The sequence below is a fragment of the Pongo abelii genome, chromosome 16 (genome assembly GCF_028885655.2).
Source record: "Pongo abelii isolate AG06213 chromosome 16, NHGRI_mPonAbe1-v2.0_pri, whole genome shotgun sequence".
NCBI lineage: Eukaryota > Metazoa > Chordata > Mammalia > Primates > Hominidae > Pongo > Pongo abelii.
Genome location: NC_072001.2, coordinates 5,016,618 through 5,088,706, shown reverse-complemented (window position 1 = coordinate 5,088,706; position 72,089 = coordinate 5,016,618).

Below are 72,089 nucleotides of genomic sequence, written 5' to 3'. Positions count from 1 at the left end.
ATTCCACTTCATTCCACTTAACTCCACTCAATTATATTCCATTGCATTCCATTCCACACTATGCCACTCTTCTCCATTCCCTTCCATCACAATTCACTCCTCTCCTCTCCATTCCATTTCATTCTGCTCCATTCAGTTCGAGGCCATTCCTCTCCACGCCACTCCAATCCATTCCACTGTACTCCATTCCCTTTCATTTCATTCCCTTCCACTACACTCACTTTCGTTCCACTCCAATCTACTCCATTCCACTTCACTCCAGTCCCTTCCATTCTATTCCATTCCACTCCATTCTTCTGCATTAGATTCCATTCTGCTACATTCCAGACCGCAACACTCCTTTCCACTCTACTCCACTCCACTCCACACCATTCCCTGCCATTCCATTTCACTCCACTCCATTCTATTCGATTCCCATTCATTCCATTCCGTTCCATTCCGCTTCACTCCACTCAAATGCACTCCTTTCCATTCCATTCATTTCCACTTACCTCCATTCCATTCCATTTCTTTCCACTCCAATCCACTCCATTCCACTCCATTCCATTCCACTCCATTCCATTACATTCCACTCTTCTCCATTCTACTCCAGTCAAATCCATTCCACTACAATCCATTTCTTTCCTTTCAACTCCATTCCTCTCCACTCCACTCAATTCAACTGCAGTCCACTCCATTCCATTCCATTCTATGCCACTGCACTCCATTCTACTCGACTCCACTCCATTCAATGCCACTGCTTTCCATTACATTCGATTCCATTCCACTGCATTCCATTCCACTCCACTGCATTCCACTCCACTCTATTGCAATCTATTCCACGCCACTCCTCTGCACTCAACTCCATTCCATTCCATTCCACTCTACTCCATTCCTCTCCAATCCATTCTATTGCACTCCTTTCCAGTCCCCTCCACTCCACTGTACTCCACTCCATTCTATTCCTTTCCACTCAACTCCATTCTGTCTCATTCTACTTCATTCCATGTCATTCATTGCCACTCCACTCCATTCGAATCCACTCCATTCCACTCCACTCTATTACACTCACTCCGCTCCCTCAAATCCATTCCATGACACCCCACCAATCTCCACTCCACTCCATTCCAATCCATTTCGTTCCATTTCCCTCCAATCTACTGCACTCCACTCAAATCCACTCCACTCTATTCCATTCTACTCCATTCCACTCCGTTTCCTTCCACTTTACTCCAATCTACTCAACTCCACTCCATTACACCCCACTCCATACCATTCCACTCCATTAGATTCCACTCCTGACTACTCCATTGCATTCCATTCCACTCCATTCCATTCTATTCCATTTCAATTAATTCAATTCCATTCCACACCATTCCCGTACATTCCACTCCATTCCACTTAACTCCACTCAATTATATTCAACCCCATTCCAATGCATTCCATTCCACACTATTCCACTAGGCTCCATTACATTTTGTTCCAATCCACTCCACTCCAATCCATTCAATTTCATTCTGCTCCGTTCAGTTTGATGCCATTACTCTGCACGCCACTCCAATCCAGTCCACTGCACTCCATTCCATTTCATTCCATTCCATTACACTCCACTCAGTTTCATTCCACTCCATTCCACTCCACTCCAGTCCATTCCATTCTATTCCATTCCACTCCATTCCTATGCATTAGATTCCATTCCACTGCATTCCATTCCTCAACACTCCTTTCCGCTCTACTCCACTCCACTCCATACCATGCCATTCCTTTCCACTCCACTCCATTCTATTCCATTCCCCTTCATTCCATTCCATTCCATTCCACTTGACTCCACACAAATCCACTCCATTCCATTCCATTTCTTTCCACTCAACTCCTTTCCATTCCAATCGTTTCCACTCCACTCCACTCCATTCCACTCCATCCCATTCCAATCCATTCCACTACTTTCCATTCCAATCTACTCTTCTCCATTCTACTCCAGTCAAATCCATTCCACTACATTCCATTTCTCTCCATTCAACTCCATTCCTCTCCACTGCACTCAATTCAATTCCAGTCCACTCCATTCCATTCCATTCTATTCCACTCCACTCCATTCTACTCGTCTCCACTCCATTCATCTCCAATCCATTCCATTACATTCGATTCCATTCCACTCCAGTCCATTCCACTCCACTCGATTCCATTCCACTCCACTCCATTTCCCTCCATTCCACACCACTCCTCTCCACTCAATTCCATTCCCTTCCATTCCACTCCACTCCATTCCACTTCAATCCATTCCATTGCATTACATTCCAGTCCAATCCACCCCACTACACTCCACTGCACTCCAGTACATTCTATTCCTTTCCACTCCACTCCTTTCCATTGCATTCTACTCCATTCCATGACATTCATCTCCTCTCCACTCCTTTCCACTCCACTCAATTCCACTCCTCACTATTACACTCATCGCCATTCCATCAAATCCATTCCATGACACCACACCAATCTCCGCTCCACTACTTTCCAATTCTTTTCTTTCCCTTTAAATCCAATCTACTGCAGTCACCTCAAAACAACTCCACTCCACTCCATTCTACTCCATTCTACTCCGTTTCTTTCCACTTTACTCCAATAAACTCAACTTCACTCAACTACACCCCACTCCTTTCCAATCCACTCCATTAGATTCCACTCCAGTCCAATCCATCCCATTCCATTCCACATTCCATACCATTCCATTACACATTATATTCAATTCCACATTCCATTCCATTCCACTCCACAATCCACTCCATTCCATTCCATTGCATTCCACACTCCATTCTATATTCCATTCCATTTCATTCCACATTACATTCCACACCATTCCACATTCCATTCCATTCCATTACACATTCCATTGCATTACGTTTCACATTCCATTCGACATTTCATTGCATTACATTCCACATTGCATTCCACATTCCATTCCATTCCATTTCACATTCCATTCCACATTCCATTCCACATTCCATTCCATTCCATTCCACATTCCATTCCATTCCATTTCACATTCCATTCCACATTCCATTCCACATTCCATTCCATTCCATTTCACATTCCATTCCATTCCATTCCATTTCGTATTCCATTCCATTCCATTCCACTCCACATTCCATTCCATATTCCATTCCACATTCCAATGCATTCCATTCCACTTTCCATTCCACATTTCCTTCTATCCCATTCTACATTCCTTTCCAAATTCCATTCGATTTCACATTCTATTCCGTTCAAAATTTCATTGAACATTCCATTCCATTGCATTGCAAATTCCATTCTCATTCCTTTCCACATTCCATTCCATTCGATTCCTTTCCACAATCCATTCCATTCCATTACACATTCCATTGCATTCCATTCCGCATTACATTCCACATTCCATTCAAATCAATTCCACATTCCATTCTACATTCCATTCCATTTCATTCCACATTCCATTCAATTCCATTCCATATTCCATTCCATATTCCATTCCATTCCATTTAACATTCCATTCCAATCCATTGCATTCCAGTCGACATTCCATTCCATTCCAGTCGACATTCCATTCCATTCCATTCCACAATCCATTCAATTTAAATCCATTCCACTCCACATTCCATTCCATTCCATTACACATTTCTTTCCATTACATTCCACATTCCATTCCATTCCTTTTCACATTCCCATCCATTCCTTTCTGCATTGCATTCCATTGCATTCCACTCTAGATTACATTGCATTTCACTTTCCATTCCATTCCACATTCCATTCCACATTCCTTTCATTCCATTCCACATTCCATTCCATTCCATTTCACACTCCACTCCATCCCACTCCACTTTCCATTCCACATTCCACTCAATTCCATTCCACTTTCCATTCCACATTCCATTCCATATTCCATTCCATTTAATTCCACATTCCACTCCATTCCATTTCATTCCACATTCCATTCCACATTCCATTCCATTCCATTCCACATTCCACTCCATACAATTCCAACTTCCTTTCCATTAAATTCCACATTTCATTCCATTCTATTCCATGCTCCATTGCACGTTCCATTCCACCTTCAATTCCACTTTCCACTCCATTTCCATTCCATTTAATTCCACATTCCACTCCATTCCATTTCATTCCACATTCCATTCCACATTCCATTCCATTCCATTCTACATTCCACTCCATACAATTCCAACTTCCTTTCCATTAAATTCCACATTTCATTCCATTCTATTCCATGCTCCATTGCACGTTCCATTCCACCTTCAATTCCACTTTCCATTCCACTTTCCACTCCACTTTCCATTCCATTGCATTCCACTTTCCATTCCACTTTCCATCCCACTTTCCATTCCACTTTCCATTCCATGTTCCATTCCACGTTCCATTCCAAATTCCATTCCACATTCCATTCCACTTATCATTCCACTTTCCATTCCACATTCCATTAAATATACCTTTACACGTTGCATTCCACGTTCCATTCCACGTTCCGTTCCATTCCATTCCATATTCCATTCCACTTTCCATATCATTGCATTCCACATTCCATTCCACTTTCCATATCATTGCATTCCACATTCCATTCCAGATTCCATTCCATTCCATTCCACATTCCACTCCTTTCAATCCAAAATTCCACTCCATTTAATTCCATATTCTACTCCACATTTCACTCCATTCCATTCCACATTCCATTGCAGATTCCATTCCACATTGCATTGCTCATTCCTTTCCGCATTCCATTCAGCATTCCATTCCATTCGATTCCACATTCCATTCCATTCCTTTCCATTCCACATTCCATTGCACATTCCATACCACATTCCATTCCACATTCTACTGCATTCCATCCCACATTCCACTACATTCCATTCCATATTCCATTCCATTCCATTCCACATTCCATTCCATTCCATTCCACATTCCATTCCATTCCATTTCAAATTCCATTCCATTCCATTCAATTCCAAATTCCATTCCATTCCATTCCACATTCCATTCCATTCCATTCCATTCCACGTTCCATTCCACATTCCATTCCACGTACCATTCTATTCCATTCCACATTCCATTCCACGTTCCATTCCATTCCTTTCCATATTCCATTCCACATTCCATTCTATTCCATTCCACATTCCATTCCATTCCTTGTCACATTCCAATCCATTTCATTCCACATTCCATTCCTTTCCTTTTCACATTCCATTCCATTGCACATTCCATTCCACATTCCTCTCCTTTCCATTCCACATTCCATTCAATTACATTCCACATTTTATTCCACATTCCATTCCTTTCCATTCCACCTTCCTTTCGATTCCATCAGACACTGCATTCAGTTCCATTCCACGTTCCATTCCAAGGTCCATTCCTCCTTGCATTCCACGTTCCATTCCACTTTCCACTTCACATTCCATTCCATTCCATTCCACGTGCCATTCCACGTTCCATCCCACTTTCCATTCCACGTTGCATTCCATGTTCCATTCCACATTACATTCCACATTCCATTCCACGTTCCATTCCACATACCGTACGACGTTGCTTTCCACGTTGCATTCCATGTTCCATTCCACATTCCATTCCATTCCATTCCACATTCATTCCACATTACATTCCACATTTCATTCCATTCCATTCCACATTCCATTCTACAGTCCATTCCATTCCTTTCCATATTCCAATCCATTCAATTCCACATTCCACTACATTCCATTCAGCATTCTATTCCACATTTCACTCTATTCCATTCCACATTCCATTGCACATTCCATTCCGCATTCCATTGAACATTCCATTCCACATTCCATTCCACATTCCATTCCATTCCATTCCACATTCCACTCAATTCCATTCCATTGCACATTCCATTGCACATTCCATTTCACATTCCATTCCATTCCACATTCCACTCCATTCCATAGCATTCCACATTCCATTGCTTTCCATTCTCATTCCATTCAATTCCTCTTCAAATTTCATTCCATTCCATTCCATTCCGTTCCATTCCACTTTCCTTTCCATTCCAGTCCACATTCCATTCCACGATCCATTCCATTCCATTCCACATTCCATTCCACGTTCCATTCCATTCCATTTGACATTCCGTTCCATTCCATTCGACATTCCGTTCCATTCCATTCCATATTTCATTCCATTAATTTCCACATTCCATTCCATTCCATTCCACATTCCATTCCATTCTATTCCACATTCCACTCCAATCCATTCCACATTCCTTTACTTTCCATTCCACATTCCATTCCGTAGTCGCTTCCATTCCATTCCCCTTTCCATTCCATTCCATTCCATTCCATTCTATAGTCCATTCCATTCCACAATCCATTCCATTCCTTTCCACATTCCTTTCCATTCCATACCACATTCCATTCCACCTTCCATTAAATTCCATTCCACATTCCATTCCACATTCCATTCTATATTCCATTCCATTCCATTCCACATTGCATTCAATTACATTCCACTTTCCATTACATTCCATTTCACATTCCATTGCATTCCTTTCCATTCCAGTCCACATTCCATTCCATTCCATTCCACATTCCTTCCCATTCCGTTCCACATTCCATTCCAATCTTTTCCACTTTCCATTCCACATTCCCTTCCATTCCATTGCACTTTGCATTCCATTCCATTTCACAATGCATTCCATTCTATTGCACATTCCTTTCTACATTCCATTCCGCTTTGCATTCCATTCCATTCCACATTCAATTCCACATTCTATTCCACATTTCATTTCATATGCCATTCCATTCCATTCCACATTCCTTTCCGCATTGCATTCAATTGCATTTTACATTCCATTCCATATTCCATTCCATTCCATTCCACATACCATTGTATTCCATTCCGCATGCCATTCCGTTCCATTCCGCATTCCATTCCATTCCACATTCCGTTTCATTCCATTGCTTGCCACATTCCATTTAATTCCTTTACACATTCCAGTCCTTTCTATTCCATTCCATTCCACATTCCATTCCATTCCATTCCATTGAACATTCACTTCACATTCCGTTCCATTCCATTCCGTTGCATTCCAGTCCACATTACATTCCACATAACTTTCCATTCCACATTGCATTCCACATTCCATTCTACATTCCATTCCACATTCCAATCCATTCCATTCCATTCCAGATTCCATTCCACTTTCCATTTCATTCCACGTTACTTTCCTTTCCATTCCACATTCCATTCCACATCCCATTCCCTTACATTCCATTCCACATTCCATTCCACGTTCCATTCCACGTTCCAGTCCATTCCACATTCCAATACTCCTCCCATTCCATTCCATTCCACATTCCACACCATTCCATTCCATTCCACATTCCATTCCATTCCATTCCATTCCACATTCCATTGCGTTCCATTTCAAATTCCATTCCCTTCCATTCCATTCCCTTCCACATTCCAGTCCATTCCATTCTATTCCACGTTCCGTTCCTCGTTCCATTCCAAGTTCCACTCCACATTCCATTCCACATTCCAATACATTCTATTCGACGTTCCTTTCTTCATGCCTTTCCACGTTTATTTCTTCATTCCATTCCACTTTCCACTCCATTCCATTCCACATTCCATAACTCATTCCATTCCATTCCATTGCACATTGCATTCCATTCCATTTCACAATGCTTTCCATTCAATTGCACATTCCTTTCTACATTCCATTCTGCTTTGCATTCCATTCACTTCCACATTCAATTCCACATTCCATTCCACATTTCATTTCATATGCTATTCCATTCCATTCCACATTCCGTTCCGCATTCCATTCAATTGTATTTCACATTCCATTCCATATTCCATTCCATTCCATTCCACATACCATTGCATTCCATTCCGCATGCTATTCCATTCCATTCCGCATTCCATTCCATTCCACTTTCCGTTTCATTCCATTGCTTGCCACATTCCATTTAATTCCTTTACACATTCCAATCCTTTCTATTCCATTCCATTCCACATTCCATTCCATTCCACATTCCACTTCACATTCCTTTCCATTCCATTCCTTTGCATTCCAGTCTACATTACATTCCACATAACTTTCCATTCCACATTGCATTCCACATTCCATTCTACATTCCATTCCACATTCCAATCCATTCAGTTCCATTCCAGATTCCATTCCACATTCCATTTCATTCCACGTTCCTTTCCTTTCCATTCCACATTCCATTCCACATTCCATTCCATTACATTCCATTCCACGTTCCATTCCACATTCCAGTCCTTTCTACATTCCATTCCTCCTTCCATTGCATTCCATTCCACATTCCACACCATTCCATTCCATTCCATTCCACATTCCATTCCATTCCGTTTCAAATTCCATTCCCTTCCATTGCATTCCCTTCCACATTGCAGTCCATTCTATTCTATTCCACATTCCATTCCTCATTCCATTCCAAGTTCCACTCCACATTCCATTCCACATTCTAATCCATTCTATTCGACGTTCCTTTCTTCATTCCATTGCACGTTTATTTCTTCATTCCATTCCACTTTCCACTCCATTCCATTCCACATTCCACAACTCATTCCATTCCACGTTCCATTCCATTCCATTCCACGTTCCATTCCACGTTCCATTCCACGTTCCATTGCATTCCATTCCACTTTCCATTCCTCATTCCATTCCATGTTCCTTTCCATTCCTTTCCATATTCCATTCCACATTCCATTATACATTCCATTCCATTCCAATCCACATTCCATTCCATTCCATTCCACATTCCATACCACATTGCAGTCCGTTCCGTTCCACATTCAAACACGTCGCATTACACTCCATTCCTCATTCCATTCCTTATTCAATTACACATTCCATTCCATTCCACATTCATTTCCACATTCCATTCCACGTTCCATTCCATTTCATTCCACATTCCATTCGTTTCTGTTCCACATTCCTTTCCACATTCCATTCCACTGCATTCCACTTCCTATGCCACATTCCATTCCTTTACATTCCAATTTCTTTTCCATTCTATTCCATTCCATTCCTCATTCCATAACACATTACTTTCCATTCTTTTCCACGTTCCGTTCTATTCCATTACACGTTGCATTCTACATACCTTTCCATTCCTTTCCACATTCCATGCCATATTCCATTCAATTCCATTCCACATTACGTTCCATTCCATTCTCTTCCATTCCACACTCCATTCCACTCCATTCCGATTTCCATTCCGTTCCATTCCACATTCCATTCCATTACATTACATTCCACATTCCATTCCATTCCTTTCCACGTTCCATTGCATTCCATTCCCTTCCATTCCACATTCCATTCTATTTCATTCGAATTTCCATTCCATTCGATTCCATTTCACCTTCCTTTCCATTACATTCCACATTCCATTCCAATCCATTCCATTCCATTCCACATTCCATTCCATTCCATTCCACATTCCATTCCATTCCACGTTCCATTCCACATTCCATTCCATTCCATTCCATTCCACATTCCATTTAATTCCACATTCCATTCCATTGGATTCTGCATTTCATTCCATTCCTTTTCACCTTCCATTCCATTCCGTTCCATTCAACATTCAATTCCATTCCTTTCCACATTCAATTCCACTTTACATTACATTCCACATTCAATTCCATTCCTCAATGCATTCCATTGCATTTCACATTCTATTCGGTTTCATTCCATTCCACTTTCCATTCTATTCCAATCCGCATTCTGTTCCCTTCCATTCCATTGTTTTCCATTCCACTCCATTTCATTCCACTTTCATTGCATTCCATTCCATATTCCATTAAATTCCATTCCACATTCCCTTCCATTCCATTCCACATCCCATTGCATTCCATTCCACATTCCATTGCATTCCATTCCTTTCAAGTACATATTCCATTCCATTCAATTCCACAGTCAATTCCATTCAAGTCCACATTCCTTTCCATTGCTTTCCTTTCCATTCCTCATTCCATTCCAATACCTTCCACATTCCATTCCTTTCCACTTTCCATTCCACAATCCATTCCATGTTCCATTCCACACTCCAGTCCATTACATTCCAGTTTCCTTTCTTCAATCCATTCCATTCCATTACACATTCCATTTCACACTGCATTACATATTCCATTACATTCCCTGTCTCATTCCTCATTCCGTTTCACGTTCCGTTCCGCATTCCATTCCATTCCATTCCACGTTCCATTTCACATTCCACTAAGTTCGCTTCCACATTCTGTTCCATTCCATTGCACAATCCATTCAGTTCCATACCACTTTCCATTCCATTCCATTCCACATTCCATTCCACATTCCATTCCAGATTCCATTCCATTCCATGCCACCTTCCATTCCACATTCCATTCCACATTCCATTCCATTTTTTTCTCCATTCCATTCAGCATTCCATTCAATTCCATTTCACGTTCCATTCCATTCCCTTCCACATTCAATTGCCTTCCACGCCACTTTCCATTCCATTCCATTGCACATCAATTCCACATTCCATTTCATTCTATTCCACCTTCCATTCTGCATTTCATTCAATTGCATTTCACCTTCCATTAAATTCCATTCCATTCCACATTCAATTGCATTCCATTCCACATTCCATACCATTCCATTCCACATTCCATTCCATTCCATTCCTTTCCACCTTCCATTTCATTCCATTACACATCCCATTCCTTTCCATTTCATTCCATTCCACATTCCATTCCACTCCATTCCATTCCATTCAATTCCGTTCCACATTCCATTCCATTCCACTGCATTCGATTCTACGTACCATTGCATATTGCATTCCACTCCACTCCACATTCCATTCCATTCCATTTCACATTGCATTCCATTCCATTTCACAATCCTTAACATTTGGTTACACATTCCATTCCACAAAGCATACCACATTCAATTCCATTCCATTCCACATTCCATTCCACATTCCATTACAGCCCATTCCACGTAGCCTCCCATTCCATTCCACATTCCATTCCAATCCATTCAACATTCCATTCCATTCCAATCCATTCAACATTCCATTCCATTCCATTCCATTCCAATCCACATTCCATTCCATTCCATTCCAATCCATTCCACATTCCATTTCACACTGCTTTCCATTCCATTCCACATTCCTTTCCATTCCAATGCACATTCCATTCCATTCCATATTCAATATCATTCCATTCCACATTCCATTCCCTTCTGTTGCGTTCCACACTCCATGCCATTCCTTTCCACATTCCATTAAACTTTCCATTCCATTCCTTTACACTTTCCATTCCATTCCATTCCACTTTCTCTTGCATTCCATTCTACATTCCATGTCATTCCTTTCGATATTTCATTCTATTCCATTCCAAGTTGCATTCCACATTCCATTCCACATTCCATTCCATTCCATTCCACATTCCATTCCATTCCAATCCACATTCCATTCCATTTCATTCCATAATCAATTCCAATCCATTCCACATTCCATTCCCTTCCATTCCATTCCACATTTGTGTTCCCTTCCATTCCATATTCAATTCCATACGAATCCACATTCCATTCCTTTCCATGCCATTCCACATTCCATTCCATTCCATTCCACTTTCCATTCCACATTCCATCCCATTCCACATTCCATTCCATTCCATTCCACATTACATTGCGTTCCATTCCACCTTCCATTCCATTCCATTATACACTGCATTCCATTCAATTCGTGTTTGCATTCCATTCCAATTCACATTCCAGTACATTCGATTCCAAATTCCGTTCCATTATATTCCACGTTCCATTCCACATTCCATTCCATTCCTTTCCATTCAATTCCACATTCCATTCCATTCCATTCCACTTTCCATTCCATTTCATTTCATTTCATTCCATTCCATTACATTCCATTCCAGATTGCAATTCATTCCATTCCATTCCATATTGCAATCCACATTCCATTTCACATTCCTTTCCACTTTCCATTCCTCATTGAATTCCTTTCCACATCAATTACATTCCATTCCATTCCACATTCCATTCCATTCCATTTCACTTTCCTTTCCGTCTCATTCCACATTCCATTCCATTCCATTCAACACTGCATTCCATATTCTATTCACGAATCCATTCCGCATTCCATTCCATTCAACGTTCAATTCCACATTACATTCCATATTCGATTTCATTCCACTTTGCATTCCACATTCCATTACCCGTTCCATTCCACATATCATTCCTTTCCATTACAGGTTGCTTTTCACATTCCATTCTATTCCATTCCACATTCCATTCCTCATACCATTCCATTCAATTCCACATTCCATTCCACATTCCACTCCATTGCTTTCCACATTCCATTCCACATTATATTCGATTCTATTCCACATTGCATTCATTTTCATTCCATTCTACTTTCCATTCAATTCCATTCCCCATTCCAAGCCATTACATTCCTCATTCCATTCGATTCCGCTTTCCATTCCATTCCATTCCATTCTGTTTTCCATTCCACACTGCATTCAATTCCATTCCACAATCCATTACACATTCCTTTCCATCCCATTCCAGTCCATTCCACATTGCATTCAAAATTCCATTCCACATTACATTCCACATTCCAATGTATTCCATTCCACATTCCATTCCATTCCATTACACATTCCATTCCACATTCCATTGCATTCCATTCCTTTCAAGTACACATTCCATCCCATTCAATTCCACAGTCGATTCCATTCAAGTCCACATTCCTTTCCATTGCTTTCCTTTCCATTCCACATTCCATTCCAATACCTTCCACATTCAATTCCTTTCCACGTTCCATTCCACAATCCATTCCATGTTCCATTCCACATTCCAGTCCATTACATTCCAGTTTCCTTTCTTCAATCCATTCCAGTCCATTACACTTTCCATTCCACACTGCATTACATATTCCATTACATTCCCTGTCCCATTCCTCATTCCGTTTCACGTTCCGTTCCGCATTCCATTCCATTCCATTCCACGTTCCAGTCCACATTCTACTAAGTTCGCTTCCACATTCTGTTCCATTCCATTCCACAATCCATTCAGTTCCATACCACTTTCCATTCCATTCCATTCCACATTCCATTCCACATTCCATTCCAGATTCCATTCCATTCCATGCCACATTCCATTCCATTCCATTCCACCTTCCATTCCACATTCCAATCCACATTCCATTCCATTTTTTCTCCATTCCATTCAGCATTCCATTCAATTCCATTTCACATTCCATTCCATTCCCTTCCACATTAAATTGCCTTCCACGCCACTTTCCATTCCATTCCATTGCACATCAATTCCACATTCCATTTCATTCTATTCCACCTTCCATTCTGCATTCCATTCAATTGCATTTCACCTTCCATTAAATTGCATTCCATTCCACATTCAATTACATTCCATTCCACATTCCATTCCATTCCATTCCATTCCACATTCCATTCATTTCGATTCCGCATTCCATTCCATTCTATTCCGCATTCCATACCATTCCATTCCACATTCCATTCAATTCCATTCCTTTCCACCTTCCATTTCATTCCATTACACATCCCATTCCTTTCCATTTCATTCCATTCCACATTCCATTCCATTCCACATTCCATTCCACTCCATTCCATTCCATTCAATTCCGTTCCGCATTCCATTCCATTCCACTCCATTCGATTCTACGTACCATTGCATATTGCATTCTATTCCACTCCACATTCCATTCCATTCCATTTCACATTGCATTCCATTCCATTTCACAATCCTTAACATTCGGTTACACATTCCATTCCACAAAGCATACCACATTCAATTCCATTCCATTCCACATTCCATTCCACATTCAATTACAGCCCATTCCACATAGCCTCCCATTCCATTCTACATTCCATTCCAATCCATTCCACATTCCCTTCCATTCCATTCAACATTCCCTTCCATTCCATTCCATTCCAATCCACGTTCCATTCCATTCCATTCCAATCCATTCCACATTCCATTTCACACTGCATTCCTTTCCATTCCACATTCCTTTCCATTCCAATGCACATTCCATTCCATTCCATATTCAATATCATTCCATTCCACATTCCATTCCCTTCCATTGCATTCCACACTCCATGCCATTCCATTCCACATTCCATTAAAATTTCCATTCCATTCCTTTACATTTTCCATTCCATTCCATTCCGCTTTCTCTTGCATTCCATTCTACATTCCATGTCATTCATTTCGACATTTCATTCCATTCCATTCCAAGTTGCATTCCACATTCCATTCCATATTCTATTTCATTCCATTCCATATTCCATTCCATTCCAATCCACATTCCATTCCATTCCGTTCCATAATCAATTCCAATCCATTCCACATTCCATTCCCTTCCATTCCATTCCACATTTGTGTTCCATTCCATTCCATATTCAATTCCATACGATTCCACATTCCATTCCCTTCCATGCCATTGCACATTCCATTCCATTCCATTCCACTTTCCATTCCACATTCCATCCCATTCCACATTCCATTCCATTCCATTCCACTGTACATTGCGTTCCATTCCACATTCCATTACATTCCATTACACACTGCATTCCATTCAATTCGTATTTGCATTACATTCCGCTCCACATTCCAGTACATTCCATTCCAAATTCCTTTCCATTATATTCCAAGTTCCATTCCACATTCCATTCCATTCCTTTCCATTCCATTCCACATTCCATTCCATTCCATTCCACTTTCCATTCCATTCCATTTCATTTCATTCCATTCCATTACATTCCAATCCAGATGGCCATTCATTCCATTCCATTCCATATTGCAATCCACATTCCATTTCACATTCCATTACACATTCCATTCCTCATTGAGTTCCTTTCCACATCAATTACATTCCATTCCATTCCACATTCCATTGCATTCCATTCCACTTTCCTTTCCGTCCCATTCCACATTCCATTCTACATTCCATTCCATTCTATTCAACATTGCATTCCATATTCTATTCACCAATCTATTCCGCATTCCATTCCATTCAGTGTTCAATTCCACATTACATTCCATATTCCATTTCATTCCACTTTGCATTCCGCATTCCATTACACGTTCCATTCCACATATCATTCCTTTCCATTACAGGTTGCATTTCACATTCCATTCTATTCCATTCCACATTCCATTCCACATACCATTCCGTTCAATTCCACATTCCATTCCACATTCCACTATATTGCTTTCCACATTCCATTCCACATTATATTCGATTGTATTCCACATTGCATTCAATTTCATTCCATTCCACTTTCCATTCAATTCCATTCCACATTCCAATCCATTACATTCCTCATTCCATTCGATTCCGCTTTCCATTCCATTCCATTCCATTCTGTTTTCCATTCCACACTGCATTCAATTCCATTCCACAATCCATTCCAAATTCCTTTCCGTCCCATTCCAGTCCATTCCACATTGCATTCCACATTCCATTCCATTGCATTCCACATTCCGTTCCATTCCATTCCACATTACATTCCACATTCCAATGCATTCCATTCCACATTCCATTCCATTCCATTCCACATTCCATTCCAGATTCCATTGCATTCCATTCCACATATCATTAAGATCATTCCATTCCATTCCATTCCACTCCACATTCCATTCCACATTCCATTCCATTCCACTCCATTCCACATTCCATTCCTCATTCTATTCCATTCCATTCCACATTTCATTCCATATTCCATTCCATTCCATTCCATTCCATTCCACATTCCCTTTTGCATTCCTTTCCATTCCTCCATTATACATTCCATTCCACAATCCATTCCACTCCTCCATTCCACATTCCATTCCATTCCTCTATTCCACATTGCATTCCATTCCATTCCCCATTCCATTCCATTCCACATTCCACTAGATTCCATTCCTTTTCACTTTCCATTCCAATCCATTCCACATTCCATTCCACATTAAATTCCATTCCATTCTACATTCCATTCCACATTCCATTCCATTGCATTCCACATTGTATTGCATTCCATTCCATTCCATATTCCATTCCACATTCCATTCCACACCACGTTCAATTCCACATTCCATTCCACGTTCCATTCTACATTCCATTCCATTCCATTCCACATATCATTGCACATTCCATTCAGTTCCATTCTAGATTACATTCCACGTTCCATTCCACATTCCATTCCATTCTTTTCCACATTCCGTAACACATTCTGTTCAGTTCCATTACAAATTCCATTCCACATTCCATACCATATTCCATTCCATTCCATTCCACTTTCCATACCACATTGCATTCCATTCCATTACACATTCCATTCCAATCCATTCCACATTCCATTCCAAATTCCATTCTATTCCATTGTAATTTCCATTGCATTCCATTACACATTCCATTCCACATTCCATTGCATTCCATTACACATTGCTTTCCACATTCCTTTGCAGTCCATTCCACATTGCATTCCATTCCATTCAAAATTCCATTCCATTCCATTCCACATTCCATTCCATTCCACTACATTGCATTCCACATTCCATTCCACATTAGATTCCATTCCATTCCACATTCCATTCTATTCCAATCCACATTCCATTCCATTCCATTACATATTCAATTCCATTCCATTCCACATTCCATTCCCTTCCCTTCCATTCCACATTTCCATTCCTTTCCATTGCATATTCAATTCCATTCGATTCCACATTCCATTCCCTTCCATTCCAGTCCTCATTCCATTCCATTCCATTCCACTTTCCATTCCACATTAAATTCCATTCCACATTCCATTCCTTTCCATTCCACATTCCGTTGCATTCCATTCCTCATTGCATTCCATTCCATTACACACTGCATTCCATCCAATTCCAATTTCCATTCCATTCCATTCCAAATTTCATTCGATTGCTTTCCATGTTCCGCTCCACGTTCCATTCCACGTTCCATTCCATTCCTTTCCACATCCCTTTCCATTCCACATTCCATTCCATTCCATTCCATTCCATTCCACATTGGAATCCACAATCCATTCCTTGTTCCTTTCCACATTCCATTCCACATTCCATTCCACTTTCCATTCCACATTCCATTCCATTCCATTCCACTTTCCATTTCATTCCATTGCGCAGTCCATTCCATTACATTTCGCATTCCATTCTATTCCACTTTCCATTCCATTCCATTCCAATTTCCATTCCACATTCCATTCCATTCCATTCCACAATGCTTTCCACATTCCTTTGAATCCCATTCCATTCAATTCCATATTGCATTGCACATTCCATTCCATTCCTCAATATATTCCACATTCCAATGCATTCCATTCCGCATTCTTTTCCATTCCATTCCACCATCCATTCCACATTGCTTTCCATCCCATTCCATTTCATTCCATGTTGCATTCCACATTCAATTCAATTCCATTCCACAATACATTTCAAATTCAAATGCATTCCATTCCACATCCCATTCCATTCCACATTCCATTCCACATTCCATTACATTCCATTCAACATATCATTAAATTCTACTCCATTCAATTCCAAATTCCGTTCCATTTCATTCCACATTTCATTCCAAATTCCATTCCATTCCATTCCATTCGACAGTCCATTCCATTCCATTCCACATTCCATTCTTCTTTCTATTCCTTTCCATTCCACATTTCATTCCACATTCCATTGCATTCCATTCCATTCCATTCCACATTCCATTCTGCTTTCCATTCCATTCCTGCATTCCACGTTCTGTTCCACAAACAATTCCATTCCTCCATTCCACATACCATTCCATTCCTCCATTCCACATTGCATTCCATTCCATTCCATTCCACATTCCTTTAGATTCCATTCCGTTCCACTTTCCGTTCCAATCCATTCCACATTCCATTCCATTCCATTTCAAATTCCATTCCATTCCATCCCATACCACATTCCATTCCACATTCTATTCCATTCCATTCCATTTCACATTATATTCCACATTCCATTAAATTGCATTCCGCATTCCATTGCACGTTCCATTTAATGTTCCATTCCATGTTAAATTCCACGTTCCATTTAACATTGCATTCCATTCCATTCAACATTCCCTTCCATTCCATTCCATTCCACTTTCCACTCCATTCCATTCTACATTCCATTTCATTCGACTTTCCTTTCCACTCCATTCCACACTGCATTCCACATTCCATTCCATTCCATTCTACATTGCATACCATTCCGTTCCACTTACCTTTCCATTCCATTCCACATTCCATTCCATTCCAATTCAAATTCCATTCCATTCCATTCCATTCCATTCCACTTTCCGTTCCATTCCATTCCACATTGATTTCCATATCCGTTCCACATTGCATTCCACATTCCATTCCATTCCATTCCATTCCATTCCACATTCCATTCCACGTTCCATTCAATTCCATTCCACATTTCATTCCACAATCCATTCCATTTCATTAGACATTGCATTCCACATTCCACTACATTTCACATTCCATTCTTTTCCGTTCCACATTCCATTCCATTCCATTCCACATTCCATTCCATTCCATTCCACATTCCATTCCATTCCATTTCACACTGCATTCCATTCCATTGCATATTCCTTTGCATTCCGTTCCACTTTCGATTCAATTCCATTCCACATTCCATTGCATTTCATTAAACGTTCCATTCCACATTCCATTTCCTCATTTCAATCCATTCCATTCCGCATTCCATTCCATTCCATTCCACATTCCATTCCGTTCCTTTCCACATTCCATTAGACTCCATGCCACATTCCATTCCATTCCACCTTCAATTCCACATTCCATTCCACTTTCCATTCACCGTTCCTTTCCACATTCCATTGCATTCCATTCCACATTCCATTCCGTTCCATTTCACTTTCCATTCCACATTCAATTTCACATTTGATTCCACATTCCATTCCATTACACTTTCCATTCCACTCCATTCCACATTCCATTCCACACTGCATTCCATTCCATTCCATACTCCATGGCATTCCATTCCACATACTATTCCGTTGTACTCCACATTCCATTCAATTCCATTAAACGTTCCATTCCACATTCTTTTCCTCATTCCATTACATTCAGCTCCACATTCGATTCCATTCACATTCCATTCCATTCCATTCCATTCCACATTGCATTCCATTGCATTCCACATTCCATTCCATTCCATTGCACATTCCTTTCCTTTCCTTTCCACATGACATTCCATTCTATTCCATTCCACATACCATTCCACATTCCATTGCATTTCATTCCACATACCATTCCACATTCCATTCAATTCCATTCAACATTCCATTCCACTTTCCATTCCTTTCCATTTCAAATTGCATTCCATTCCATTCCATTCCATTCCACATTCCATTCCATTCCATTCCACAGTCCATTCCATTCCATTTAATTCCACATTCCATACCATGCCATTCCACGTTGCATTCCAATTTCCATTCCACATTCCATTGCATTCCATTCCATATTGCATTCCACATTCAATTCCAAGTTCCTTTCCACGTACCATTCCACTTTCCATTCCACTTTCCATTCTACGTTCCATTCCACGTTCCAACCCAAATTTCATTCCATTCCATTGCTCATTCGATTCCATTCCATTCCAAATTCCATTCCATTGCATTCCATTACATATTCCATTCCATTCCACCTTCCATTCCAAGTTCCTTTCCATTCCATTACACATTCCATTCCATTCCATTCCACATTCTATTCCAAACTCCATTTCATTCCATTCCATATTCCATTCCACGTTCCTTTCCAGATTCAATTCCATTCCATGCCACATTCCATTCCATTCCACATTCCATTTCACATTCCACTCCAGATTCCATTCCACATTCCACTACAGATTCCATTCCACATTCCTTTCCATTCCAATCCACATTCCTATCCACATTCCATTTAATTCCATTCAACATTCCATTCCATTTCACATTGCATTCCGCACTCCTTTCCTCATTCCATTCCATTCCATTCCATATACCATTCCATTCCACATTCCATTCCAGTGCATTCCTTTCCATTCCCCATTCCATTGCATTTGATTCCACATTCCATTCCACATTGAATTCCACATTCCATTCCATTAAATTTCATTCCATTCCACATTACTTTCCATTCCATTCCACATTACTTTCCATTCCATTCCACTTTACATTCTCTTCCATTCCACATTCCATTCCACTTTCCAGTCCACGTTCCATTCCACGTTCCATTCCACATTCCATTCCATTCCATTCCATTCCAGATTCCATTCCATTCCACACTGCATTCCACATTCCATTCCATTCCGTTCCGTTCCATTCCATTCTAGTCCACTCCATTCCATTCCACATTCCATTCCAGTGCATTCCTTTCCATTCCACATTCCATTGCATTTGATTCCACCTTCCATTCCACATTGAATTCCACATTCCATTCCATTCCATTTCATTCCATAACACATTACTTTCCATTGCATTCCACTTTACATTCTCTTCCATTCCACATTCGATTCCACTTTCCAGTCCACGTTCCATTCCATGTTCCATTCCACATTCCATTCCATTCCATTCCAGATTCCATTCCATTCCACACTCCATTCCACATTCCATTCCATTCCGTTCTGTTCCATTCCATTCCAGTGCACTCCATTCCATTCCACATTCCATTCCATTGCATTACACATTCCATTCCATTCCATTTCCCATTCCATTCCTTTCCATTCCACATTCCATTCCATTCCTTTCCGCCTACCATTCCATTCCACTTTCAATTCCACTCCCCATTCCATTGCATTCCATCCAGATTCTATTCGATTCCATTCCATTCTACTTTCTGTTCCATTCCATTCCACATTCCATTCCGTTCCATTCCATTCTATTCCACATTGCATTCCACTTTCCATTCCACATTTCATTGCATTCCATTGCACATATCATTCCATTCAATTCCCTTCCATTCCACTTTCCATTCCATTCCATGCCACATTCCCTTCCACATTCCATTCCAGATTCCATTCCATTCTATGCCACATTCCATTTCATTCCACTTTCCATTCCACATTCCACTCTAGATTCCATTCCACATTCCATTCCATTCCATTCCACATTCCTTTCAACATTTCTTTTAATTCCTTTCAACGTTCCATTCCATTTCTCATTGCATTCCACTTTCCACTCCACATTCCATTCCTCATTCCATTCCATTCTATTCCATTCCACATTCCATTCCATTCCGCATTCCATTACAGTGCATTTCTTTTCATTCCACATTCTATTGCATTTGATTCCACGTTCCATTCCACATTGCATTCCACATTACATTGCATTCCATTTCATTCCATTCCATTTCTTTCCACATTACTTTCCATTCCATTCCACTTTACATTATCTTCCACTACACATTCCATTACACTTTCCAATCCACCTTCCATTCCACGTTCCATTCCACATTCCATTCCATTCCATTTCATATTCCATTCCATTCCACTCCACATTCTATTCCATTCCACTTTTCATTATCTTCCACTACACATTCCATTACACTTTCCAATCCACCTTCCATTCCACGTTCCATTCCACATTCCATTCCATTCCATTTCATATTCCATTCCATTCCACTCCACATTCCATTCCATTCCACGTTTCATTCCACATTCCATTCCATTCCATTCCATTCCATTCTATTCCATTCCATTCCACATTCCATTCCATTGTATTACACATTCCATTCCATTCCGTTTCCTATTCCTTTCCATTGCATTCCACATTCCATTCCATTCCTTTCCTCCTTCCATTCAATTCCATTCCACATTCCATTCCATTCCACCTTCAATTCCATTTCCCATTCCATTGCATTCCACTCCATATTCTTTTTGGTACCAATCCATTCTACTTTCCAATCCATTCCATTCCATATTCCATTCCATTCCATTCTATTCCACATTCCATTCCACATTTCATTGCATTCCATCGCACATATCATTCCATTCAATTCCCTTCCATTACACTTTACATTCCATTCCATTCCACATTTCAATCCATTCAATTCCCTTCCATTCCAAATTCCATTCCATTACGTTCCACATTCCATTCCAATCCATTCCATTCCATTCAACTTTCCATTGCATTCCATTCCACATTCCAGTCCATTCCACATTCCATTCCATTCAAATCCACATTCCATTCCATTGCATTAGATTTCACATTACATTTTGCATTCCATTCCAGTCCATCCCATTGCATTCCACATTCCATTCCATTCCATTTCATTCCATTCCCTTCCATTCCACATTCCATTCCATTCCAGTCAGTTCCATTCCACATTACCTTCCATTCCTTTTCCTTCCATTACACATTCCATTCCACGTTTCAATCCATGTTCCATTCCACATTCCATTCCACATTCCATTCCATTCCATTTCACATTCCATTCAATTCCACTTTCCATTCCACATTTCATTCCATTGAATTCCACGTTTCATTCCATTCCATTTCACATTCCATTCTATTCCGTTCCCTTCCGCATTCCATTCCATTCCTTTCCACATTGCATTCCATTGCATTCCACATTACTTTCCATTCCACATTCAATTCCATTCCCCATTCCATTCCATTCCATTCCACATTCTATTCGATTCCATTCCATTCCACTTTCCTTTCAATTCCAATCCACATTCCACTCCTTTCCATTCCATTGTATTAAATTCCACTCCACTTCATTCCAATTTCCATTGCATTCCATTCCACATTCCATTCCATTGCATTCCACATTCCATTCCATTCCATTCCACATTCCATTCCATTCCATTCCACTTTCTATTCCATTTCATTCCTTTCAAGTACATATTCCATTCCATTCAATTCCACATTCGATTCCATTCAAGTCCGCATTCCTTTCAATTGTATTCCATTCCATTCCACATTCCACTCCAATCCCTTCCACATTCCATTCCGTTCCACGTTCCATTCCACAATCCATTCCATGTTCCATTCCACATTACAGTCCATTACATTCCACATTCCATTCTGCATTCCATTTCATTCCATTCCACATTCCATTTGACTCTGCATTACATATTCTATTCCATTCACTATCGCATTCCTCATTCCATTACACGTTCCATTCCATTCCATTCCACTTTCCATTCCACATTCCATTCCGCATTCCATTCAATTCCATTCAATTCCACAATCTACTCCCTTCCATTTCTTTACACATTCCATTCCACATTCCCTTCCATTGCCTTCCACATTCCTTTCCATTCCACGTTCCTTTCCCTGTTCCATTCCACTTTATATTCCATGTTCCATTCAACATTCAATTCCATTCCATTCCATGACATTTCACATTCCATTCCATTCCACATTCCATTCCACACTGCATTACATATTCCATTGCATTCCCATTCCCATTCCTCATTCCATTTCACGTTCCATTCCTCATTCCTTTCCATTCCATTCCACTTTTCATTAAATATTCCACTACATTCGGTTCCACATTCTGTTTCATTTAATTCCACATTCCATTCCACATTCCATTCCCTTCCATTCCATTCCAGAGTCTATTCTATTCCATTACACTTTCCGTTCCATTCCATTCCACATTCCATTACACATTCCGTACCATTCCATTTCCATTCCATTCCATTCCATTACACATTCCATTCCTCATTCCATTCCATTACATTCCATGTTCTATTCCAAATTCCATTCCACATTCAGTTCCATTCCATTCCACATTCCATTCCAAATTGTATTCCGCATTCCATTCCATTCCATTCCATTCCATTCCACATTCTACTCCCTTCCATTCCATTCCACATTCCATTCCACATTCCATTCCATTGCAACCCACATTCCATTCCATTGCATTCTACATTCCATTCCATTACAATCCTTTCCATTCCTCATTACGTTCCATTCCATTCCACATTCCATTCCATTCCGTGTTCCATTCCCCGTTCCATTCCACTTTCCATACCATGTTCCTTTCCATTCCATTGCACATTCCATTCCATTCCACATTCTAATCCACACTACGTTTCATTCCATTCCACATTCCATTCCACATTCCATTTCATATTGCATTGAATTGCATTGCGTTCCATTCCACATTCCATTCCATTCCACATTCCATTCCACATTCCATTCAAGATTCCAGTCCGCATTCCAATCCATTCCATTTCACATTCCATTCCACATTCCATTCCACATTGCATTAAATTACATTCCACATTCCATTCCATTCCACATTCCATCCCATTCCACATTTTATTCCACGTGACGTTCCACATTCCATTTCATTCCATTCCACATTCCATTCCACATTCCATTCCACATTCCATTCAATTGCATTCCACATTCCATTCCATTCCACACTCCATTACCCATTCCATTCCGACTTACATTAAATTCCTTTCCACTCCATTCCTAATTACTTTCCAATCCATTCCACATTCCATTCCATTCTACGTTCAAATCCACATTCCATTCCACATTCCATTCCATTTCATTTCCTTCCATTCCATTAAATTCCACATTCCATTCCTTTCCATTCCTTTCCTTTCCAGATTACCTTCCATTTCATTCCACTTTCCTTTCCTTTCCATTCCACATTCCGTTCGACATTCCATTCCACTTTCCATTCCATTCCATTCCATTCCATTGCACATTCCATTCCATTCCACATTCAATTCCATTTCATTCCACTTTCCATTGCATTCCATTTTACATTCCATTGCATTCCATTTTACATTCCATTGCATTCCATTTTACATTCCATTGCATTCCATTTTACATTCCATTGCATTCCATTCCAATCCAGATTCCATTCCATTCCTTTCCACTTTACATTCCATTCCATTCCACATTACATTCCATTCCACATTCAATTCCATTCCACATTCCATTCCATTCCATTCCACATTAAATTCGACTCCATTCCATTAAAATTTCCATTCCATTCCATTCCACATTCCATTCCAATCCATTCCTTTCCATTCCACTTTCCATTCCACAGTCCATTCCACATTTAATTCCATTCTATTCCACATTCCATTCCATTCAAATCCACTTTCCATTCCATTCCGTTTCACATACCATTCCATTCCTTTCCATTCTATTCCACATTCAATTTCATTCCATTCCTCATTCCATTCAACGTTCTCTTCCACGTTCCAGGTCACGTTACATTCCACTTTCCTTTCCACGTTCAATTCAACATTTCATTCCTCTTTACATTCCTCATTTCATTCCACTTTCCATTCCACATTCCATTCCATTCCATTCCATTCCACATTCCATTCTCTTCCATTCCACATTCCATTCCACATTCCATTCCATTCCGTGATGCATTGCATTCCATTTCTTTCCACATTCCATTCCATTCTTAATTCCATTCCATTCCACATTCCATTACACATTCCATGCCATTGCAATGCACATTCCATTCCATTGCATTTCACATTCCATTCCATTGCATTCCATTCCACATTACATGCCACATTCCTTTCCATTCCATTCCATTTCTTTCCATTGCAGATTCCATTACACCTGCCATTGCGCTTTCTGTTCCACGTTCCATTCCATTCCATTCCCCATTCCATGCCATTCTATTCCACGTTGCATTCCATATTCCATGCCATTCCATTCAGCATTCCTTGCCATTCCAGTCCATTACACATTCCATTCCATTCAATTCCACATTCACTTCCACATTCAATTCCATTCCATCCCACATTCTATTCCACATTCCATTCCATTCCATTCCACATTCCATTCCACAATCCATTACATTTCACTCCATTTTCCACTGCATTCAACATTCCATTCCACATTCCATTTCATTCCATTCCACATTCCATTCCATTCCATTCTACATTCCATTCCACATTTCATTCAATTCCATTCCACATTCCATTCCATTCCACATTCCATTCCACTTTCCATTACGCATTCCTTTCCGCATTCCATTCCATTCCATTCCATTCCACATTCCATTCCATTCCACGTTCCATTCCACATTGCGTACCACTTTCCATTCCATTCCATTTCATTCCATTCCATTCCAATCCACATTTCCTTCCATTCAATTCCTTTCCATTCCACATTACCTTCCATTCCATTCTATTTTCCTTGCCCTTCCATTCCACGTTCCGTGCCACATTCTATTCCACGTTCCATTCTACTTTCCATTCCACGTTCCACTCTGCATTCCATTCCATTCCACTCCATTCCACATTCCATTCCATTCCATATTCCATTCCACTCTGCATTACATATTCCATTCCATTCCCTTTCCCTTTCCTCATTCCATTTCACGTTCCATTCCGCATTCCATTCCATTCCATTCCACGTTCCATTCCACATTCCACTACATTTGATTCCACATTCTGTTCCATTTCATTCCACATTCCATTCCACATTCCATTCCCTTCCATTCCATTCCACAATCCATTCATTTCCATTCCACTTACCATTCCCTTCCATTCCACATTCCATTCCAGATTCCTTTCCATTCCGTTGCCATTCCATTCCATTCCATTACACATGCCATTCCTCATTCCATTCCATTCCATTCAATGTTCCATTCCACATTCCATTCAACATTCCATTCCGCATTCCATTCCGTTCCTTTCCATTCAACATTCTATTCCCTTCCATTCCATTACACTTTCCATTCCAAATTCCAATCCATTGCAATGCATATTCCATTCCATTGCATTCTACATTCCATTCCATTCCAATCATTTCCATTCCAGATTCCATTCCATTCCTTTCCACATTATATTCCATTCCACGTTCCATTCCCCGTTCCATTCTACTTTCCATTCCACGTTCCATTCCATTCCATTCCACATTCCATTCCATTCCACTTTCCATTCAAGATTCCATTCCACATTCCACTCCATTCCATTTCACATTGCATTCCACATTCCATTCCACATTGCATTCCATTCCATTTCACATTCCATTACTTTCCACTCCACATTCCATTCCATTCAACATTCCATCCCATTCCACATTCCGTTCCACATTCCATTCCAGATTCCATTTCATTCCATTCCACTTTCCATTCCACATTCCATTCCACCATCCATTCAATTCTTTTCTATGTTCCATTCAACATTCCTTTCCTTTGCATTGCACGTTCCATTCCACATTCTATTCCACATTCCATTCCACATTGCATTCCGTTCCATTGCACATTCCATTCTACATTACATTCCACATTCCATTCCACATTCCATTCCATTCCATTCTATTCCATATTGCATTCCACACTCCATTCCTTTCCTTTCCACATTGCATTCCGTATAGCATTCCGCATTCCATTCCATTCCATTCCGTAGTCCATTCTACATTCCATTCCATTTAGTTGCACATTCCATTCCACATTCCATTCCATATTGCGTTCCATTCGTTTCCTTTCCATTCCACATTCCATTTAACTGCATTCCACATTTCTTTACGCATTCCATTCCACATTCCATTCCTTTCCAGTCCACTTTCCATTCCATTCTATTCCACTTTCCATTCCACATTCCATTCCGTTCCATTCCACATTCCCTTCCAAATTCCTTTCCGTTCCTTTCCACATTCCCTTCCATTCCTTTCCGCATTTTCCATTCCACATTCCATTCCATTCCATTCCAAATTACATTCCACATTCCATTCCTTTCCATTGCTCATTCCTTTCAACTGCACATTGAATTCCACATTCCATTCCACATTCCATTCCATTCCATTCCACATTCCATTCCTTTCCTTTTCACATTCCATTCTTGCTTCCATTGCACATTCCATTCCATTCTATTCCATTGAATTCCACATTTCATTCCTTTCTTTTCCACATTCCATCCACGTTCCATTCAACGTTCCATTCCATTTTCCATTCCACGTTCCATTTCACTTTCCATTCCACATTCCAATCCATTCCATTCCACGTTCCATTCCACTTTAAATGGCACATTGCATTCCACGTTACATTCCACATCCCATTCCTCTTCCGATACCATTCCATTCCACATTCCATTCCACGTTCCATACCACTTTAAATGGCACATTCCATTTCACGACATACCATTCCTCGTCCCATTCCACTTCCGATACCATTCCATTCCAAATTCCATTCCACGTTCCATTAAACGTTCCATTGCATGTTCCATTCCACGTCCCATTCCACCTTCCATTCCATTCCTTTCTATGCCATTCCACATTGCATTTCACATTCCTTTCCACTCAATTTCACATTCCATTTCACATTCCATTCCATTCCATTAAACATTGCATTCCTTATTCCATTTCACATTCCATTCCACTTTCTATTGCACATTCCATCCCATTACATTCTATGTTCCATTCCATTTCATTCTCGGTTCCATTCCATTCCATTCCACCTTCAATTCCATTCCATTCCACATTCCACTCCACTTTCCATTTGACGTTCCTTTCCTTTCCTTTCCTTTCCACGTTCTATTACTCAATCCCTTCCATTCCATTACACGTTCCATTCCAAATTCCATTCCATTCCATTCCATATTACATTACAATCCATTCCACATCCCATTCCATTCCATTCCACATTCCATTCCATTCCTTTCCACGTTCCATTCCACATTCCATTCCACATCCTTGTCCATGTTCCATTCCATGCTCCATTCCACATTCTTATACATTCTCTTCCACATTCCTTTCCACTCCCTTCCACATTCCATTCCTCATTCCATTCCATTCACTTTCACATTCGGTTCCACTCCATTCCACATTCCATTCCTCATTCCATTCCATTCACTTCCACATTCCATTCCATTCCAATCCACATTCCATACCAAATTCCATTCCATTCTATTCCACATTCCATTCCACATTGCATTCCATTTCATTCTAGTTTCCATTATATTCCATTACACTTTCCATTCCATTCCATTCCATTCCATTCCACATTCTATTCCATGCCATTCCTCATTCCTTTGCATTCCATTCCATTCCACATTCCATTCCATTGCAATCCACTTTCCAATCCATTGCATTCCACATTTCACATTCCATTCCCCATTCTATTCCACTTTCCATTCCACGTTCCATTCCATTTCATTCCACGTTCCCTTCCACAGCCCATTCCACATTCCATTCCATTCCATTCCACATTTCTTTCTATTCCATAACACTTTACATTCCATTCCATTCAATTCCACACTCCATGCCATTCCATTCCATTCCATTCCAAATTCCATTAAATAACATTCTTCATTCCATTCCATTCCTTTCCATTCCACGTTTGATTCCACGTTGCATTCCAATTTACATTCCATGTTTCCTTCCAAGTTCCATTCCATTCCATTACACTTTGCATGGCACATTCCATTCCTTTCCATTACACTTTCTATTCCGCAATCCATTCCACATTACATTCCGTTCCATTCCACTTTGCATTCCACATTTCATTCCACATTCCATTCCATTCCATTCCACATTCCTTTCCACATTCCATTACCCTTTCCATTCCATTGCATTCCACATACCATTCCCCATTCCATTCCAATTAAGTAAACATTACATTCCACAATACTTTCCAAATTCCATTCCCTTCCATTCCATTCCAGATTCCATTCCATTCCATTTCAATTTCCTTTCCATTACATTCGACATTCCATTCCATTCCATTCAGCATTCCATTCCACTTTCCTTTCCGTGTTCCATTCCACTTTTCATTGCACGTTCCATTCTGTTCAATTCCATGTTCCATTCCACATTCCACTCCATTCCATTCAACTTTCCATTCCACATTCCATTGCACATTCCATCCCCCATTCCATTGAATATTCCATTAGAAATTCCATTCCATTCCGTTCGACATTCCATTCCTCATTCCATTTCATTCAATTACAAATTCCATTCCATTCCACTCTACCTTCCATTCCACATTCCATTCTTTGCATTCCACATTCCATTCCAAATTCCATTCCACATTCCATTCCATTCCATTTCTCACTCCTTTCCACTTTCCATTCCATTCCACTCCACGTTCCATGCCACTTTCCATTCCACATTCCATTACACATTACTTTCCGTTCTTTTACACATTCCATTCTGCATTCCATTCCACATGACATTCCACAATCCATTCCATTCCATTACTCATTCCATTCCACAGTCTGTTCCATTTCATTCCACATTCCATTCCACAGTCCATTCCATTCCATTCGACATTCCCTCCACATTCCATTCCACCTTCCATTCCAAGTTCTATTCCACGTTCCATTCCACGTTCCTTTCCATTTTATTCCATGTTCCACTCCATTATATTCCAATTTCCATTCCACGTTCGACTCCGTTTTCCATTCCATTGCTTCCCATATTCCTTTCCATTTCCATTCCATGTTCCTTTTCATTCCGTTTCAGATTCCATTCCGCATTCCATCTCACGTTCCATTCCACATTCCATTTCACATTCCATTCCATTCCATTCCATTGCATTCCATTTCACTTTCCATTCCATTCCATTCCACATTCTATTTCATTCCATTCCACATTATTTTCCATTCCTTTCCATTCCATATTCGATATCTTTCCATTCCATTCCACATTCCATGTCATTCCATTCCATTCCGCATTCCATTCTTTCCATTCCACATTCCATTCCATTCCACATTCCATGGCATTAAATTCCATTCAATATTCCATTCCACATTCCATTCCCTTCGATTGCACATTCCGTTCCATTCCATTCCTTTCCATTACCCATTCCATTCCATTCCATTCCTTTCCATTACACGTTACATTCCACATTCCATACCACGTTGCATTCCACTTTCCTTTCCACGTTCCATTCCATTCCATTATACATTCCATTCCACTTTCCATTCCTTTCCATTACACTTTCCATTCCGCATCCCATTCCACAATACTTTCCGTTCCATTCCACTTTGCATTCCACATTCCATTCCTTTCCATTCCACATTCCATTCCACATTCCATTCTACATCCCATTCCATTGCATTCCACATTCCATTCCATTGCATTCCACATTCCAATCCACATTCCATTCCATTATATTACACATTCCATTCCATACCATTAAACGTTCCATTCCATTCCACTCCATTCCACATTTCATTCCATTTCATTCCGCATTCCATTCCATTCCATTCCACATTTCATTCTAATCCATTCCACATTCCATTCCATTCCATTCCACATTTCATTCCCTTTAATTCCACATTGCATTCCACATTACAGTCCTGTACATTCCACATTCCATTCTACATTTCATTCCAGTTTACATTCCATTCCATTCCACATTCCATTCCATTCCATTCCATTCCATATTGCTTTCCAAACCAATCCACATTCCATTCCATTTTTTTACACATTCCATTCAACGTTCCTTTCCACATTCCATTCCATTCCACAATTAATTCCACATTCCATTGCATTCCATTCCACATTCCTTTATATTCCACTCCAACTTCCATTCCACATTCCATCCCATTACATTCTACATTCCATTGCACATTCCATTCCACATTCTTTTCCATTCCGTGCCACATTTCATTCCACATGCCATTCTATTCCTTTCCACGTTCCATTCCTCGTTTCATTCCACATTCCATTCCACGTTCCATTCCACAAACAATTCAATTCCATTCCACATTCCTTTGTGTTCCATTCTACATTCCATTCTACCTTTCATTCCATATTCCATTCCACATTCCATCCAACATTGCATTCCACATTCCATTACACATTCTATTCCACTTTGCATTACGTACACCTTTGCACGTTCCATTCCATATTCCATTCCACTCCTCAATCCATTCCACATTCCATTCAATTCCATTCCACATTCCCTTTCATTCCATTCCAAACTCCATTTCTTATTCCATTTCAGTTTTCATTCCATTCCATTCCATTCCACATTCCATTCCATTACATTCTACATTCCATTCCACATTCCGTTGCACATTCCATTCCACCTTCCATTCCATTCCATTTTATGTTCCATTCTTCTTTCCATTAGAGGTTCCATTAAACGTGGCATTCCACATTGCATTCCATTCCATTTCACAGTACATTCCGTATTCCATTCCATTTCATTCCCCCTTCCACTCCATTCAACATTCCATTCCATTCCATTCCAGGTTCCATTCCACGTTCCATTCCATGTTCCATTCCACCTTCCATTCCACGTTCCATTCCACTTTCCATTGCATGTTCCATTCCATTCCATTAAACGTTCCATAACATTCCATTCCACTTTCTATTTCATTCCATTCCACTTTCCATTCCACATTCCATTTCACATTCCATTCCACCTTCCATTCAGTGACATTTCATTCCATTCCACATTCCTTTCCATTCCCTTCCACTTTCCATTCCATTCAGTTCCACATTCCATTCCAAATTCCATTCCACATTGCATTCCATTCCATGCCATTCCATTCCACATTCCATTCCATTCCATTCCATTCCTTATTCTATTCCATTCCATATTCCATTCCACATTTCATTCTCTTCCATTCCACATTCCATTCCATTCCATATTCCATTACACGTTACATTCCACGTTCCATTCCACGTTCCATTCCACTTTCCTTTCCATTCCTCTACAATCCACTCCATTCCATTCTGGATTCCTTTGCATTCCATTCCAAATTATATTCTTCATTCCATTCTATTGCATTCCACTTTCCATTCCATTCCATTCCATTCTAACTTCTCTTCCATTCCATTGCACTTTCCATTCCTTTCCATTGCCCATTATATTCCGCTTTCCATTACATGTTACATTCCACGTTCCATTCCACGTTCCATTCCACATTCCATTCCTCGTTCCATTCCACATTCCATTCCATGTTCCCTTCCATTCCATTAAGCATTCCATTCCACATTCCATTCCATTCCATCCCACGTTCTTTTCCATTCTATTCCACGTTACATTCCATATTCCTTTCCATTACATTCCACATTCCATTCCACTCCATTCAACATTCATTCCATTCCATTCCACGTTTCATTTCATTCGATTCCACGTTCCGTACCACATTCCATTTCACATTCCATTCCACCTTCCATTCCTTTCCATTCCATTCCATTCCGCATTCAAGTAAATTCAATTACACATTCCATTCCATTCAATACCACATTCTTTTCCATTCCATTCCATATTCCATTCCATTCCATTCCACTTTCCCTTCGATTCCATTCCACGTTCCATCCCATTCCATTCCACATTCCGTTCCTCATTCCATTCCACATTCCTTTACACTTTCCATTTCCCATTCCATTCCACATTCCATTACCTTACATTAAACATTCCATTCCATTTCATTACTCATTCCATTCCATTGCATTCCACATTCCATTCCGTTCCATTCCATACCACAATCCATTCCATTCCGTTCCACGTTCCTTTCCATTCCATTCCATTCAACTCCATTCCATTTCATTACACATTCCATCCCAAATTCCATTCCTTTCCATTCCACATCCCATTCCATTCTGTTCCTTATTTCATTCCACGTTCCAATCCACGTTCCATTGCACGTTCCATTCCACATTCCATTCCACGTTCCATTCAAGATTCCATTCCACATTCCATTCAATGTTCCATTGCATTACATTCCGCGTTGCCTTCCCTGTTCTCTTCCATTCCATTCCACTTTCCATTCAACGTTCTGTTCCACATTCCATTCCACCTTCCATTCGACGTTCCATTCCATTACATTCCACGTTCCATTCCCCATTCCATTCCATTCCTTTCCACGTTCCATTCTGCATTCCTTTCCTTTGAATTCCACGATCTCTTCACACATTGAATTGCACATTCCATCCTTTTCCATTAAACATTCCATTCCATTCCAATCCACATTCCATTCCACATAACATTCCATTCCAATCCACATTCCATCCCACTTTCCTTTCCATTCCATTCCACATGGCATTCCACATTCCACTGCACATTCCACTACACTTTCCATTCCACTCAATTGCATATTCCATTCTACATTCAATTGCATTCCATTCCACATTCATTTCCACATTCCATTCCACATTCCATTCTACAGTCCGTTCCTTTCCATTTAACTTTGAATTCCTTTCCATTCCATTTCACATTTCACTCGATTCCATTCCATTCCATTCCATCCCATTCCACATTGCATTCCATTCCATTCCACATTCCATTCCTTTCCATCACATTCCACATTCCATTCCTTTGCATTCAAAATTCCATTCCATTCAAAATTCCATTCCATTCCACTCAACATTCCATTCCATTCCACATTCCATTACATTGCTTTTCACATTCCATTCCATTCCATTCCAATTTCCATTCCACGTTCCATTCCATTAATTTCCACATTGCATTCTATTCCATTCCACGCTCCATTTCATTCCATTCCACATTCCATTCCACATTGTATTCCCCAGTCCATTTTGCATTCCATTCCACATTCCATTCCACATTCCATTTCACATTCCATTGCACATTCCATTTCACATTCCACATTCCATTTAACGTCCCATTCCAATCCATTCCACTTTCCATTCCACATTGCATTCCACATTCCATTCCACGTTCCATTCAACATTGCATTCCATTCCATTCCACATTGCATTCCACACTCCATTCCACGTTTCATTCCACAATCCATTACGTTCCATTCCACATTCCATTCCACATTCCATTCCACATTCCGTTCCATTCCTTTCTACATTCCATTCCACATCTTATTCCACATTCCTTTCCGTTCCATTCCACATTCAATTGCATTCCCTTCCACATTCCTTTCCTCATTAAAATCCATTCCATTCCACATTCAATTCCATTCCATTCCACAGAATCTTCCACATTCCATTCCACATTCGATTCCATTCCATTACATTCCACATTTCATTCCACGTTCTATTCCATATACTATTCCACATTCCATTCCATTCCATTCCATGTTTCCTTCCACATTCCATTCCACATTCTATTCAACATTCTATTCCAGATTCCATTCCATTCCATTCAACACTCGTTTCCATATTCCATTTCACATTCCATTAGACATTCCCTTCCATTCTATTCCACATTCAATTCCATTACATTCCATTCAATGTTCCATTCCATGTTCCAAGGCACCTTCCAATAAACCTTCCATTGCACTTTCCATTCCATTCCATTCCACATTCCGTTGCACATTGCAATCCATTGCATTCCCCTTTCCATGCCACATTGCATTCCACAATCCATTCCGTTCCATTTCACATTCCATTATACATTCCATTCCCCATACCACTGCATTCCATTCCGCATTCCATTCCACATTCCATTCCATTCCATTCCACAGTGCATTCCACATCCCATTCCACATTCCATTCCACATTCCATTGCATTCCATTCCACATTGCATTCCATTCCATCCGAAATTTCATTCTACGTTCCATTCCATTCCATTCCATGATCAATTCTGTTCCATTCCACGTTTCATTCCAACTTCCATTTCGCATTCCATGATCAATTGTGTTCCATTCCATATTTCATTCCACCTTCCATTTCGCATTCCATTCCACATTACATTACACATTCCTTTCCATTCCATTCGACATTCCGTTCCATTCCATTCCACTTTCCATTCCATTCCTTTCCACATTTCAATCATTTCCACATTTCAATCCTTTCCACGTTCCATTTTGCGTTCCATTCCACGTTGCATTCCATTCCATTCCACGTTATTCTGCACATTCCATTCATTGTCATTTCACATTCCATTCCACAATTCCATTAGAAATTCCATTACACTCCATTCCACATTCGATTCCACTGTCAACTCCACATTCCATTCCATATTCCTTTCCGTTCCATTCCACATTCCATTCCATATTCCTTTCCACATTTCATTCCAAATTGCATTCCATTCCATTCAACATTCCATTCCATTCCATTCCACATTCCTTTCCATTCCATTCCACATTCCATTCCACATTGCATTCCACGTTGCATTCCACATTCCTTTCAACATTTCATTCCAAATTGCATTCCATTCCATTCCACATTCTATTCCATTGCATTCCACATTCCTTTCCATTCCATTCTACATTCCATTCCACGTTGCATTCCACGTTCCATTCCCCTTTCCTTTCGACCTTCCATTCCATTCCAATCCATGTTCCATGCCACATTCCATTCCATTCTGTTACAGTTTCCTTTCCACATTCCATTCCACATTCCAATCCACATTACTTCCGTTCCATTCCACATTCCATTCCACATTACCTTCCACAATCCATTCCATTCCATTCCAAATTCCAGTAATCATTCCATTGAACATTCCATTCCACATTCCATTCCACATTCCTTTCCCCTCCTTTCCACATTCCATTCCACATTCCATTCCATTACATTCCACATTCCATTCCATATTCCATTCCACATTCCATTCCGTTCCATTTTACATTCCATTACATGTTCCAGTCCATTGCATTCTACGTTCCATTCCACATTCTTTCCACATTCCGTTCCACATGCCATTCCACACACCATTTCACATTCTATTCCATTCCATAACACATTCAATTCCAATCCATTCCACTATCCATTCCACATTCCATTCCTCATTCCATTCCACATTCCATTCCATTCCATCCCACATTCCATTCCGTATTCAATTCCATTCCATTCCACATTCCATTCCACGTTCCATTCCATTAAATTCCATGTTCCTTTCCACGTTCCACTCCACATTCCTTTCCACGTTGCATTCCACATTCCACTCCATTCCATTCCATTCCATATTCCATTCCATTCCATTAAATTCCACAATGCATTCAGCATTCCATTCCACATTCCATTTCACATTCCATTCCAAGTTTCATTACTTCCATGTTCTCTTACACGATGCATTCCACGTTGCAGTCCACGATCCATTCCATTTCATTCCGTGTTCCTTTTCATTCCATTTCTCTTTCCATTCTACATTCCATTCCACATTCTATTCTCATTCAATTTCACTTTCCATTCCATTCTGTTCCATTCCATTACAGATTCCATTCCATTCCATTCCACATTCTATTCTCATTCAATTTCACTTTCCATTCCATTCTGTTCCATTCCATTACAGATTCCATTCCATTCCACTTTCCATTGCTTTCCATTTCACGTTACATTCCGTTCCACATTCCATTCCATTCCACATTCCGTTGCATTCCATCCCACTTTCCATTGCATTACATTCCACATTCCATTACACTCCATTCCATTCTGTTCCATATTCCATTCCATTCTATTCCACATTGCATTCCATTCCATTCCACATTCCATTGCATTCCATTCCACATTCCATTCCACATTCAATTCTATTCCATTCCACTTTCCTTTAAATTGCATTCCACGTTCCATTCCATTTCATTTCACATTCCATTTCATTCAATTTCAAATTCCATTCCATTACATTGCATTCCACATAACATTCCATTCCACTCTGCATTCCATTCGAATCCATTCCTTTCTATTCCACATTCCATTCCATTCCATTCTATTCCACATTCTACTCCATTCCATTCCACATTCCATTCAATTACATTCCGCATTCCATTCCACGTTGCATTCCACATTCTATTCTACGTTCCATTCCACATTACGTTCCACGTTGCATTCCTCATTACATACCACATTCCATTCCATTCCATCCCACATTCCATTACAATTTGCATTCCATTCCATCCGAAATTCCATTACACTTTCCATTCCATTCAATTCCACCTTCCATTCCACGTCCCATTCCCCGTTTCATTCCATGTTCCTTTCCATGTTCCTTTCCACATTCCATTCCATTCCATTCCATAATCCTTACCATTCCATTCCATTCCATTCCACAATCTATTCCATTACATTTCTCATTCCTTTCAACATCCTGTTCCACATTCCATTCCTTTCCATTCCACTTTTCATTCCAGACTCCTTTCCATATTCCATTCCACATTCCATTCCGTTCCATTCCACTTTCCATTCCACACTCCATTCCACATTCCCTTCCACATTCCACTCCGTTCCACTACACATTGCATTCCATACTCCATTCCAAACTCTATTTCACATTCCATTCCGTTCCGTTCCACATTTCATTGCACACTCCATTACACATTCCATTCTACACTCCTTTCCACATTCCATTCCACATTGCATTCCACATGCCATTGCACATTCCATTGCGTTCCATTCCACATTCCATTCCGTTGCATTCCGCATTCCCTTCCACGCTACTTTCCACATTCAATTCCACATTCCATTCCATTCCATTCCACATTCCATTCTACACTACATTCCATTCCATTCCACATTCCATTCCATTCCCTTCCAAATTACCTTCCACATTCAATTCCTCGTTCCTTTCCAATCCATTCCACATTGCTTTAAACATTACATTCCACATTCAATTCAACATTCCATTCCACATTCCACATTCCGCATTCCACATTCTCAGTCAATTCAACATTACATTCCACATTCCACATTCCACATTCAATATTCCACATTCCAATCGACACCCTATTACACATTCCATTTTACATTCCAATCCTTTCCATTCGACATTCCTTTCCACATTCCACTCCACATTGCATTCCACATAACATTCCATTCAAATCCACATTCCATTGCATTCCATTTCACATTCCATTCTGCATTCCATTCCACATTCCATTCAACTCCACATGGCATTCCACAATCCATTCCATTCCATTCCACATACCATCCCATTCCATTACAGTTTCCATTCCATTCATTTCCATGTTCATTCCACATTCCATTCCACCTTACTTTCCACGTGGCATTCCATTCCATTCCACATTCCTTTCCACGTTCCATTCCTTTCCATTCCACGTTCCATTCCACATTCCATTGCACATTAGTTTCCAAGTTCCATTCCACACTACATTCCACCTTCCATTCCACGTTCCATTCCATGTTCCATTCCACATTCCATTGCACATTAGTTTCCAAGTTCCATTCCACACTACATTCCACCTTCCATTCCACGTTCCATTCCATGTTCCATTGCAGGTTCTATTCCATATCATTTCAAGTTCCATTCCACATTCTACTCCATTCCATTTCACGTCCCTTTCCACATTCCATTCCACATTCCATTCCACATTCTTTCCACATTCCATTCCACATTACATTCCAATCCATTCCACATTCTATTCCACATTCCATTCCATTAGATTCTACATTCCATTCCACATTCCATTTCACATTCCATTCCACATTCCATTCCAAATTGCATTTCACATTCCATTCCACATTCCTTTGCATTCCATTCCACATTGCATTCCTTTGTATTCGACGTTCCATTGCACATTTCATTCCACTTTTCATTTCACATTCCATTCCACATTCCATTCCATTCCATTCCGCATTCCATTCCATTTCATTCGACGTTCTATTACACATTCCTTTCCACGTTCCATTCTACTTTCCAATCCACTTTGCGTTCCATTCCATTCCACTTTGCATTCCACATTCCATTTCATTCCATTCCACATTCCATTGCACATTCCATTCCATTCCTTTCCACATTCCATTCAATTACTTTCCACATTCCAATACTTTCCACATTCCATTCCACTTTCCATTCCACTTTCCATTACGTTCCATTCCACATTCCATTCCACACTTCACTCCACATTCCATTCCACATTACGTTTCACATCCCATTCCATTCTATTCCACATTCCACTCCGTTCCATTCCACATTCATTGCACATTCCATTCCATTCCATTCCACTTTCCATTCGACGTTCCATTCCACGTTCCATTCCACATTCAAATCCACATTCCATTTTACATTTCCTTTCATTCCATCGCACATTCCCTTCCACGTTCCATTCCATTCTATTCCACGTTGAATTCCACATTGCATTCCATTACATTTGACACTCCATTCCACATTCCGTTCCACATTCTAATGCATTCCATTCCACATTCCAATCAACTTTCCATTCCACATTCCATCCCATTCCATTCCACATACCATTCCACATTCCGAGCATTGCATTCCAGAATCCATTATATTCCACTCCACATTCCATTACTCATACCTTTCAATTCCTCTCCACTTTCCATTCCGCATTCCATTCCATTCAATTTTACTTTCCTTTCCACATTCCATTCCATAATCCATTCCTCTCCATTCCATTCCACATTCCATTCCATGTTCCTTTTCATTCCATTTCACATTCAGTTTCACTTTCCATTCCCCATTCTATTCTATTCACTCCACATTACATTTCACATTACAGTCCATTCCGTTCCACATTCCATTCCATATTCCATTCCACATTCCATTCCAAGTTGCATTCTATTCCATTCCACGTTGCATTCCACATTACATTGCATACAATTCCACTTTCATTTCCACATTCCATTCCTTTCCATTCCACATTCCGTTCCATTCCACTCCACATTCCATTCCATTCCATTCCATTCCGCAATCCATTCCATTCCAATCCATATTCTATTCCATTCCATTCCATTCAATTCCATTCCACATTCCATTCCATTCCATTCCACTTTCCATTCTGCTCCATTCCACGTGCCATTCCACGTTCCATTCCACGTTACCTTGCATTATATTCCTCGTTCCATTCCACGTTCTATTCCACGTTACTTTCCACGTTACATTCCACGTTCCATTCCACGTTCCATTCTGCGTTCCATTTCATTCCATTTCACGTTCCTTTCCACATTCCATTCCACCTTCCATTGCACACTCCTTTCCTTTCCATTCCACATTCCATTCCATTCCATTCCAAATTAATTTCCATTCCATTCTGTATTCCATTCCAAATTCCATTACACATTCCGTTCCACTTTCCATTCCATACCCTTCCATTCCCCATTACATTCAATTCCATTCCACATTCCATTACATTCCATTCCACATTCCATTCCATTCCATTCCACATTCCATTACATTCTATTCATCCATTCTGCATTTCATTCCATTCCATTATTCGTTCCATTCCATTCCTTTGCACATTACATTCCACATTCCATTCCACATTCCACTGCGTTCCATTCAACGTTCCATTCCACTTTGCATTCCACTTTCCATTCCATTCCATTCCATGTTCCATTCCACATTCCTTACCACTCCTTTACAAATTCCATTCCATATTCCATTCCATACCATTCCACATTCCATTCCACATTCCATTCCATTCCATTTCACATTCCATTCCATTCCATTCCACATTCCGTTCCATTCCATTCCATTCCATTCCATTCCACATTCCATTCCATACCATTTCATGATCCATTCCTTTCTTTTCCACGTTCCATGCCATTCTATTACACGTTCCATTTCATGTTCAATTCTGCCTTCCATTCCATTCCATTCCACATACCTTTCCGTTCCATTCCATTCCGTTCCACATTCCATTCCATACCATTCCACGATCCATTCCGTTCTATTCCACGTTCCATGCCGCTCTATTACACGTTCCATTCCACGTTCAATTCTAATTTCCATTCCATTCCATTTCACATTCCATTGCATTGCATTCCACATTCCATTACAGTGCATTTTATTCCATTCCACATTCCATTGCGTTCCATTTCACGTTGCATTCCATTACATGCCACATTCCATTCCGATCCATTCCACTTTGAATTCCATGTTTAATTCAGCGTTCCATTCTGCATTCTGTTCCATTTCATTACACGTTCCTGTCCACATTCCATTCCATTCCATTCTACGTTGCATGCCGTTTCATTCCACGGTCCATTCGGTTCCATTCCACATTCCATTCTTCGTTCCATTCCATTCCATTTCACCCTCCACTCCACATTCCATTCCTTTACATTCCACATTCCATTCCGTTCCATTGCACGTTCCATTACTTTCCATTCCACGTGGCATTCCACGTTCCAATCAACGTTCCATTCCGTTCCATTCCATGATCCATTCCATGTTCCATTCCACTTTCCATTCAACATTCCATTCCACACTCCATTCCAAGTTCCATTCCATGTTCCCTTCCATGTTCCATTCCACGTTCCATTCCACGTTCCATTGCATTCCATTCCACTTGATTGCATTCTATTCCATTCCATTCCATTCCAATTCATTGCATTCCATTCCATTCCATTCCAATTCATTGCATTCCATTCCATTCCATTCCAATCCACATTCCGTTCCATTCCATTCCATTCCACATTCCTTTCCATTCCATTCCACATTCCCTTCCATTCCATTCCACATTCCATTCTATTCCATTCCATTCCATTCCTTTGCATTACACATTCCATTCCATTGCATTCAAGTCCACATTCCATTCTATTTCATTCCACATTCCACTCCACAATCCTTTCCATTCCATTCCACATTGCATTCTACATTCCATTCCATTCCATTCCACATTCCATTCCATTGGATTGCATTCCACATTCGCTTCCATTCCATTTCACATTCCATTCCATTCCATTCCATTCCATTCCACATTCCATTTCCTTCCATTCCACATCCCATTCCACATTCCATTCCATTCCACATTCCATTCCATTCCATGCAATTCCTTTCAATTCCAATCCATTCCATTCCATTCCACATTCTATTCCACATTCCATTCCTTTCCGTTCCATTCCATTCCACTTTCCATTCCATTCCTTTCCATTCCATATTCCATTCCCTTCAATTCCATTCCAATTTCCTTTCGATTCCTTTCCACATTCCTTACCAAATTCCATTCCATTCCATTCCACATTCCATTCCGCATCCCATTACATTCCTTTCCACATTAAATTCCACGTTCCATTCCACGTCCCATTCTGGGTTCCATTGCTCATTTCATTCCACATTCCATGACAAGTTCCATTCCATTCAATTGCACCTTCCATTTCACATTCCATTCCATTCCACATTCCATTCCACGTTCCATTCCAATCCACGTTCCATTCCATGTTCCATTCCATTCCTTTCCACCTGCCATTCCATTCAATGCCAGACACCATTCCCCATTCCATTCCATTCCATTCTATTCCACATTCCATTCCATTCCGTTCCGCATTCCATTCCTTTCCACATTCCATTTCATCCATTTCCAATCCATTCCACATTGCATTCCATTCCGTTCCATTCCATATTCTACTCCATGTTCCATTCCACATTACAATCCACGTTCCATTCCACATTCCATTCCTCGTTCCATTCCCTGTTCCAATCCTCGTTCCATTACACATTCCATTCCACAGTCCACGTTTAATTCCGTTGCATTCCATTCCACATACCATTAAACATTCCATTCCATTCTATCCCACTTTCCATTCCCTTCCATTCAGCATTCCATTCCACATTCCATTCCACATTCCATTCCACATTCCATTCCCTTCCATTCCACATTCTATTCAATTCCATTCCAAATTCCGTTCCATTCCATTCCATATTCCATTCAATTTCATTCCACAATCCATTAAAATCCATCCCCCATTCCATTCCACTCCATTCCACATTCCTTTCAACATTCCATTCCACGTTTCATTCCACGTTCCATTACACTTTCCATTACACGTTCCACTCCAAGTTCCATTCCACATTGCATTACACGTTCCATTCCATTCCATTCCACGTTCCTTTCCACCTTCCATTCCACGTTCATTTCCAGGTTCCATTCCACATTCCATTCCAGTCCATTCCACATTCCATTCCATTTCAGTCTATTCTATTCCATTCCACTTATCATTCATTTCCATTCCACATTCCATTCCGTTCATTTCCCCATTCTATTCCATTCCACATTCCATAACTTTCCATTCCATTCCACAATCCTTTCCATTCCATTCCATTCCACTTTCCATTCCATTCAATTCCCCATTCCATTCCATTCCACTTTCCATTATTTCCAGTTTCATTGCATTCCGCATTCCATTCCAATCCATTCCATTCCAGTTTCCATTCCATTCCATTACAGTTTCCATTCCTTTTCATTGCATTCCATTCCACATTCCATAACACATTCCATTCCATTCCAATCCATTCCATTCCATTCCATATACCATTCCTTTCCATTCCACATTCCTGTCCTTTCCTGTCCCCTTCCATTCCATTCCATTCCACGTTCGATTCCATTCCATTCCATTCCACTTTCCATACCATTCCATTCCATTCCACTTTCCTTTCCATTCCATTCAATTCCACCTTACATTGCTTTCCATTCCCCATTCCATTCCATTCCATTCCACATTCCATTACATTCATTTCCATTCCATTCCTCATTACGTTGCATTCCATTCCATTCCATTGCACTTTCACTTCCGTTCCATTACATATTCCACTCCTTTTCATTGCATTCCATTCCACTTTCCATTCCATTCCATTCCACATTCCATTCCATTCCATTCCACATTCCATTCCATTCCATTCCACATTCCATTCCATTCCATTCCACACTCCATTCCATTCCATTCCATTCCGCATTCCATTCCATTCCATTACACTTCCCATTCCACGTTCCATTCCACGATGCTTTCCACGTTTCATTCCACGTTCCATTCCACGTTCCCTTCCATTCCATTCCACATTCCATTCAACATTCCTTTGCGTTCCATTCCATATTCCATTCCACATTCCATTCCATTCCACACCGCATTATATTCCATTCTGTTCCACGTTCCATTCCATTCTGCGTTCCATTCCACATTCCATTCCATTCCATTCCACATTAAATTCCACATTCTATTCTATTAAATTCCAATCCACATTGCATTCCAATGCTTTCGATTCCATTCCACATTCCATTCGATGTTCCATTCCATTCCATTTCACATTCTATTACACATTCCTTTCCATTCCATTCCTCATTCCATTCCAATCCATTCCACCTTCCATTCAATTAAATTCCGTTCCTCATTCCAATCCATTCCATTCCACCTTCCATCCCATTCTATTCCACATTCAATTCCACTTTCTATTCCATTCCATTTCACATCCCATTCCACATTGCATTCCATTCCATTCCACATTCTATTCCATTCCAATCCATTGCTCTCCTTTCCATTCCATTCCATGCCACGTTCCATTGCATTTAATTACATTTCACATTCCTTTCCATTCCATTCCACATTCCATTCCTCATAACATTCCACGTTCCGTTTCATTCCATTCCACATTCCATTCCATTCCATACCACTTTCCATTCCACTCCATTCCACGTTTCATTCCACATTCCATTCCATTCCACATTTCATTCGATTCCATTCCACGTTCCAATCCACATTCTATTCCATTCCATTCCACTTTCCATTACATTACGTTCCATGTTCCATTCCATTCAATTCCACATTCCATTCCATTCTATTCCAGGTTGCATTCCAAATTCCATTCCTTTCCATTCCATTCCACATTCCTTTCCATTTCATTCCATTCCACATTCCATTCCACATTCCATTCCATTCCATTCCACTTTCCATTCCATTCCCTTCCACTTTTCATTCCATTCCATTCCACTTTCCATTCCGTGCGATTCCACATTCCATTACACGTTCCATTCCACTTTCCATTCCACATTCCATTCCATTCAATTACCCATTGTATTCCACATACAATTCCATTCCATTCTACATTCCATCGCATTCCATTCCACATTCCAATCCATTCCATTCCACTTTCCATTCCATTCCATTCCACTTTCCATTGCATGCGATTCCACATTCCATTCCACATTCCATTCCACTTTCCATTCCTCATTCCGTTCCATTCCATTACACCTTCTATTCCACATAGAATTCCATTGTATTCTACATTCCATCATATTCCATTCCACATTCCATTCCAATCCATTTCACATTCCATTCCATTCCATTAGATTCCACATTCCATTCCCTTCTATTCCGCCTTCAGTTCCATTCCATTGCACTTTACTTTCCATTCCATTACGCCGTCCATTACGCGTCCCATTCCACGTTGTTTCCACGTTCCATTCCCCGTTCCATTCCACTTTCCTTTCGAAGTTGCATTCCACGTTCCATTCCACATTTCATTATATTCCATTTCATATTCCATTAAACATTACATTCCCTTCCACATTGCCATACATTTTCCATTCCATTCCATTGCACATTCCATTCAATTTCATTTTAAATTCCATTCCATTGCATTTCATTTCATTCCACTTTCCATTCCATTCCATGCCACACTCCATACCATTCCATTCCACATTCCTTTCGACATTCCCTTCAACTTTCCATTATATTTTCCATTATATTAAATTCCACTTTCAATTCCTCATTCCATTCCATTCCATTCCATTCCATTCCATATTCCATTCCACATTCCCTTCCACGACATTCCACTTTCCATTGCATTCCATTACACATTCCACTCCTTTCCATTCTACATTCCATGCCACATTCCATTCCATTCCACATTCCATTCCATTCCATTCCGTTCCACTATCCTTTCCCATATATTAAACTTTCCATTTCACGTTCCCTTCCATTCCATTCGACATTGCATTCCTTTACATTGCATTCCATATTACATTCGAATCCATTCCATTCCAGATTCCATTACATTACGTTCCACATTCCATTCCATTCCTTTCCACATACCATTCAATATGGTACCACATTAAATTCCATTCCATTCCACGTTCCATTCCATTCCATTCCTCGTTGCATTCCATTCCATTACATTTTCCCCTCCAAATTCCATTCCAATTCTTTCCACATTCCATTCCATTCCATTCCAAATTCCATCCCACCTTACATTCCAAATTCCATTCCACATTCCATTCCACATTCCATTGCATTCCATTCCACTCCACTTTCCATTACACATTCCATTCCACTTTTCTTTCCACCTTCATTTCCATTCCATTCCACGTTCCACTCCACATTCCATTCCACATTCCGTTCCACGTTCCATTCCACTTTCCATTCCATTCCATCACACGTTCCATTCCACATTCCTTTCTACATTCCATTCCACGTTCCATTCCTCATTTCAATCAACGTTTCATTCCAAGATACATTCCAAGTTCCATTCCATTCAATTCCACGTTCCATTCCACATTCCATTCCACTTCATTTTACTTTCAATTCCACATTCCATTACCCATTCAATTCCACATTCCATTCCACATTCTGTTATCTTCCATTCCACATTGCATTCCACATTCCAATTCACATTCCATTTCACATTGCATTGCATTCCATTCTATTTTATATTCCACTTTTCATTCCACTTTGCATTCCTTTCTATTCCACATTCCATTCCACATTGCCTTCACACTCCATTCCACATTCCATTCCATTCCATTCCATTCCACTTTCCATTCCACATTCCATTCCATATTCCATTCCATTCCATTCCACGTTCCATTCCAGATTTCATTCCACTTTCCATTCCATGTTCCGTTCCACATTCCATTCCACATTCCATTCCACGTTCCTTTCCGTTCAATTCCACATTGCAACCGACTTTCCACTCCATTCCATTCTATTTTCCATTCCACATTCCATTCCACATTCCATTCAACATTCCATTCCACATTCCATTCCATTCCTTTCCACATTCCATTCCACATTCCATTGTATTCCATTCCACATTCCTTTCTATTATACTCCACCTTCCATTCCACCTTCCATTCCTTTCCATTCCACATTCCATTGCACATTTCATTCCACGTTCCATTCCATTCCATTCCACTTTCCATTCCACATTCCTTTACACTTTCTATTCCTCATTCCATTCCATTTCACTCCACATTCCATTCCATTCAATTCCACATTCCATACCATTCCATTCCATTCCATTCCACATTCCATTCCATTCCATTCCATATCCTATTCCAGATTCCATTCCATTCCATTCCACATTCCCTTCCACATTCCATTCCATTCCATTCCACATTGCCTTCCAGATTCAATTCCATTCCATTCCACATTCCATTCAAATCCATTCCATTCCATTACACTTTCCATTCCACATTCCATTTCATTCCATTCCACCTTCCCGTCAAGTTTCTTTTCCACATTCCATTCCATTCCATTCCGCCTTCCATTCCACACTAAATTCCACACTCCTTTCCATATTCCATCCCATTCCATTCCACATTCCATGCCACATTCCGTACCACATTCCATTCCATTACGTTCCACATTCCATTCCATTACATTCCACTTTGCGTTACACATTCCATTCCACTTTCTGTTCCATTCCATTCCACGTTCCATTGGACGTTCCATTCCATTCCATCCGACGTTGCTTTCCATGTTCCATTCTATTCCATTCCACATTCCATTCCATTCCATTCCACGTTCCCTTCCACTTTGCATTAGATGTTCCATTCTACGTTCAATTCTATTCCATTCCACGTTCCTTTCCTCTCCATTCCAAGTTACATTTCATTCCATTCCACGTTCGATTCCACTTTCCTTTTCACATTGCATTCCACCTTCCATTCCATTCCTTTCCATTCCATTCCACATTTCATTCCATTCGATTCCACTTCCCTATCCATTCAATTCCATATTACATGCCATTCCAGTCCATTCCATTTGAAATTCCGTTCCATACCATTCTGCATTCCATTCCATTCCTTTCATTTCATTCCATTCCACTTTCCATTGCACTTTCCATTCCACATTCCATGCCACATTGCATTCCATTCCATTCCTCATTCCATTCCACATTCCATTCAACATTTCATTCCACTTTCCATTCCGTTCCGTTCCACATTCCATTCAACATTCCATTCCACATCCCTTTCAATTCCATTGCACATTCCTTTCCATTCCTTTCCATTCCATTCCATATTCTATTCCATTCCATGCTATATTCCATTACATTCCACATTCCATTGCATACCATTCCAGATTCCATTCCATTGCATTACTCATTAAATTCCACACTCCATTCCAGTCTATTCCATTCAATTCCAAATTGCATTCTATTCCATTCCACATTCCATTCTACATTCCATTCCATTTTATTCAACATTCCATTCCATTGTATTCAACTTTCCATTCCAAATTCCATTCCATTCCATTCCATTCCACTTTCCATTCCACATTTCAGTGCATTCCTTTCCACATTCCATTCCATTCCATTCTGCATTCCATTACACATTAAATTCCACGTTCAATTCCAGGTTCCGTTCCATGTTCCATTACACGTTCCTTTCCATGTTCCATTGCATTCCATTCCACATTCCATTCCAAATTCCATTCCATTCCATTCCATATTCCATTACACATTCCATTCCATTCCATCACACATTCCATTCAATTCCATTCCACATTTCATTCCTTTCCATTACATTCCACATCCCTTTCCATACGATTACACATTCCATAACATTGCACATACCATTCCACTTTCCATTCCAGATTCCAGTCAGCATTGCATTCCATTCCATTCCGCATTTCATTCCACATTCAATTCCACTCCATTCCACATTGCATTCCACATTCCATTACATTCCATTCCACATTCCATTCTGTTCCATTCCACATTGAATTCCACGTTCCATTCCATTCCATTTCACATTCCATTCCACATTCCATTCCATTCCATTCCACATTCCATTCCATTCCTTTCCATGTTCCATGCCACGTTCCATTCCATGTTCCATTCCACTTTCCATTCCATACCATTAAGTACTGCATTGCATTTCATTCCATTCTACATTCCATTCCATTCCAATTCGAATTCCATTCCATTCCTTTCCACATTCCATTGCATTCCATTCCATTCCATTCCACATTCCATTCCATTCCACATTCCATTCCACATTCAATTCCACATTCCATTGCATTCCTTTCCACATTCCATTCCGTTCCCTTACATTCCATTACACATTCAATTCCACATTAAATTCACTTCCATTCAGCATTCCATTCTATTCCACATACCAAACAACATTCCCTTCCTCATTACATTCCTTTCCACATTCCATTCAACATTCCATTCCATTTAAACATTCCATTCTATTCCATTGTGCATTCCATTCCACCTTCCGTTCCATTCTACATTCCTTTCAACATTCTATTCTACATTCCATTCCACAATCCATTCCACGCCATTCAACATTCGATTCCACATTCGATTCCACATACCATTCCATTCCATTCCGTGTTGCATTCCACGTTCCATTCCACGTTCAATTCCACTTTCCATTCCACTTTCCATTCCATTCCATTTAACATTCCATTCCACATTCCATTCCATTGCATTCCACATTACATTGCACATTCCATTATACATTCCATTACTTTCCATTCCACGTTCCATTCCACGTTCCATTCTTCATTCCGTTCCACGTTTCATTCCATGTTGCATTGCATTCCATTCCACGTTCCATTCCACTTTCCTTTCCATTCCATTACACGTTACATTGGACATTCCGTTGTACAATCCATTCCAAGATCTATTCCATATTCCATTCTACGTTCCATTCCACATTACATTCCACGTTCCATTCCATTCAAGTTCCATTCCCCATTCCATTCCATTCCACGTTCTATTCCACATTCCATTCCACATTCCATTCCATGTTTATTTCCACTATCCATTCCCTGTTCAAATCCTTTCAATTCCACGTTCCATTCCACATTCCTGTTCATTGCATTCCACGTTCAATCCCAGATTCCATTCCACGTTCCATTGCCTTCCATTCCACGCTTCATTCCACTAATAATTCCACATTCCATTGCACGATCCATTCCATTCCATTCCATGTCCCATGCCACGTTCCACTACACATTTCATTCCACTTTCCATTAACTTTCTATTCCACATTCCATTATATTCCATTCCACATTGCAATCCTCATTTCATTGCATTACACTCCACATTTCATTAATAATTCCATTTCAATACCTTAAAAATTCCAATACATTCCATTCCACTTTCCCTTCCACGTTCCATTGCACTTTCCATTCCATTCCGAATCCCATTCCATTCCACATTCCATTGCATTCCATTAAATTCTCCGTTGCATTCCATTCCATTCCACATTCCATGCCAATCAATTCCACATTCCATTCCATTCCATTCTATTCCATTCCATTCCATTCCATTAAATTCCACATTGCATTCCATTCCATTCCAAATTACATGCCAATCCATTTAACATTCCATTCCATTCCATATCATTCCATTCCATATTTCATACCATTCCATTCTATTCCAAATTCCTCCCTTACCATTCCACATTCCATGCTATTCCATTCCACTCCACATTCCATACCTTTCCAGTCTACATTCCATCCCTTTCTATTCCACATTCCAATCCATTCCGTTCCATTCCATTCCACATTCCAATCCATTCCGTTCCATTCCATTCCACATTCCATTCCCTTCCATTCCACATTCCTTTGAATTCCTACCCACTTTGCATTCCATGTTCCATTCCACGTTCCACTCCATTGCATGACATTCCATTCCACCTTCCATACCTTTCCATTTCGTTCCATTCGGCATTCAGTTACATTCCATTCCACATTCTATACTCATTCCATTCCATTAGATTCCACATTCAATTCCACATTTGATTCCATTCCATTCCACTTTCCATTCCATTCCATTACACCTTTCATTGCATTCCATTCTACGTTCCATTCAACATTCCCTTCCAATGCATTACACATTCCATTCCACTTTCCTTTCCACATTCAATTTCACTTTTCATTGCGTTCCATTTCACATTCCATTCCACAATCCATTCCACATTCCATTGCTTTCCATTCCACATTCCATTCCAGATTCCATTCCACATTCCATTGCGTTCCTTTCAACATTCCATTGCACAATCCATTCCAATTTCCATTGCATTACATTCCACATTCCATTCCACCTTCCATTTCACATTCCATTCCACATTCCATTTCACATTACATTCCACATTCCAAAACATTCCATTCCACATTCCTTTGTACTTTCCATTATACATTCCATTTCACTTTCCATTCCATTCCACTATCCATTCCACATTGCAATCCATTCCAGTCCACATTCCATTTCACTTTCCACTCCTTTCCATTTAAACATTCCATTCCGTTCCTTTCCAAATTCCATTCCACATTCAATTCCACATTCCATTTCACAATACTTTCCACATTCCATTCCATATTCCATTGCATATTCCTTTCCATTCCACGTGCCATTACACGATCCATTCCACATTCCATTCTGCATTCCATTCCATTCCTTTCCACGTTCCATTCCACATTCCATTCCATTCCACATTCCATTCCACGCTGCACTCCACATTCCATTCCACTTTCCAATCCATGTTCCATTAGGAGATCCATTCCATGTTCCTTTACATTCCATTCCACTTTCCGTTGCACATTCCATTCCTTTACATTCCATTTTCTATTCCACATTCCTTTCCACATTCTATACTACATTCCTTTCCATTCCATTCCTCATTGCATTACATTCCATTCCACATTCCATTCAATATTCCAGCACATTCCATTCCACATTCCATTCAATTCCATTCCACATTCCATTCAACACTCCATTCCACATTCCATTACAATCCATTCCACGTTCCATTTCACATAAGATTCCACAGTAAATTCCATATTCCATTCCACGTTCCATTCCCTTCCATTCCACGTTCCACTCCACTTTCCATTCCTTTCCATTTTATTTTGCTTTCCACATTCAACTCTACATTCCATTCCACGTAACATTCCACATTCCATTCCATGTTCCATTCCACTTTCCATTCCATTCCATTCCACCTTCCATTCCATGTTCCATTCCACATTCCATTCCACATTCCATTCCATGTTCCATTCCATTCCATTCTATATTTCTAACCGTTGCATTCCATTCCATTCCACATTCCATTCCATTCCATTCAACATTCTGCTTCACATTCCATTTCATTCCATTCCACATTCCATTCCATTCCATTCCACATCGCATTCCGTTCCATTCCACATTCCATTCCTTTCCATTACACATTCCATTCCACCTGCCACTCCACTTTCTATTCCATATTGCGTTTCACATACCAATCCACGTTCCATACCATTACATTCCACTTTCCATTCCATGATCCATTCCACAATCCACTCTACTTTCCATTCCATTCCATTTCATGTTCCATTCCACGTTCCATTCCACGTTCCATTCCACGTTCCATTCCACGTTCCATTACATTCCATTCCGTGTTGCATTCCACATTCCATTACACTTTAAATTCCACGTTCCATTCCACTTTCCATTCCACGTTCCATTCCAAGTTTCATTCCAAGTTCTATTCCACGTTTTGATCAATTCAATTCCACTTTCCATTCCACATTCCATTCCATTCCATTACGCTTTCAATTCCACATTCCAATCCACATTCCATTCCACATTCCATTCAACATTCCAGCACATTCCATTCCACATTCCATTCCACATTCTATTCCATTCCATACCACATTGAATTCCACATTGCATTCCGCATTCCATTCCATATTCCATTCCACATTCCCTTCCATATTCCATTCCATTCCATTCCACATTCCATTCAATATTCCATTCCATTCAATTCCACATTCTATTCCACATTGCATTCCACAATCCGTTGCTTTCCATTCCCCATTCCATTAAACATTCCATTCCATTCAATTCCACACTTCATTCCACTCCATTCCACATTCCATTCCACATTCCTTTCGTCATTCAATTCCATTCCATTCCACATTCCATTCCACTCCATTCCACATTCCATTCCACATTCCATTCCACATACCATTCCATTCTTTCCACATTCCATTCCACATTCCTTTCCTTTCCATTCCGCATTCCATTCCAAATTCCATTCCACTTTCCATTCCACGTTCCATTCCATTTCATTCCACATTACTTTCCACATTCCATTCCACATTCCCTTAATCATTTCATTCCATTCCATTCCATTCCATTCCACATTCCGTTCCACATTCGATTACACATTCCCTTCCGCGTTGCATTCCATTCCATTCCACATTCCATTCCACAATCCATTCCATTCCATTCCACATTACTTTCCACATTCCATTCCTCGTTCCCCTCCACATTCCATTCCATTCCATTCAACATTCCATTTCAGAAGCCAATCCCTTCCATTCTACGTTCCATTCAACCTTCCATTCCACGTTCCATTCGATGTTCCATTCCACGTTCCATTCTACCTTCCATTTCACATTCCAGTCCAATCAGTTCCATTCCATTCCAGTCCACATTCCATTCCATGCCATTACACATTCCATTTTATTCCATTCCACGTTACTTTCCACGTACCATTCCACATTTCATTACATTCTTATCCACGTTCCATTCCATTCCATTCCATTCCACTTTCCATTTCATTCCTTTCCACGTTCCATTTTATTCCATTTGAAATTCCATTCCGCATTCCGTTTCACATTCCATTCCATTCAATTCCATTGCATTCCACATTCCATTCCATTCCAATGCACATTCCATTCCATTCCTTTCCAGTTTCCATTCCATTCCACTTTGCATTCCATTCCATTCCACATTCCATTCCATTCCATTCCATTCCCCATCCCTTCCCACCTTCCATTCCATTAAATTGTATTCAACATTCCATCCCACTCCCCTCCACATACCATTCCACATTCCATTCCATTGCATTCCACATTTGATTCCATTCCATTCTTCGTTCTATTCCATTCCACTTTACATTCCATTCCATTCCACATTCCAATCCATTCTATTCCATATTCCAAAACATTCATTTCCATATTCCATTCCATCTTCCATTCCATTCGATTCTTTTCCACATTCCATTTCATTCCATTCTATTCCACATTCCATTCCATTCCATTACACATTCCATCCCATTGCATTCCACATTCCATTCCACATTCCATTCCACATTCCACTCCACGCTCTACTGCATTCCATTCAACATTCCATTCCATTCTAAACCGCATTCCAATCCATGTTCCATTCCATTCCTTTCGACATTATTTTCCATTCCACTCCACATTCCATTCCACATTGCATTCCACATACCATTCCATTCCATATTTCATTCCATTCCATTCCACTTTCCATTCCAATTTCCATTCCATACCATTCCTCCTTCCATTCCATTGCATTCCATTCCACATTCCACGCTCCATTCCACTCAATTCCGCGTTCCATTCCACATTCCATTACATTCCACTTTGCATTCCATTCCATTCCACATTCCATTCCACAATCCACTCGGCATTCCATTCGACATTCCTTTCCACATTTCATTCTACTTTTCATTCCACTTTCCATTCCATTCCATTCCACATTTCATTCCACATTCCATTCCACATTCAATTCCATTCCATTCCACATTTCATTCCACATTCCATTCCACATTCCATTCCATTCCATTCCTCATTCCATTCGATTCCATTCCACATTCCATTCCATTCCATTCCACATTCCATTACGCGTTCCATTCCACGTTCCATTCCATGATCCATTTCGCCTTCCGTTCCATTCCATTCCTCATTTCATTCCACAATCCATTCCATTACATTCCAGTTTCCTTTCCACATTCCATTGCAGCTTCCATTCCACATTACATTCCGTTCCATTCCACATTCAACATTGCATTGTTGAATGCTGAATTCTATTCAACATTGCACTCCACATTCCATTCCATTAGATTCCACATTGCTTTCCACATTCCAGTCCATTGCATTCCACATTCCGTTAAATATTCCATTCCACATTCCATTACATTCCATTCCACATGAGATTACACGTTCCATTCCATTCTATTCCATGTTCCATGCCACGATACTTTCCACTTTCCATTCCATATTCCATTCCACATTACATTTCACATTCCATTCCACATTACATTTCACATTCCATTCCACATTTCATTTGACATTCCATTCCATTCCATTTCACATTCCATTCCACATTCCATTCCATTCCATTCCACATTCCATTCCACATTGTACGCCACATTCCATTCCATTCCTTTCCACATTCCGTTCCACATTCCATTCCACGTTCTATTCCATTGCATTCCACATTCCGTTTCACATTGATTCCATTCCATTCCGCTTTGCCTTCCACGTTCCATTCCACTTTCCATTCCACGTTCCATTCCACGTTCCATTCCATTCCATTCCACATTCCATTCCCTTCCATTCCACATTCCATTCCCTTCCATTCCACATTCCGTTCCAGGTTCCATTCTACGGTCCATTCCATTCCATTCCACGTTTCATTCCACTTTCCATTCCATTACATTCCACGTTACATTCCACAGTCCATGCCCTTTCAATTCCTCTTGCCTTTCCAGGTTCCATTACACGTTCCATTCCATGTTCCATTCCAAGATCCATTCCATTCCATTCCACGTTCCATTCCACGTTCCATTCCATTCCATTCCACATTCCATTCCACATTCCATTGCACATTCCATTCCACAATCCATTCCGTTCCATTCCACATTCCATTCCGTTCCTTTCCACATTCCATTCCTCATTACATTTGTCATTCCATTAAACGTTCCATTCCATATTCCATTTCCACGTTCCATTCCATTCAATTCCACGTTCCATTCCAAATTCCATTGCATTCCATTGCATTCCATTCCATTCCATTCCACTTCCCATTTCACTTTACCTTCCATTCCATTCCACGTTAAATTCCACATTCCATTGCCCATTCCATTCCACGTTCCATTCCACGTTCCATTCCATTCCATTCTACGTTCCATTCCACGTTCCTTTCCATTCAATTGCACGTTCCATTCCACCATCCATTCCATACTATTCCACTTTCTTTGCACATTCCATTCCACATGCCATTCCATACTGCATTCTGTTCCATTTGAAATTCCATTCCACATTCCATTCCAAGTTCCATTGCTTTCCATTCCATTCCATTCCACTTCCCATTTCACTTTACATTCCATTCCATTCCACGTTCCATTCCACTTTCCATTGCCCATTCCATTCCACGTACCATTCCACGTTCCATTCTACATTCCATTCCATTCCATTCTACGTTCCAATCCACTTTCCTTTCCATTCAGTTGCACGTTCCATTCCATTGCACTCCACATTTCATTCCACATTCCATTGCACTGCATTTTACATTCCATTCCACTTTCCTTTCCATTCCACATTGCTTTCCAGATTCCATTCCATTCCATTCCACGTTTCTTTCCACATTCCATTCCATTGCATTCCACATTCCATTCCATTCCGTTCCACATTGCATTTCACGTTCCATTCCTTTCCATTCCACTTTCCATTCCACATTGCCTTCCACATTCCATTACATTCCATTCCACATTCCTTTGTACATTCCATTCCATAGCGTTTCACATAACATTCCACATTCCCTTCCACATTCCATTCCATTCCATTCCACATTCCATTACACATTCCATTCCATTCCATTCGACGTTCCATTCCACGTTCCTTTCGACATTCCATTCCATTCCTTTCCATTCCATTCCACTTTCCATTCCAGATTCCATTCCATTCCATTCCACATTCTTTTCCACATTGTATTCTACATTCCCTTCCACATTCCATTACATTACATTCCACAATCCATTCCACGTTCCATTCTATTCCATTCTACATTAAATTCCACATTCCATTCCACATTCCCTTCCACATTCCATTCCATTCCATTCCACAATCCATTCCTCATTCCAATGCATTCTATTCCACATTCCATTCCACATTCGATTACAATATTTTCCACATCCCATTCCATTCCATTCCACATTCCATTCCACGTTCTGTTCCATTCTGTTCAACGTTTAATTCCCCCTCCTATTCCACGTTCCATTCCATATTCCATTCCATTCAAGTGCACTTTCCATTTCACTTTCCATTCCATTGCACATTCCTATCCACACTGAATTCCACATTCCATTCCATTCCATATTGCCATCCATTACATTCCACCTTCCATTCCACATTTGATTACCTTCTTTTCCACATTCCATTCCATTCCATTCCACATTTCATTGCACGTTCTATTCCATTCCATTCCACGTTTCATTCCACCTTCCATCCCACGTTCTATTCCACATTCCATTCCATTCCAGTCCACATTGCATTCCCCATTCCATTCCATTCCACATTTCATTCCATTCCACTCCAAATTGCATTGCACTTTCCATTCCATTCCATTCAATATTACACTGCATTCCATTACAAATTGCATTACACATTCCATTCCACATTCCATTCCACATTCCGTTCCATTCGATTGCTAATTCCATACCATTCATATCCATTCCACATTGAATTGCACATTCCTTTGAATTCCATTGCACTTTTCATTCCATCCAATTCCACATTGCATTCGTGTCCATTCCACATTCCATTCCACACTCCATTCCATGTTCCACTCCACATCACATTCCACGTTCCATTCCACCTTCCATTCCATTCGATTCCACGTTCCATTCCACGTTCTGTTCCACATTCCTTTCCATATTCCATTCCCCGTTCCATTCCACGTTCTGCTCCACATTCCTTTCCACATTCCATTCCCTGTTCCATTCCATTCCACGTTCCATTCCACAATCCATTCCACGTTCCATTCCACATTCCATTCCACGTTCCATTCCAGGTTCTATTCCAAGTTACATTCCACGTTCCTTTCCATTTCATTGCATGTTCCATTCCACTTGCATTCAATTCCATTCAACATTCCATTCAAAATTCCATTCCACATTGCATTCCACATTCCATTCCTTTCCTTTCCACATTCCATTACATTCCATTCCACATTCCATTCCACGTTCCATTCCATTCCATTCCATTCTATTACACATTCCATTCCATTCCATTCCATTCCATTCTATTCCATTCCACATACCGTTCCAAACCATTACGTTCCATTCCACATACCATTCCAAACCATTCCACATTCCATTCCATTCCATTTTACATTCCATTCCATTCCATTCCACATTCCATTCCATTCCATTCCAAATTCCATTCCAATCCATTGCACATTCCATTCCATTCCCTTCCAAATTCCATTCCGTTCCATTCCACATTCCATTGCTTTCCACATTCCATTCAATTCCAAATTCCATTGCATTCCATTCCACATTCCATTCCGCATTCCTTTCCATTCCATTCCACATTCCATTCTACTTTCCATTCCATTCCATTCCACATTCCTTTCCACATTCAATTCCATCCGATTCCATTCCACATTCCATTCCATTCCATTCCACTTTCAATTCCACTTTCCACTCCACATTTCATTTCACGTTGCATTCCACGTTCCTTTCTATTGCCTTCCAAGTTCCATTCCATTAAATTCTTTCCACATTCCATTCCATTCCATTCCACATTCCATTTCATTCCATTCCACATTCCATTCCATTCCATTCCACATTCCATTTCATTCCATTCCACATTCCATTCCATTCCATTCCATTCCATATTCCATTGCACATTCCATTCCACATTGTTTTCCACATTCGAATCCATGATGCATTCCTTTCCTCCTTCCATTTCATTCCATTCCACATTCCATTCCATTTAATTCCACATAACATTCCATTGCATTGCATTCCACATTCCTCTGCATTGCATTCCACATTCCACTCCTTTCCATTCCGAATTCCGTTCCATTGCATACCATTCCATTCCACATTGCATTACACTCCATTCCAAATTCCATTCCATTCCAAATTCCATTCCATTCCATTCCACATTCCATTCCAGATTTTAGTAAACGTTCCTTTACATTTCATTCCACGTTGTACTCCATTCCATTCGAAATTCCATTCTACGTTCCATTCCATTCCATTCCACATATATTTCCATTCAATTCCTCATTTCCTTAAATTCCATTGCTTTCTACATTCCATGCCATTCCTTTCCCAGTCCATTCAATTCCATTTCTTTCCACTTTCCATTCCATATTCCATTCTACATTCTATTCCATGCTCCATTCCATTTCATTCCACATTCCTTTCCATTCCATTCCAGATTCCATTACAATTTCTATTCCATTCAATTCCACATTGCATTCCAATGCATTACACATTCCATTACTTTCAATTCCCCATTTTTTTGATTGAATTGCATTCCATATTCCATTCCATTCCATTCCTCATTCCATTCCAATCCATTGCATTCTATTGCACATTATATTCCGCTCCATTCCGCAATCCATTCCAGATTCCATTTCACATTACAGTCCTTTCCATTCTATATTCCATTCCACATTGCATCCCACATTCCATTCAATTCCATTCCACATTCCATTCAACATTACATTCCACATACCATTCCTTTCCTTTCCACATTCCATTCCACATTCCATTGCAATCCATTCCACATTCCTTTCCATTATACTCCACCTTCCATTACACCTTCCATTCCATTCCATTCCACATTCCATTGCACATTCCATTCCACGTTCCATTCCACATTACATTTCGTTACATTCCACTTTCCATTCCACATAACATTCTACATTTCATTCCACTTTCCTTTCCACATTCCATTCCATTCCACAATCCATTCCTTGCCATTCCACATTCCATTTCATTCCATTTCACATTCCCTTCCAAATTCTATTTCACTTTCCATTCCATTCCATTCCATTCCAGATTCCATTCCATTCCAATGCACATTCCATTCCATTCCATTCCAAGTTCCATTCCATTCCACATTCCAATGCATTCCATTCCACATTCCATTCCACATTCCATTGCATATTCCTTTACACATTCCATAACATATTCCATTCCGCATTCCATTCCATTCCACATTCCACTCTACGTTCCATTCATTCCATTCCACATTCCATTTCATTGCATTCCAAATTCCCTTTCACTTTCCATTCCATTCCACTCCATTCCACATTCCATTCCATTCCATTACACATTCCATTCCATTCTATTCCAAGTTCCATTCCATTCCACATTCCATCCCATTCCATTCCACAATCCATTTCATTCCATTCCACATTCCATTCAAAATTCCATTTCACTTGCCATTCCATTCCATTCCATTCCACATTCCATTCCATTTTAATCCACATTCCATTACGTTCCATTCGTACATCCACTTCCTTCCACATTCCATTCCATTCCATTGCACATTCCATTCCATATTCCATTATACATTGCATTCCACATCCGGTTACACATTCCATTCCATTCCGCATTCCATTCCATTCCAATCCATATTCCATTTCATTCCACTTCACTTTCCATTTCAAATTCCATTTCCCTTTCCATTCCATTCCATTCCATTCCATAATCCATGCCGTTCCAACCCACTTTCCATTCCATTCCATTCCAAGTTCCATTCCATTCCACATTCCATTCTATATTCCATTGCACATTCAATTCCATTCCATTCTATTCCACATTCCATTCCATTCCATTCCATTCCTCATTGCATTTCATTCCATTCCACATTCCATTCCATTTCATTCCAAATTCAATTCTATTCCTATCTATATTCCATTTCATTCCATTCCATTCCATTCCACATTTCATAGCACTCCATTCCTTTCCACAATCCATTCGTTTCCATTCCGCATTCCATTCCATTGCATTCCACATTCCATTCAACATCCCTTTCCATTCCATTCCACATTCCATTGCACATTCCATTCCACATTGCTTTCCATGTTCCATTTGATGTTCCATTCCTCTTTCCATTACACATTCCGTTCCATTCCTTTCCACTTTCCATACTATTCCATTGCATTCCATTCCATATTCCATTCCATTCCTTTCCACATTCCATTCCATTTTCCATTCCATTCCATTCCACATTCCATTCCAAATTCCATTCCATTCCATTCCACAATCCAATCCACATTCCATTCCATTCCGTTCCACATTCCATTCCACATTCGATTCCATTCCAATTCACATTCCTTTCCATTCCATTCCACCTTCCATTCCATTCCACCTTCCATTCCATTCGATTCCATATTCCGTTCCATTAGATTCCACATTCCTTTCCATTCCTTTCCACACTACATTCCACATTCCACTCCACATTCCATTGCATTGCATTCTATTCCACATTCCATTCCATTCCATTCCAGACTCCATTCCATTCCATTCCAGATTCCACTCCACATTTGATTCGACATTCCATTCCACGTTCCATTCCATTCCTTCCACATTTTATTCCATTCCATTCCAATTTCCATTGCATGGAATTCCACATTTCATGCAATTCCGTTGCTTTCCACATTCCATTCCATACCACTCTGCCTTAAATTCCATTCCAGTCCATTCTATTCCACATTCCATTCCATTCCATTACGCATTCCATTCCATTCCATTACGCATTCCATTCCATTCCATTCCGCATTCCATTCCACATTCCATTACACTTTCTCTTCCACATTCCATTCCATTTCACTCTACTTTCCATTGCATTCCATTCGACATTCCATTCCACGTTCTATTCCATTGCATTCCACATTGCATTCTGTTCCATTCCACATTCCATTCCATTCAATTACTTACTTCATTCCATCCCATTGCTTTCCACTTTCCATTCCATTCCATTCCAATTCCATTCCATTCCATTCAATTCCATTCCACATTCCATTCCATTCCATTTCACATTCCATTCCACATTCCATTCCACATTCTATTCCACCTTCAATTCCATTTCATTCCACATTCCATTCCATTCCACATGCAATTCCATTCGATTCCACATTCCTTTCCACATTCCATTCCACATTCCTTTCCACATTACTTTCCATTCCATTCCACGTTCCATTCCACATTCCATTCCATTCCATTCCACTTTCCTTTCCACATTTCATTCCACATTACATTCCTTTCCATTCCACATTCCATTCCACATTCCATTCCATTCCATTCGACATTCCATTCCCTTCCATTCCACACTCCGTTCCACTTTCCATTTCGTTCCATTCCACATTCCATTCCACATTCCATTCCACATTCAATTCCGTTCCATTCCTCATTTCATTGTATTCCATTCCACGTTAGTTTCAACTTTCATCCCCATTACATTCCACGTTCCTTTCCATTCCATTCCACATTACATTCCAGATTTACTCCACATTTCATTCCACTCCATCCTAGGTTGCTTTCCACATTCCATTCCATTCCATTCCCCATTCTATTCCAAATTCCATTGCATTCCATTCCACATTCCATTCCACATTCAATTCCATTCCATTCCACTTTCCATTCCATTGCATTCCACGTTCCATTCCACGTTCCTTTCCATTCCATTCCTCTTGCATTTCCACATTCCTTTCCACGTTCCATTCCAGATTATTTTCCGTTCCATTCCACCTTCCATTCCACTTTCCATTCCACTCCATTCCATTCCATTCTACTTTTTATTCCATTCCGTTACACATTCCATTCCACATTCCTTTACACATTCCATACCATTCCTTTCCAGTTTCCGTTACTTTCCATTGCATTCCACTTTACTTTCAACGTTCCATTCCATTCCATTCCACGTTCCATTCCACGTACCATTCCACATTCCATTCCATTCCATTTCAAGTTGCCTTCCACATTCCATTCCACATTACATTCGACTTTCCAATGCGTTCCATTCCACATTCCATTCCACAATCCACACGACACTACATTCGACATTCCATTCCACATTCCATTTCACACTTCATTCCACTTTCCATTCCATTCCATCCCACATTCCATTCCACATTCCATTCCATTCCATTCCATATCCCATTCGATTCCATTACACATGCCATTCCATTCCATTCCACGTTTCATTATGTGTTCCATTCCACGTACCTTTCCATTTTCCATTCCACCTTCCATTCGATTCCATTCCTCGTTTCATTCCACAATCCATTCCGTTACATTCTAGTTTCCTTTCCACATTCCATTCCACATTCCATTCCACATTACATTCCGTTCCATTCCACATTCAACATTGCATTGTTGAATGTTGAATTCAATTCAACATTGCTTTCCACATTCCATTCCATTAGATTCCACATTGCTTTCCACATTCCACTCCATTGCATTCCACATTCCATTAAACATTCCATTCCACATTCCATTACATTCCATTCCACATGCCATTACACGTTCCATTCCATTCTATTCCATGTTACATTCCAAGATACATTCCATATTCCATTCCATATTCCATTCCACATTCCATTTCACATTCCATTCCACATTCCATTTGAAATTCCATTCCATTACACTTCACATTCCATTCCATTCTACATTGCAATCCACATGGCATTCCAATGCATTCCACATTCCATTCCACATTCCCTGCAATTCCATTCCACATTACATTCCATTCCATTCCACTTTACATTCCATTCCATTCCACATTCCATTCCGTTCCATTCCACATTCCATTCGATTCCACTCCACATTCAATTCATTTCCATTCCAAATTCCATTCCATATTCCGTTCCATTACATTCCATTTTCCATTCCTTTCCATTCCCCATTCCATTCCATTCCATTCCACATTCCTTTCAATTCCATTCCGCATTCCGTTCGACATTCCATACCATTCCACGTTCCATTCCTTTCTATTCCCCCTTCCATTACATTCCCTTCCACAATGAATTCCACTCCATTGCACATTCCATTACACATTACATTCCACATTCCATTCCTTTGCATTCCATTCCATATTGAATTTCATTACACTCCACATTCCATTCCCTTCCACTTTCCATTCAATATTGCATTCCATTCCACACCACATTCCATTCCACATTGCATTCCATTCCATTCCACCTTCCATTCCACATTCTATTCCATTGCATGCCACATTCTATTCCATTCCTTTCCACATTCCATTCCATTCCATTCCACCTTCCATTCCGTTCTTTCTCACGTTCCATTCCATTCCATTCCACGTTCCATTCCACCTTCCGTGCCACGTTCCAATCCATTCCACTCCACTTTCCATTCCATGTTGCATTCCATTCCATTCCACGTACCATTCCACGTTGCATGCAACGTTCCATTCCTATTTCCTATCCATGTTCCATTCCACATTCCATACCATTCCATTCCATTGCAGATTCCATTCCATTCCACATTCCATTCCGTTCCACATTCCATACCACCTTCCATTCCTTTCCATTCCACTTTCCATTCCACTTCCCATGCCACTTTTCATTCCATGTTTCATTCCATTCCATTGCATTACATTCCACATTCCATTCCATTCCATTCAACATTCCATTCCATTCCAGATTCCATTCCACCTTCCTTTCCACATTCGATTCCATTCCACATTCCATTCCATTCCATTCCAGGTTCCATTCCATTCATTTCCATTCCTGACTCCATTCCATTCCATTCCACACTCATTCCATTCCATTCCATTCCATTACACATTCCATTCCACATTCCATTCCATTCCATTCCATATTCCATAACACATTCTATTCCACAGTGCATTCCACATTCCATTCCATTCCACAATCCATTCCACTTTCCATTCCACATTCCATTCCAGGTGACGTTCCATTCCAAATTTCATTCCACATTCCACTCCACATTCCGTTGCCCTCTATTCCATTTCACGTTCCATTCCACTTTCCATTCCATGTTCCATTCCACATTCCATTCCATTCCATTCCACTTTCCATTCCATTGTGTTCCAGATTCCATTCCATCTCAATCCACTTTCCATGCAACAATGTATTCCACATCCCATTCCATTCCATGTGCCATTACATATTCCATTCCAAATTACATTCCACACTGAATTCCATTCCATTCCACATTCCATTTCACATGCCACTCCATTCCTTTCCATTTCACATTCCATTCCATTCCATTCCATTCCACTTTTCATTCCATTGCACATTCCTTTCCATTCCATGCCACGTTCCATTCCATTCCATTCCATGAATGATTCTACCTCCCATTCCATTCCATTCCACGTTCCATTAAATTCCATTCCACATTCCATTCCATTCCATTCCACCTTCAATTCCATTCCATTTGACATTCCATTCCATTCCACATTCCTTTCAAATCCATTCCATATTCATTCCATTCCATTCCACGTTCCATTGGAAGTTCCATTAAATGTTACATTCCACTATGCACTCCATTCCAATCCACGTTCAATTCCACATTCCTTTCCATTCCATTACACATTCAATTTCACAATCCATTCCCTTCCACATTCCATTCCATTCCACTCCACAATCCATTCCATTGCACATTCTTTTCCACATTTCCTTCCATTCCATTCCACATTCCAGTCCGCTTTCCATTCCATTCCATACCACATTCCAGTCCATTCCATTCCAATTTCCATTGCATTATTTCCACATTCCATTCCATTCCATTCCACATTCTACATTCCATTCCACTTTCCATTCCACGTTCCATCCCACGTTCCATTCCACTCCATTCCACTTTCCATTCCAAGTTCCATTCCATTGCATTCCACATTACATTCCATTCGATTCCAAGTTCCATTCCACATTCTATTCCATTCCATGCCTTTCCGCATTCCTTTCCATTCCATTCCACATTCTATTCCTTTCGACATTCCATTAAACATTGTATTCCATTACATTCCACATTCCATTCCACATTCCATTCAATTCCATTCCACATACTGTTCCATTCCATTCCACATTCAATTCCATTCCTATCCACGTTCCAGTGCATTCCATTGCACATTCCATTGACTTCCATTCCACATTCTGCATTCCGGTCAACATTCCATTCCACGTTGCATTCCACATTCCATTCCATTCCATTCCATTCCACGTTGCATTTCACGTTCCATTCCATTCCATTCCACTTTTCATTCCACATTCCATTCCATTCCATTCCAAGTTGCATTCCAGTCCTCATTCCATTCCACGTTCCATTCCATTAAACATTCCATTCCATTGCATTCCACATTCCGTTCTATTCCATTCCACATTCCATTCCATTCTAGTCCATTCCCCATTCCATTCCATTCCTTTCACCATTCCATTCCATTCCATTCCACATTCCATTCCACATTTCATTCCCAGTTCCATTCGACATGCCATTCTATTTTCCATTCCATTTTCCATTCCACGTTCCAATACAGGTTCCATTCCACATTCCATTCCATTCCATTTCACATTCCATTCCATTCCACATTCCATTCCATTTCATTCCACATTCCATTCCATATTCCTTTCCATGCCATTCCACATTCCATTCCACTTTCCTTTCCATTCCATTCCACGTTCCATTGCATTCCATTCCATGAATGTTTCCACCTCCCATTCCATTCCATTCCACGTTCCATTCAATTGCATTCCACACTCCATTCTATTCCATTCCAACTTCCATTCCATTCCATTTGACATTCCATTTCATTCCATTCCACATTCCTTTCAAATCCATTCCATATTCATTCCATCCCATTCCACATTCCATTCCACGTTCCATTGGATGTTCCATTAAATGTTACATTGCTCTTTGCACTCCATTCCAATCCACGTTCGATTCCACATTCCATTCCATTCCATTACACATTCATTTGCACAATTCGTTCCCTTCCACATTCCATTCCATTCCGCTCCACATTCCATTCCCTTCCACATTCCATTCCACATTGCCTTCCATTCCGTTCCACATTCCACTCCGCTTTCCATTCCATTCCATACCACATTCCATTCCATTCCATTCCAATTTCCATTGCATTATTTCCACATTCCATTCCATTCCATTCCACATTCTACATTCCTTTTGACTATCCATTCCACGTTCCATCCCATGTTGCATTCCACTCCATTCCACTTTCCTTTCCACGTTCCATTCCATTGCCTTCCACATTACATTACATTTGATTCCAAGTTCCATTCCACTTTCTATTCCATTCCATGCCTTTCCACATTCCTTTCCATTCCATTCCACATTCCATTCCTTTCGACATTCCATTAAACATTGTATTCCATTCCATTCCACATTCCATTCAATTCCATTGCACATACTATTCCTTTCCATTCCACATTCAATTCCATTCCAATGCACATTCCATTCCATTCCATTGACTTCCATTCCACATTCTGCATTCCATTCAACATTCCATTCCACGTTGCATTCCACATTCCATTCCATTCCATTCCACGTTGCATTTCACGTTCCATTACATTCCATTCCACTTTCCATTCCACATTCCATTCCATTCCATTCCAAGTTTCATTCCAGTCCTCTTTCCATTCCATATTCCATTCCATTCCACATTCCATTCCATTGCATTCCACATTCCATTCTATTCCATTCCACATTCCATTCCATTCTAGTCCATTCCCCATTCCATTCCATTCCTTTCTCCATTCTGTTCCATTCCATTCCTCATTCCATTCCACATTTCATTCCCCGTTCCATTCGACGTGCCATTCTATTTTCCATTCCATTTTCCATTCCACATTCCATTCCATTCCACAATCCATTCCATTCCATTTCACATTCCATTCCATTCCACATTCCATTCCATTTCATTCCACATTCCATTCCATATTCTTTTCCATGCCATTCCACATTCCATTCCACTTTCCATTCCATTCCATTCCACATTCCATTCCATTCCATTCCACATTCCGTTCCATTCAATTCCAAATTGCCTTCCACATTCTATTCCAGATTGCATTCCACATTCAATTCCTTTCCAATCCACATTCCATTCCATTCCATTCAACATTCCATTCCATTCCTTTACGCTTTCCATTCCATTACACATTCCGTTCCACATTCCATTCCACTCCACATCGCATTCCACATTCCTTTCCATTCCATTCCATTCTGTTTCACATTCCATTCTATTCCATTCCATTCCACATACCATTCCATTCCGTTCCACGTTCCATTCCAAATTCCATTTCACATTCTATTGCATTGTCTTCCAAATTCCATTCCATTCCATTCCACATTCCACTCCATTCCCTTCCAAATTCAATTCCATTCCATTCCACATTCCGCTCCATTCCGTTCCAAATTCCCTTCCATTCCATTTCACATTCCATTCCACTTTCCATTCCATTCCATTCTACATTGCATTCCACTTTCCATAACATTCCATTCCACATTTCTTTTCACATTCCATTCCATCCGATTCCATTCCACATTCCATTCCATTCCATGCCACATTCCATTCCATTCCATTCCACATTCCATGCCATTCCACATACCACTACATTCCATTCCACATTGCTTTCCACATTTCATTCCATTCCATTTCACATTCCATTCCATTCCATTCCATTTCAAATTCCATTCCTTTCCATTCCAGTTTCCATTCCATTCCAAATTACATTCCATTCCATTTCACATTCCATTCCACCTTCCATTCCATTAAATTCTATTCCACATTCCGTTCCACATCATTCCACATTCTATTCCACTTTCCATTCCGCATTCCATTCCATTTCATTCCACATTCCATTCCACATTCTATTCCATTCCGTTCCACATTCGATTCCATTCCATTCTACCTTCCATTCCATTCCAAATTGCATACCATTCCATTCCACATTCCATTCCTTTCCATTCCACATTACAAATCATTCCATTCCACATTCCATTCCACATTCCCAAACATTCCATTCCACATTCCATTCCACCTTCCATTCCATTCCATTCTATTCCACATTCCATTCCATTCCAATCTGTTCCAAATTCCATTCCATTCCATTACAAGTTCCATTCCATTCCATTCCACATTCTCTTCCACATTCCATTCCACGTTCCACTCGAAGATCCATTGCATTCCTTTCCACATTCCATTCCATTCCATTCCATTCCACATTCCATTCCATTCCATTCCGCATTCCATTCCATTCCATTCCATATTCCATACCACTTTCCATTCCACTTCCACCCGATGTTCCAATGTATTCCATTCCATATTCCATTCCATTCCATTCCACATTCCATACCATATTTCATTCCATTCCATTTGACATTCCTTTCCATTTCATTGCACATTCCATTCCACATTCCTTTCAATTGCATTCCATGTTCCATTCCACGTTCCATTACAGAATCCATTCTATGTTCCACTCCACGTTCCATTCCATTCCATTCCATGTTACATTCCACGTTCCATTCCATTCCATTCCTCGTTCCATTCCATTCCTTTCCAGGTTCCATTCCACCTTCTTTTGCAAATTCCATTCCATTCCCTTCCACATTCCTTTCCACATTCCATTCCATGCCATTTCACTTTCCATTCCACATTCCAATACATTCCATTCCACATTCCATTCCACATTCCATTCCACATTCCATTCCATTCCATTCCACGTTCCATTTCCTTCCTTTCCACGTTCCATTTTAATCCATTTCACATTCCATTCCATTCCATGTTCCATTCCACATTCCATTCCATTCCATTCCACTTTCCATTCCAGATTGCATTGCATTCCATTGCATATTCCATTTCATTACACTCCACATTGCATTCCACATTCCATTCCATTACATAACCAATTCCATTGCACGTTCGATTCCACATTCCATTCCATTCCATTCTACATTCATTTCCACGTTCAGTTCCACGTTACATTCCATGTTCCATTCAATTCCATTCCACATTCAATTCCACTTTCCATTCCACGTTCCTTTCGTCTTTCCATTCCACGTTCCATTCTATTCCTTTCAACATTTCATTTCACTCCATTCCACATTCAATTCAACATTCCATTCCACATTCCATTACACATTCCATTCCATTCCTCTCCACTTTCCACTCCACATTCCATTCCACATTCCATTCCATTCAACATTCCATTCCACATTCCATTCCATTCCATTCCACATTCCATTCAGGATTACACTCCATATTCCATTCCATTCCGCATTCCATTCCATTCCACATTCCATTCCATTCCATTCTATTCCAGATTCCATTCCTTTGCATTCCACATTCCATTCCATTCCATTCCATGATCCATTGCATTCCACATTCCATTCCAGATTCCATTCCACATTCCATTCCACATTCTATTCGAAATTCCATTCCATTTCATTACACATTCTAATCCATTACATTCGATATTTCATTCTACGTTCCCTTCCACTCCTTTCCACATTCCTTTCCATTCAATTCTTCATTCCTTTACATCACATTGCATTCCAGTTTCCATTCGATTCCGTTCCCCTTCCATTCAATTCTATTGCATTGTATTCCACATTGCATTCGATTCCATTCCACATTCCTTTCCACATTCGATTCCATATTCTATTCCACGTTCCATTCGATTTCATTCCACATTCCAATCCATTCCACTCCACATGCCATTCCTTTCCATTAAACACTCCATTCCACATTCCATTCCATTCCATTCCACATTGAATTCCACTGTCAATTCCATTCCATTCCTCCTTCCATTCCATTCATTCTACATTGCATTTCATATTCCACTCTATTCCATTCCACATTCCGTTCCACATTCCTTTCCGCATTCCATTCCACATTCCATTCCATTCCATTACACGTTACATTACACATTCAATTGCATTACTCTCCACATTCCATTCCACTTTCCATTCCACATTCCAATCCACATTCCATTCATTTCCATTCCACATTACATTCCATAATCCATTGCATTCCCGTCCACATTCCATTCCTTGTTCCATTCCATTCCATTCCACATTCCATTCCATTCCAAACCACATTACATTCCGCATTCCATTCCATATTCAATTCCACAATCATTCCGTTCCATTCGACTTTCCATTCCACGTTCCATTCCAAGTTGCATTCAATTCCTTTCCACGTCCCATTCCGCATTCCGTTACAAATGTCATTCCACTTTTGATTCCATTCTATGCCACGTTCCTTTTGATTCCATTCCACGTTCCATATCACTTTCCATTCCACATTCCATTACACGTTGCATTCCTTTCAATTCCACGTTCCATTCCACGATCCATTCCATTCCATTCCGCTTTCCATTTCACCTTCCATTTCACATTCTATTTCACGTTCCATTCCATTCAATTCGACGTTCCTTTCCAAGTCCATTCCATTCCATTCGACATTCCATCGCACATTTCATT